The 64,238-nt window shown below is 41.0% G+C and overlaps 3 protein-coding genes across 7 annotated transcripts in view; 1 reads left to right on the forward strand and 2 right to left on the reverse strand.

The window, feature by feature from the left end:
• The window catches only part of gas2b (growth arrest-specific 2b), a 20,092-nt gene extending 18,452 nt beyond the window's left edge, over positions 1 to 1,640 (forward strand). Inside the window, exon 9 of the mRNA XM_084054542.1 lies at positions 1,402 to 1,640. Within this exon, the coding sequence (XP_083910668.1) occupies positions 1,402 to 1,611 (210 nt within the window). The 3' untranslated portion in view covers positions 1,612 to 1,640. The remainder of the gene's footprint in view (positions 1 to 1,401) is intronic.
• Positions 1,641 to 33,160: 31,520 nt separating this feature from the next.
• On the reverse strand, positions 33,161 to 40,892 carry tmem276b (transmembrane protein 276b; the record flags this gene model as incomplete). The annotated part of the gene is made up of 4 exons (XM_084060348.1): positions 33,161 to 33,408; positions 34,104 to 34,241; positions 34,637 to 34,750; positions 40,490 to 40,892. The coding sequence occupies 4 exons, from the start codon at positions 40,890 to 40,892 to the stop codon at positions 33,161 to 33,163; spliced, it is 903 nt and encodes a 300-aa protein (XP_083916474.1).
• Positions 40,893 to 45,440: 4,548 nt separating this feature from the next.
• Positions 45,441 to 60,635, reverse strand: slc39a13 (solute carrier family 39 member 13). Of its 5 annotated transcripts, none has more exons than XM_084062681.1 (10): positions 60,548 to 60,635; positions 58,652 to 59,011; positions 54,745 to 54,852; positions 53,612 to 53,754; positions 51,380 to 51,487; positions 50,332 to 50,421; positions 48,326 to 48,376; positions 47,994 to 48,126; positions 47,386 to 47,485; positions 45,441 to 46,874 (listed from the first exon to the last, which is right to left on the reverse strand). In XM_084062681.1, the coding sequence occupies exons 2-10, from the start codon at positions 58,965 to 58,967 to the stop codon at positions 46,799 to 46,801; spliced, it is 1,125 nt and encodes a 374-aa protein (XP_083918807.1). In that variant the 5' UTR covers positions 58,968 to 59,011; positions 60,548 to 60,635; the 3' UTR covers positions 45,441 to 46,798. The 5 variants fall into 5 exon arrangements, with proteins under 5 accessions (XP_083918807.1, XP_083918803.1, XP_083918806.1 ...); XM_084062677.1 differs by having other exon boundaries at positions 53,612 to 53,757; XM_084062680.1 differs by having other exon boundaries at positions 53,612 to 53,757; positions 60,500 to 60,615.
• Positions 60,636 to 64,238: the final 3,603 nt, after the last annotated feature.

The following is a 64,238-nucleotide window of genomic DNA, read 5'->3' on the forward strand; positions in this document are numbered from 1 at the left end:
ACACAATATTTGTGTTGTTAAAATGTTTCAAAAATATTCCAAATTTTTCTTTTTTTTTTCAAGATTTTTTGAAAATAGCTGATTGACACTGAGCTTATAGACAGGCTATTTTCAAATAGCCGATGTTTATGGGTTTAAGTCAGGGCTATTCAACTAGATTAGGCAGGGGGCCACAATCATAAAATTACTTGAAGTCAGGGGCCACAAGACCGTGACAACAAAACCGTTTAACCGCTTGTTGTGTGCTATAGGTGCGATAGGACACAATAATGGACACATTATGTCCATTATGGTAACTTATTAGGGCCTGATTCATACTGCATTCATGCATTTTGATGTTTGATAGGAACATTTCTGTGTCAGTCCTTTATAGTGCACTGGCTTAGATTTTGATATTAAGAAAAATAGGAAGTAGATATTTCAGTATGTTCTGTGCACTCTTTGTTAAAAGAGTATTGGGGACCAGGTGAAGTGTTTACATGTTCGTATGAATGAAAGGATTTTCATTTTGTTTGTTTTGAGCACTCGGGTGATAAGAGCACAAGGTCTTATGATGTAAGATGGAAGATGGACAAAATCCACAAAGAAATAGCCATAATAATTGCCGAACTACTTGAAAGCTACATTATTCTGAAAGTAGTTAGAAGTATGGAAGCAGACAACATTTCAGGCTGTTTTGTTTCTTTGTACTATGAAAAGGTCTTTATACTTTTAAAAGATATTTTTGTGGCAGACAGGAAATAGGGAGAGAGATGGGGGGGGGGGGGGGGGGGGGGTGACACACAGCAAACGCCGTCCGGATCGGGATCGAACCCGCGACTCACTGCAAGACTGGATTACCAGCTTATGTGGTATGTGCCTGGACCGGTAGGCCAGCAGGCACCCCGATACTTTTGATACTTAATACATTGTTTTTTAACACCAGATGCTTAAGTACATATGAAGTGAGCTACTTTAACAATTTGACCCAAGTGATTTTCTTATGGTTGACTTACACACCAAAGATTACATTTACCCGCATTTGGGTTCCTTGCGTCTTGACTGCAAATGCAGTACTGGTAGGTGTTAATTTGGGACCCTGAGTGAGTTACTAATATTCCTCCATTCTAAATAGTAGCCTGCATTTTCTTCTTATCTGTTAATGGTTGATTAACCATTAACAAGCTTCAGTTAACAGTTAAAAAAATCATTCAAAATGGTCATCCTGTACAACCAACCATATAATAAAAAATATGTACATTTAATTTAACATTGGAACATGTAAAAAGAACATGTTCCACAAGAAAGCTCCGCTGGGGCCGGATTTGGCCCGCGGGCCGCCCGTTGAATATCACTGGTTTAAGTGGTTAAAGTGATCCCAGAACCACTGGTTTACGGTGTCTGACTTCTGTGCTCTTTCAGATGCTGAATGAACGTCACGTGATGGTGCGCATCGGGGGCGGATGGGAGACCTTTATAGGTTACCTGCAGAAACACGACCCCTGTCGAGGAGCGGCGCTGGTAAGGCCTGAAGTCCGAGTGTGTCGGACCAAGGCCAAGACACCCAACATGAAGGACATGTCGCCTGATAGTTATATGGTGGTCGGTGCTCATTACCGTGGGAAGAAGTAATAGACTCTGAAAACTACTCTCTCGCTCGTTTCCGGCTGTGGCAGACAAAGGTGAACATTCCACCGTTCAGACCACAAGTGCTTCAGGACAGTGATTTAACATATTTCAAATATTCTATTAAAGGAGTAAAAGGACCACTTCACCCATTTTCAACCTATCTTCATATAAATGGTCCTTACTAGTGCTCATTTTAAGATGGCACCATATACTCAGTCTGTGTGTCAGAGTAGGGTGTGGACAGTTCAGAAACATGCCTACCGGTGACATTTTAAAAAAAAGGCTTCTATTTCACCGGCTTCGAATGCTATCAATGCATTGAATGGGAGATTATCACGTTTTATCAGACCATTGAATGGGCTAAGTAGGCGAGCTACCGTCTACCCCGCGATTTGTCAGACCATTCATTGGGCGTAATCAGGAGCTACTGACCTACCGACGGAGGCGGAGCAGTCCCCACAACAATATTTACGATTCTGTCCATATCGGTACATAACTCGAACGGCGCTGAGTAGGCACAGGCGAGGGTCGCACCGCTCCGGACGGCAACTCAGTCGCCTTAGCTCCTTCGGTGGCCCGTCGCGGGGCTCCACCTCGCCTGAGACTGCGCGCCTCCGTCATGGTCCGAAACCGAAACAACCAAAACCAAAACCGAAACTAAAGTATTTAAGTCATCTCCGTCGGTAGGTCAGTAGCTCCTGATTACGCCCACTGAATGGTCTGATAAATCGCGGGGTAGACGGTAGGTCGCCTACTTCGCCCATTCAATGGTCTGATAGAACGTGATAATCTCCCATTCTATGCATTGATAGCATCCGAATCAGGTGTCTATTTCAGCATGCTGACTTTCAAGGAAGAGAAAGGCTGTAGTTTCTATTAGCTTGGAATCCCCTTCGATTATGTCATTGGTGGGCATGGGTTTGTCCCATCTTATAATGAGCATAAGTGAGGACCAGTTATATGAAGATAAGGTTGAAAATGGTTAAAGTGCTCCTTTAAGCTGGACATTGTATTCTTCCTCTGAAGATGAAAAGGCACCAAATATTATTCTTTTACAAACTTTTGTCCCAGTGTTTTTTTATGACAGGACTTGTGGATGAGATAAATATATGGATACCTAGCTGCCTACACTACATACTGTACAATGATGGAGAATGTTTCTAGGGTGATTTCTAATGTCAAAGAACTTATTAAATGTATAGCTAGGTATGGGTTGCTATGTACAGATATGGGTTTAAACGTGTTACTTAAAAGTACTGTATGTGAAAATGTATTATGTAGGGGACTCTACAAGAAGAACTCTAGAAGACATTACATATACTTGATATACACTTAGACTGAAAGGATTTCTATTCTGAATGCTAAAGCTTCATAATGGTATATGGATTAGTACTCTAGACCTTACAAAGAAGAAAAAAGTAACATTTTACTCTGAGAGTATACTGTAATATATACAGTATACTATATACTATCATTTTTATTTTGTATGATCTTAATGAATAAAAGACAATCTGATTCTTATAATTCTGACATGAACTGACTTATCTTGAGGATTACTTCACAAAAAACTAATAGCACCCATAGAAATATTTTTCTTTTTATTTGGTTCTTACTTTTTTGTTTAACATTTTAGTTTAGTTTTTATACGTTTTTAGTTGGTTTGCTAGTTTTGTTTATTTGTTATTTCTTTGAAAAGGCTTGGTTTTAGTTTTGTTTTTATTAGTGTCCCCCAGCAGCAAGATGGTCTATTCCTAATATCTGCATAAGTGCCCTTGAGCAAGGCACTGAACCCCCCAAACTGCTGCAGGGGCTGCACCACGGGAGGACCTGCCCTCCGACCTCTCTGATGAAAAACATTATGTGTATGTGTAACTATGGAGGGATATGCCAAAAGACATATTTCAATTGCCTTGTGTACATTGACAATAAAGTCATCTTCTTCATTGTTTTATAGCAGTGGTTCCCAAACCAACTCAACTCAATTCGAGACCCAAAAACCTAATTTGGTGTCGCCCCAGGACCCAAACAAACAAATAATCCATTATAAATTAACCCCTTAAGCCCTATTTAATAGTGAAAATAGGATTTCTGATTTCTTTCTTTTTTCTTTTTTTGAAAACTGTCTTCAATTTGCAGCCTCACTTCTGCCCAATTCCACAGGCACTGTGGAAAATACAAACTGCTCAGTACACTGAAGCTACACATGAAATAAACGAAATAATGTGTGAGGCATTTCCAACAAACATACCGTGTTGCTCTGCTAGGGATACACACATGCCGTCTCTGTCTCCTGTCACTGACTGAGTGTGGATGCATGGGGGTGTGTGAAGCGAGCTGGTTTAAGTGCGTGCCAGTGCGGTGACAGGACGTTTCAAAATAAAGGTAAACCAAATGTACAGGAAGTGTCAAAATAAAGGTATCCCAAAATAAGCAAAATAACAAATTAAACTTTGTTATTATTCATTAAAAAAAACAAGATTTCACTTCATTGGTCCAGGGGTAACCGTTGAAAATATCCCAGTTAAAATATTTGTAGTTATCGGCTATTTTCAAATAGGCGATGAATATACCGTAGGTTTAAAGTGGTTGAATATTCGCCCCAGAATAGGGACGTTATAGGGTTCATTGTTAAACTTGGTGTTTACTGTTTATTTTTTTTATAAAAAAGTCAACTTCCTGATGATTTTACTATTTGAAGATCCGGATCCGGATCCGCCGATCCAGTCCAGGTTTTCTTTCTAATAAAAATAGCAAAATCAACAGTAAGTTAACATTTTTATTAAAAAAAAACAGTACTGGGTTTGGTGATGTTCTATATTGTCTGAATCGACTTTGTTTACATTCGTTTACATGCTAAAAGAGTGACTTTGAGAGCTGTTTTACTGTACAATGTAAGTCAATGGGGAGCATATTTTGAATGATCAATTTCTAATCAATGCAGCAATTGTTTTTCATTTCTTGTCCACCTTTGGAGTAACATCATGGCGAGGTAACTACACAACCCAAACCTCTACCAAAGTGGTCTTGCCCTTTAAGTAGACAACCCCAACCAATCACTGGAAGGGCTGATGATTGTCATCCAACACTCAGCAGATAAGCAGCACCTGGAAGTAACCACACATTCACAGACCCACTCTACTGACACTCTTCCACAGACACACTACTGACACACGTAACAGCCCCACCCTTAAAATCAAACTACGGGTAAGTTTGTAAACAGAACTATATCAGAAAATTAACATTACACAGGGTTGGACACATTTAACTACTTAGACTACACATAACTAGTGTCCAGGACTACACATGACTTGTGTCCAACATAATCACCACAATAAACGAGTAGGCTAAGGAAATCACTACATTATAACACCGAGTAATGATACATCACCTAACATACGAGTTGTGAATTGCTACATAACACAGAACACAGAGTAGTTAATATCATCACATAATACAACCGAGTAATGAATATACTACATATATACCACAGAGTAGCAACTACCACCACATCACACAGGGTTGGACACATACAAAGAAGTGTCCAACATAATCAGAAACTGAACAAGTAGGGAAAAATCACCACACGAGTAATGCTACCACTACATATAACACCGAGTAGTGATAACACCACATAACGAGTAGGGATAGTTCTACATAACACAGAGTAGTAATTTCTCCATATCATTGCATATCACAACACAACCGGGTAATGAATATGACTACATAACACAGAGTAGCACTATCACCACACATACACAGGTAGACAACACTACATTTTAAGACTCAACGAGTAGAACTCACTACATTACCAAGAACCTGCACCGGTGTTGGCTGATCCATACCTTGATGTGCCAATGATTTGTTTTTACTGAGCAACAAGGTTTGCATCTGCTATATGCACCTTGATCCGGGACACTTGGGAGTCAGCAGAGCTAGAGAAGAGCTAATCTAGGCAGTATCTTGATCCAGGAGGCATCACCTTGGGCCTTGCCCCTGTCTCACCCTCCCGATCAATCGGAGTGCTCACACCATTTGGTTTAAATGCCACATCGTCTCCCCCCATAGCACTAGCTGCTCCACTATTCAAGTTCACCGGATCGACCTGTGTTGGCAGAACCAACAACCCCCCAAGTTCACTTGTCTAGTGAACGTCCTTGGTTTCACACTTCACCGTCTGAATCTGTCGACTGTTAACAAATCATCCATAACTTGCTCAAATTTACCAATTGAGGGATCAGCCACAAGTGAAACCCAGTTTTTATTTTAGGTTTGCATGTTTACATAATATGTGACTTCAAGTATTAACTGGTTGACAAAACTGACATATGGAGCAAATCAATAAATAAACAAAATCAATCTAAACCTAATCTCAAGTTTTAAACTCTAACCTACCTAATCAACATGAAATAAAAGTTACAACAAAATGCTCATCCTTAAATACATTCTCTAAGCTAATCTACCCAAAATGTACTTTTACAAAAATCTGTCATCCATACACCAATACTAGTTTGACAAACCATTACCATTGACTACATACCCTCAGAAAGCCTTACACTAGTACGTTTAATGAAGGTGCACTGAAACATACATAAAATAGATAAGTGGTACAAACAAGACTGCTGGTGTGCAGGGGACAGTACTACTACAAGTACTGCCAAAGCCTTCAAGTGTTTGGTGCTGTTAAGTAGACAACCCTAACCAGGGCTGATGATCAGCAGATAAGCGGCACCTGGAAGTAACCACACATTCACAGACCCACTCTACGGTCACTCTGACAATCTTCCACAGACACACTACTGACACACGTAACAGTTTGTTATTGTGTTATTGCTACTACAATGTTGAACTAAGTTAATGATAAGTTTGTTCTGTATGAGATAGTGTATTATATGAATCATGTGTACCCTCAGATTACTATGGTGTGTGAATTATTTGCTACAATCTGTACACACAAAGGGCTTTTCCCCTGTATGAATCATCTTGTGTACCCTCAGATTACTCTGATCTCTGAAATGTTCGCCACAATCTGTACCCACAAAGGGCTTTACCTCTGTATGAATCCTCATGTGCATCTTCAGCATATCATGTCGACGAAAACCTTTGCTACAATTGGAACAAGTAAAGGGCATTTCCCCTGTATGAATTGCCATGTGTGCCTTCAGATTTCTATTTTGTCTGAATCCGTTGCAGCAAACTGTACACACAAAGGGCTTTTCCCCTGTATGAATCCTCATGTGCATCTTCAGCACATCATGTCGACTAAAACTTTTGCTACAATTGGAGCAAACAAAGGGTGTTTCCCTTGTATGACTTGTCATGTGTGACTTCAGATGACTAGTTTGTCTGAATTTGTTGCCACAATCTGTACACACAAAGGGCCTTTCCCCTGCATGAATCCTCATGTGTACATTCAGAGTACTAATCTGTCTGAATCCGTTGCCACAATCTGTACACACAAAGGGCTTTTCCCCTGTATGAATCCTCATGTGTTTCTTCAGATCACTACCATTTGTGAATATTTTGACACAATCGGCACAGGTAAAGCTTTTCTTCCCTCTTTGACTACTCAGGGATGTCGTTTGTTTTGATGATTTCAGGTCAGATTCAGAACAGTGTGAAGAGAGGAGCAGGTCATCACTACTTGGTTGTGATGCTCTACAGTCCTCTACATCAGTTTGTGTTTTCATGTGTTCAGTTTGGGTGCTGGCTAGAGGTTCTGTCGCTCTGTTTTCATCATTATCATCATCTTTTCAACACCAGTAATGTCAATGATGACCCATGAGCCTCCTTTGGTCTTTGAAGTAGTACCTCCTCCTGTTCTTCTTTAATCCGTGGAGGTTCTGGTTCGCCCTGCACCAATCTGGCTCTCCTCTCCTGCTGTTCAGGATAAACCTCTTCGTTACACACAGAGGGGTGCTGGTACCCTAGGCAAAGGATAAAATGGGAGTTAACTAATTAAAGGGGAATGAATGAATCCATAGGCTGTGTAATGTTTCTATTCTTACTGTCACTCTTAGTGTCTATAGTAGAAAGAAATGCAATGTCCACACAAGGATATGTAGTTGAGCGTTCTGTGTTCACTTCCGCACTTGGTTCAATGAATACTGGCGCGCATCTCACATGACGTCATTAACATGAGTCTGGGCTAAACCATTATATGGGTGAAACGATTATCCTCAGGATACTACATCCCCTTCATTTTAAAAGAAGTATTTCATGGGTTTCATGGCCCCTTAAAAGTTTTTAAAGCTTTAAAGGGCATGGGTTAAGTTCCTGCCCACCACTATCCTTTATGATGCCTCTGGCTTTCCCGGGCATTCCAGCAAAGAGTAGTCAAACAGTAGTCATAATTGACCAGCGACTCCTACAGGTTGGTCAGGATGCCTGTGTGGAGCAGGACTTAGATGTCACGGGTCATGTCACGGACAAATAGTAATTTGGGGGAAGTAAGTAAGTACATTTTATTCATATAGCACCTTTCACAGACAATGACATGGCTTTACAGGTTTAAAATCGTAAAAACATATAGAAAATAGAAAACAAATGAATAAAACAATATTAGTCATTAAAAGGACATTGAAAAGGAATAATTATTATAATTAATAATGAATTAATAAATATAATTAATAATTATTTTAGATTACTGCTAATAAAAGTGATAGTTTTTACCTGGAGGGAGCTTCGCTCCACACCTTACTAATTATAAGTGTCATCGTTGACCCATCATCCTCGTCTGGTCTTTGAAGATGCTCCTCCTGTTCTTCTTTAATCTGTGGAGGCCAGTGATGGACAGTGAAGAGGTACAACATTTTAGTACTGTACTTTTGTGTTGTTGTTGTTGCAAGCTTTGACTCTGCTACAGTACAGATAGAAGTCTAGGAACTAGGAAGGGACCACTTAAAGGTTAAATTTTGTAGTTTGTTTTCCATTTGAGGTTAAAACTACAGTGGGGTAAAAACATGGCAGGCTGCATATAACACTGACCTTAAGCAACACAGCTGCAGCTAATCAAATTACTAATGGGTGTGTTAGATTTTAGGTGTGTCAATACTGTCTATCGTGCTTCATGCCCATGGCTCTGCCTGGACACACCTAACACACTTATTAATCTATTTGGTCCAGCTCTGTTGCTTAATAGTCTGCCATGTTTTTAATCTGCTGTAGTTTTTAACCTGAACTGGAAAACAAACTTCAAAATCAGCTCTATTTAAAATATAGTGAAAATAGCTAATATAGAATATATCTAGTTGTGAGCTTGTATATCTGCTATTTTCAGATTGTTGTCAGTTTGTTTTTTTGTTTGGTTTCTTTGTTTGTTTCAAAATTTCAAAACAGCAATGCATTGATATTAAAGAGAAAATGTGTCTTTTTTTTACTTTGCTAGGCTCTGTTTCCTCCTGGACCAGACTGGAGTTCCTCTCTTGTCGTTCAGGGTGAAGCTCCTCTTCACACAGGAGTGGGAGATCTGTAGACGGAGGAGACAGGTGGTAACTCTCAGCAGAGAGCAACTCGATGTGCATGTTTTCTGATTGGAGAAGAAGACTGCAAGCCACAAGAGCAGACCTTGTAGCACAATGCTACAAGGTCACAATGCATCAATGTGTACATTTTCGGTCTTTGTTAGGAGTTGAGTGTGAAGGAGACTAATTATTAGTCTCTTTCAAGTCTCACACTGCATAAAGCTGGAACTCCAGTTCATCATCTTATCATATCATCTCTCTTTTTCTCACAAAATGCAATTACATTAAAGCTACGGTGTATGTTTTTGTTGACGTTCTTAAAAAAATACGTATAATGCATTATAATCTGCTTATAACATTGTAGAATTATAGTTATAATCACTCATAAGTACACATAATGCTTTAGATATATAATCTTTATTCCAGACTCATGCGTCCATATAAAAAGAAAAGACATCACATAATATAAAAAGAGACAGCAGTGTAAAAATATACAATGTATACAAATCAAAACAAAACAAAACATCACTCAAGCGCTCCCGCCCCCCACCCCTCCCCACTCACACCAATTCATAAGGCGGCTGTCAAGCGCCAAGTCAATAATTTAAAAAGTGTATAGGCTATTACGCCAATGCTCTCTAAGCCTGGATGAGTATCTATAACTGCTTCTCATAGGGTTGGTTAGAGCCTCTATGATGCTATTCACGGACACATCAAGCCGACACATAAATTTGTACATCAATTGTCTTAAAAGTGCATCACAAGTAGGCACACCAGTGGACACAAACAATTGACTGGCACTATGCCATCTAGGTATGTGAAGTAACAACCTCATGGCATCATTATACGCCACTCTGAGCCTCTGCAAACTCCTCACCCTGTAAGAGAACCAGAGATGAGCCGTATACAGAGGTGTGACATAGGCTCTGAACAGTGAACACTTAACATCATCAGAACACATAGAAAATTTCCGTAGCAGCATATTGGCCTGTCCATAGATTTTTCTACATTGTCTATAGATATCTCTGTCGTCCATCCAATCATCAGTGAGGACATGACCAAGGTATTTAGTTTCCTTACATACTAAAAGAGGACTCTCACACAATTGAAAAGCAGGGAAGGATTCTTTCCTGTCCTCTCTGCTTCTCACGATCATGATGTTACTTTTTTTAGCATTATATTTAATGTCAAAGTCTTTACCATACTGTGTGCAGATCCTCAATAATTGTTGAAGGCCAGCACTGTATGGACTACATAAAACCAAATCATCTGCATACATGAGATGATTGACAACAGTGTCACCCACAAGACAGCCAGTGTTGCACCCATTTAGCTGTATTGATAGGTCATCCATATAAACATTAAACAATACGGGGGATAAAATCCCTCCTTGGCGTACGCCATTACTGACATGAAATGGTTCAGAAATGCAATTGCCCCATTTTACCTGAAACATCTGACGTGCATACCAAAAGACCAGTATTCTAACTAAATATCTTGGAACACCTCTATCAATCAATTTCATAAATAACTTTGCATGGTTAATTCTATCGAAAGCTCTAGAGGCATCAATAAAGCATAAAAATACAGTAGAATTCTGGATTCTGTATTTGTCAACTATCTCCTTTAAGGCATATATACATAAATCAGTGCTATGTTTTCTTTTGAACCCAAACTGATTATCAGTAGTGAGAACAAACATCTCCAGCCTAGTTAGGAGAATTCTTCCTAATATTTTAGACAAGATACTGGCACGGGCAATCGGTCTGTAATTGTCCATGCTATTTAGCTTCCCAGCCTTGTCTTTCAAGACAGGCACCAGCAGAACAGACATAATAGATTCAGGAAGAACACCATGAACCATGAGGCCTGTGAAACACATAGCAAGCAGGGGACAGAGCCTAGAGCTGGCATACTTTAGGTGTTCTGCAGTAATACAGTCCAGTCCACAAGCCTTGTTGTTGTCAAGCAGCTTGATGGCATCAGAAACATCAACTGATTTGACTACCATGTTTGGGGATAGATCAACATTATTAATTACCACAGCATTGCTCTTAACACAGTTAAAAAGATTACAGTAATTTTCCCGCCACACTTTAGCAATCTTCTCTTGGCCACAGACACCCTCAATATCAGATGGTAAAGAGGTTTTAGAATTATTCATGACCCTGACCTCTTTCCAGAAGTCATCATAATTGCTTTTTTGCATTTTCCTAGCAAGAGAATTTGCCCTCATTGTGTTCTCCTTTGTCTTGATAAAACGAAGGGCATGCTTAAATTTTGCATTTGTTTCTTTTTTACGATCAAGTAAGTCCCCCTGTCTGGGAATGCCTGCCTCAGACCAGACTTTAAAGGCCTTTCTGGCTTCAGAGTGTTGCTCAGCCACAAACTCATTCCAACCGGGTTTGAGGTTAAAAACCTTGCTATTGACTTTACAGAATGGCTCACTAGAGTCAATTAAAGCTGATACAATATTGTCATACATGGCACACAAATCAGTAGCATGATGCGGTTCTGTACAGTTCACATTTAAACACATTAGTGAATCCCTGGGCAGTTCTGTATTTTTCAAAAAAATGTCTGACAGGATAGAATATCTCTCAATGTCCTCTTTGGTTAGTTTTGACCAGACCAGCTTCCCTTTGTTAACAGCACTACCAGTAACAGTCAGCTGGGGTACAGTCTCAACATTAATCTTTATGGCAATGGGTATATGATCAGAAGTGGCCAACCCATACAGAATCTCTATATTATCCAGTGAGGCATGAGCATCTGCAGTAGACAAACAATGATCTAGCCAAGATGTTGTATGCCATGCTTCACTTACATAAGTGAAGCTGTTGTCAGGCAGAAAACCTTTACTAGATAAAATTAAACAACTGTCATTACAGAACTCTATCAGATGTTTTGCAAATAGAGAGTTACAGTCAGACAAGTCTGCATTATAGTCCCCAATGACAGACACAAGTAGAACCACTGTCCTCAATAAAATAATTAATAAAAGCTAACCTATGCAGGAATTCATCTTCAGATTTATAAGATTCACAGGGTGTGTACAAATTTAAAATTATGAATTTCTTCTCATTAAAATTAATCTCTAATCCAATGGCCCAGTCAACATTAAGTCTTACCACCTTCACCATTGGGTCATATTTAATATTCCAAAGGATAGCCACTCCACCTGCTATCCTGCCTTGGACTATCTTTGTGCTGAGGTCAGTGGTAGACTCACCAGCACCATGAAAATTGTCATGTATCGTGTTAAGTTTATCAAGGTCTTGTTTGGCAAGCAAGGTCTCTTGTATACATAAAAAGTCACACTCAGCAAGCAATGTGTCCACCACCAGCCGTCGTGATTTATCCGCTTTTTAATGATCATCACATTAAAAAGCATTTTATAATTACTTATAAGGTCAAGTACCATAATTGCCTACTTCGTAATTGCTGGTCACTCACAGACTTTTGGCCAGGATGATACAATATATCATTCTAAAAATATGAGAATTATAATACTTCATATTATGAAGTATTATAATTATCATAGTTTCAATAAATTCTAATAATTTCATATAATGCATTACAATTACAATAATTGCGTGATTGTAAGTCACTAAGTGGCCATTTGATGCTTTAAGTGAAAAAATAGATATAATTAAAAGTATTAAAAACATCACAAAAATAATTTCAATTATTTAATCATAACAGACAATACATTGAGTACTGGTAAGGTACTCCAGTTTGACACAACTGAATGATGGACATTACTCACTCAAAAAGACCTGCAACCTTAAACAATATTGATGTAACTCCCTCCAAGCACAGACAGACACAAGTGGTTTCCTTGCTACTGATTTATTTGAAGGTAACTTCAAATCCCTCCAATCCACGTGAAAACTACAAACAATAAACATAAAATAAGCATGTTACAATAACATAAGATAGCGTCATGCACAGCATGTAAAATAGACATTTACCAGAGTAAAATACAGACAGTACAAACAAACAAACAAACAAATACCTCGTTGGCTGCATGCTACACATAAAGGGAGTACTTCTTCAGTCTTCAGGTCCTTACTTATAACCCTTTCTTATGACTTTAGACAGTAACCTTTCTTATAACTTTTAAGTTTAGACAGTCTCTTGTGCCCAGCATGACACAGAGCTTCTATTCTGCACCTTCACATTCACATGAGAGCGGACCAACGAGACACAGAACGTGACTTTAACACTTCAAAATAAAAGCATTACAACAACTTCACAAATAATCATGAAATAATGTACACATACACATTAACTTAAATACAGCCTTATTATGAACTTGGTCTTAGAGAAATAAAAAAAATTGTTAACTTATAAACGATGACAGCAGTTACAATTGACTTTACCTGTAGCTGCATATTTTACTTTCATATAAATGCTTGATCAACAAAAGTGACTCCTTAACAAAAAACATGGCATGTCTCAACCTTTTAAGAGATGAGACAAAGAGTGAGAGAGTGAGAGGACATTCACAGTGAATTAAGTGTCAAAGGGTAGCAGCTCATGATTAGATGTCATCTTTGTGATCTTGTCTTTGATCTCCATAGTCATCGCTGAATGACATCTGTCCACAAAAGTGGACAGCTTCTCCACCTTCTCATTCCAGGGACACAAGGCCTTGAACACTTCTGCAGCTGCAATTCTTAGAGAACTACCTTTATAAAACAACGCTTGCAACAACCTTTGACTCTGTGTGGACTGCATTGAATAATACATGTCTGTACGAAAATATAATAAATAAATGGCACACTAAAGGTTAAACCCCAATCACAAGACAAATCTATTTTTGTCGAATGTTCGCCACAAGAATAGAGACACTAGGGTTCATATGATTAACAGGTTCTTTGTACGGCAGTGGAGCTATGCTATAGTACCTCAACTACAGTACCCCAAAGAACCGCTGAAGAACCAATATTTGTTTGTGTGATATGGGTTTATCTAAAATTGGGTTTAGTTTACACTAAAAAGGTAGTGTAAATGAAGCATACATTTTACCTCACCGGCAGTAGCAGGAACAACTTTGGAATGTGATGATGGTTCTGGTTGTGTTGTCACTGTAGCTGAGTCAGGCTCAGCTTGAGTAGAAGGACCTAAGCAGGTCCCCACCAAAACGAGTTAATAAAGCATCACAGTCAGTTAAACCACTTGAACTCTAGTTTATACTTTGATCTACAAGCTCTTGAAAATGTAAACATTGTTGCATTTTTTAAAATGGTTTGAATAATTAAAAATGCCTTGACACAAATGACACAAATCTTCTCTTATGGGCCCCCTGGCACAAAGTATTTTAAGATGACGGTGCACGGCCAAATACATAATAATTTTGGGGGTCCTTGACATTATAATACTGGCATGCTATGAAATCAGCATAGTCACACATGGAATGACAGTTAGTATAAAGTAAACTATGAACTAAAATTGATTTAATTCTCCCTCACCAGCAGCAGCATAAACTTGGGAATTTGATGATGGATCCGGTTGGGTTGTCACTGTAGCTAGGTCAGGCTCAGCTTGAGTAGAAGGACCTAAGCAGACATATAAGAGATAATTAATAATAACCAGAAAACTGTTACCTTATAATACTTGCATACTGTACATCACCGTCACACATGACGTAAAATATCACAGTTATATGAACTACTGATCTTCCCTCGCCCGCAGTGGTAGGAGAAACTCCTGCCGAACTGTCAATATTTAATGTCACACGTACAGCCAGACCTCTGTCTCGTCCAACTCTACACAAGATTAGTCTGTCAATGTGGGACAAGCTGACTCCCAGGTCCTCCTACATCGAATGACATTGGTCCACGTGCCAGATTGACAGCTAGGCGACAAATGAGGTCCAGGGGGTGTGTGTTACTCACAGCCTGCCTTGGTCACAGTGCAGTAGCTGTCATCCTGCAGAGTGAAGAGGGGCATTGGGGGCGGCCAGTGCAGAACAGAGCTCAGGGACTGATTCAGGGCTGCGTCTGGGTCATAGGAATGCGTGTGGTGCTGACGGGACACGTTGTGACCGGTTAGATGGCCATCACTGTTCGGCATCTGCTTTATACGTGTATACACACACACACACACACACACACACACACACACACACACACACACACACACACACACACACACACACACACACACACACACACACACACACACACACACACACACACACACACACACACACACACACACTCTGTAGACAAAGTATTTTAAATGTAACGGTGCTGGTTTCTAATATTAAATCAATCAATCAAACACGCACACGCGCACACGCACACACGCACACACGCACACACACACACACACACACACACACACACACACACACACACACACACACACACACACATACAAAATCCCTCTAATGTCTTTGAATATATGTCATGCAGATGTCAGCAGCAGAAAACATTTCTGTTGTTCAGTTTTGAAATGTCCATTTCTGCTAAGCAGCAATCTAAACGCTTCGACTAATTTGATTTACATTAGGACAAATCTACGCGACTGCAAAGACAAAACGGAAATGGGCGGGGGGGGGGGGGGGGGGGGTGGTGACATCCGCTTTACTCTATGATCATTTTCAGCTCTTCCTTTGCACAGACTGACGGAATCATTTCAATTTTGTGTGAGTCAACAGTCTGGCTCGACATTCTAGGTTACCTGGTATTTCTCCGAGTTATAGATGTTTAAGTAGTAGGCAGAGTATTGGGACGGCTGATATAAGTTGTAGTGGGATGTACCCATCAGCAGGTCTGCAGATGATGACTCAGTCTGTCTCTGGATGCTGGCGGGGGGGTTGGAAGTTGGTGTAGAGTCACTCCCTGGACACAAGGCAACAGCTGATTAGCAACACAAAGTCTACTAAAGTCCCATTCACTTTCCAAGAGATATGATGGTGTACATCTGGCTCTGCATGGCTCAATTTCTCTGTCTCTGTCTCTCTCTCTCTCTCTCTCTATCTCTCTGCCTCTGCCTCTGCCTCTGCCTCTGTCTCTCTGTCTCTCTGTCTCTCTGTCTTTCTGTCTCTCTGTCTCTCTCTCTACCCAATATCTTTTTTTTTTTCATTCCAGCTGTTTCTTTCTCTTTTTTTAATCTTTCAGGAAGATTCCACACAACTTCAACTGTGTAACTTCATGCTCCCCGCAGATTCTCAGGTCAGGATACCAATTTAATCCAGTCAGGATAGAGAACTCAGGATAAACAAGTGAAATTGGAAATGATGAAACAAATAAATGAGCATACAAAACTGGAAATGTAACACAAGCTGATAAATGATCTTTGTGGGGTTCTATATCCCCCAACTGGATAAAATTGGTATCAAGACCTGAAAATGAATTTTCTGTTTAATAAAATGCTGGAGAGAGCGAGAGACAGGGAGACTCTTGTTACGGAACAAACACTCTCTCTATAACAATGATAATAACGGATTCAGAATATAGAATGTGTGCGTGTGACTCACAGCCTGCCTTTAAGGCCTTATTAGTCTCAGTGCGGTTACCGTTGTCAACCAGGGAAAAGACAGGGACGGAAGGAGACCTCTGCACGCAGTCTTGAGGGGAGAAGCTGTGACTGGATAGACGGCTGTCACTATTGGGCATCTGCTATAGACACCCACACCCACCCACACCCACACACACACACACACACACACACACACACACACACACACACACACACACACACACACACACACACACACACACACACACACACACACACACACACACACAGACAGACAGACAGACAGACAGACAGACAGACAGACAGACAGACAGACAGACAGACAGACAGACAGACAGACAGACAGACAGACAGACAGACAGACAGACAGACAGACAGACAGACAGACAGACAGACAGACAGACGGACAGACAGACAGACAGACAGACGTGCACACCCCCATGCATGCACAGTGCACACACGCATGATTAAATGGTTCAAATATCAAATTAAACAAATACACATCGGGTTGAAAGCCCTGATACAGTACACCAACATCTCTTGTTCTATATGTCTCTCATGTGTGCCCTTGAACTTTGACACACAAAGATTTATCTCTCAAAACAGATTCTGCAAATAAATCTTTTTATTCCTTTTTTTGTTTTGTATCACCTCTTGGGGCAGCCGCTTTTCACACACACACACACACACACACACACACACACACACACACACACACACACACACACACACACACACACACACACACACACACACACACACACACACACACACACACACACACACACACACACACACACACACGCACGCGCACAGGCCTCATACACACACTCACGCGCGCGCGCACGCACGCACGCACACACACACACACACACACACACACACACACACACACACACACACACACACACACACACACACACACACACACACACACACACACACACACACACACACACACACACACACACACACACACACACACACACACACTGACACTTAGGCCTACAATCTTTTCTTGTTTGTTCTTCAGTTCCTCCAGAAGATGCTGCTGCAACAGCACAACTCTAGTCAACTATACAGTAACCCACGCCCAGGGAGAATTTTGGGGGCTTCCCTAAAAAGGGACTTTAAACAAAAGTTAAATAAGTACCACTTTCTTGAACAAGACCAATGTCATATAGCTTCCGAAGACATACAGAAATGAAACTGACCAGATTAAAATACAGATTGTGCCACAGTGTGTCAGAGGGCTGGCCAACTATAAATCAGCTGCTTGGACATGGGTGGCAGAGATATAACTGCTGCTCCAGTTTGATATATTACAACAACTTAAAACAATGTATTAAATTGTAACCCAGCTTAAAGCAGTTACATGCCATTCTCCACCCCCACCCTAGTCATCCAGTGGATTGGAACGGTTACAGTAAATCATCTCCTGAAACAAATCAAGTAAAACACAGACTCCTTGCAGTGAACAAGCGGGTCCAGCATCAACCAATCCAAAACTGAATTCATACCAACCTAGAACAATGCTATACCAGCAGGATGGAGAGAGTATGACTTAATATATGACACACTATTTAATAAACTAAAGTGAAACCATTTGACCTGATAATTCACCGTCTGTATATTTGGTTACCTGGTACTGCTGCCGGATGCGTGCGTTTCTGTAGGCAGAGTATTGGGGCGGCTGGTGGAAGCTGTAGGTACCCATCAGCAGGTCTGCGGATGGCTCAGTCAGCTGACTCCGGCCACTAGCGGAAGGTCTGCAAGTCCCTGGACACAAGACAACAGCTGATTAGCAACACAAAGTTTTCTAAAGTCCTAATGCGACTAATGCGTAGTCATTTGCCACCAAAAACCTCTTGGCTTCAAAAACCAATCGGCAACTTTCCCTGTGGTCACTGTACACATTATACCAATATTCCTAAAACAAATAGATTCACTGATGTGTTTACGAATCACATTTACAAAATTAACCACTTTGCAAACCTCTTTTGTTGTTTATCGTTTGGAATGTCCTTGTGGGTGCTTCTATGTGGGGAGAACAAAACGAAAATTCAAAGATAGATTGGGAGAACATAAAACAGCAATTCGCACAAACAATCCCAATTATGTGTCTGTCACTCTGGGTGTTGTTTTTTTTATTTTATTTTATTTTCATTTATTGGGGCAATTGTGCTCATTTGAACTGTCATTTGAATATACTAACGACGTAATAACGCATTAACATGATTGATTGAAACACCATCCACGGCTGTATTTAAGTGACTGATTAGCCAGAATGCCAGACCCTGATGAAGACCTTCTAGGTCGAAACGCGTTGGTCACATTCATTTGCCTTGCTCTTAATAAATCTATACATTTTTTCACATGAGACGGAGTGCCTTGGAATTCCTTTCTTTTTAAGTCTGCATTTCACACCTTTTTGGCAAGCAGTAGCCTACTTCTTTGGAAATCCTTTTTGTTTAATTGATCCTACCTGTGTCACCAAAGAGCACCTATCTCAGAGCCACTGAATGATCCCTGCAGCGCTTCTCTCACCTTCTTTTCTAAAGTCCCATTTGAGTAAAAAAATGTTGCTAAAATGTTGTTACTTTTTCTTCTTGTTTAGCTTTCCACATCAAAAAGACTCTCTTCCCATCATAACATTGATAAAAAGGGCCATGGGACAGAAACATGATGAAAACAGCTGTCCTCACCCTGCCACTTTGCTGAGTGCTGAGTGCTGAGTGCTCAACTCCCTTTCAGGTACTATATTTTTTTCGTTACAATAGAGCAGAGCGCACACACACACACACACACACACACACACACACACACACACACACACACACACACACACACTCACACTCACACTCACTCTCACTCTCACTCTCACTCTCACTCTCACTCTCACTCTCACTCTCACTCACACACACACACACACACACACACACACACACACACACACACACACACACACACACACACACACACACACTCACACTCACTCTCACTCTCACTCTCACTCTCACTCTCACTCTCACTCTCACTCTCACACACACACACACACACACACACACACACACACACACACACACACACACACACACACACACACACACACACACACACACACTCACTCACTCACTCACTCACTCACTCACTCACTCACTCACTCACTCACTCATTCAAGCACCTGCACGCGTTGCTATCAGAGCACCAGAGAACAATATGTCTCTCTCACATGTCCCTCCATGCCACCTGTGCCAAGAAGCTATCACAGGAGGGCCAGGAAACGTCTGGCCTACCACAACCAGCACTGTCAGACCTGAACCACTCCCCGCTCTCAACGTGTGGTCCAGGGACCACCAAATGGACTATCATGGGTCTATACTGCTGAGAGCGTACACATGGAACGGAGTGGAATGGGTTCCATTTCTACACTCTCTGAGTTAAATGAACACTGATGACTTTGCAATGTACAGTACATTGGCACACCAGAGAAGGAAAAAATACATTATATCAAACTGTGAGTCCTTGACATTTTAAAGGTTTAGAATCAGTGCACTGTGCCTCCCCTTTCATTACTCATCCATTCATACTGGACTGGGAACAGCTGCCAGTACTCATTACATTGTGAACAAAGCTCTAACCCTGAGCCTGATGAAACTAATTATTTAACCGCAAGAACCCTATCCCAATTCTGGGTATAGCATCCCAATTCTGGCTATTTCAAAATAGCTAAACATTCGATGAAAATAGCTGATCTACAAGCTCACAGTGCGCCACATTGCAACGTGTTGTGAGCTTGTAGATCTGCTATTTTCCAGAGAAGTGGTCAAGAGGGGGAAAAGGATGGGGAATATTACAGACCCCTGGGGGACCCTGGTCAATGAGGCATACAGGGTTTAAGTGGTGAAGTACTTATAATTACAGTGCAATGTTCATCTAGTTAAATGGTCAATATGAATGTTCTATTGCAAGGCCATGTGACAATCTGACATAATGCTTGAAAATAAATGATCCAACTCGCAGTTGTATGCATGCTGACGGTGGGGTGACAGAGGAGATACTCATGTGGCATGATGAGGTGATGATGCAAGTAGACTGACTATTGCTCTGAGTGAGTGTGTATTGTAGTGAGTGAGCGAGAGAGTATGACTGAATGCTCACCTGAGACTGCGGGAGGAGAGATGCTGGCATTAGAGATGCTGGGAGTTGTTGGGAAGTGTCCCACCCCAGAGAACAGGCAGTTTGCGACTTCATTCTTGGCAGCCACGTCAGGTCCAGTCAGAGCCTGTCATCAGAGAAACTGGCATGACTGATTGAATAGTATTGCAAACTAACAAAATATAGAGCTGACTCTACAATGTATCAAAAGAGAGGAAAATGTGTCCATGGAGCCAGGGTGTGAGACACTTTTTTCCTCTCTTTAAGTTCTTGGGTGTCAGTGCCTCACCACAGCCTTTGGTGTGTGTTACCTTTCCTGCTACTACAATAAATCTAGTCACATATCTAAACTGTATCCAATTCAACTGTATGGTTTGTGTATAAACTATAGCATAGAGCTTGCAACACTTTACAATTCATCAGTTGATCAACAATCCCAAGTGGTTTAAAACAGAAGTGAGTGAGTTCTTTATAAACTAACTTTGCTATTGTTAGCATGAACTAACATTATAAAACTACTCAGTTTCAAGTACAGTATGTCTGATGACATAATTGTTAAGCCCAAAGGGGGATGTGAAAATCACAAATGAATATTACTCAATATAAGTGGACTCCACCAATGCAATTTGAAAGCTCCTCATGTGTCTGGATTACAATTTAGGATGGAAAATCTCTGAAACACAAACTGGCTGCCATTGTAATTTTGTAATTCCCCAAAATACATGGAAAAGCAAACATATGACAGAACACTACAGTATCAATTCAAATTAAAACAAGGGTAGAAAAATAAAGTGTTACCTGGGCTGAAATAACTTGTCTCTGTGAGATCAGTTTGCATTTTGAACACTGACACTCTCTCCAGTTGCAAGAACGCTTGTGTCCCTTCATCAGGGACACAAGGCCGTGGTTGCCGCAGCGTCTACACTTTGGCACTCTTGTGGTCTTCTTGCCTCCAGGTGGAGTAGGTCCGGAACAGTCCATCTGCTGGGGCTTCTCTTCCTTGCTCATCATCATTACTGACACTTGACTGACAAAACACTAGATCCTTGGCCCCGCCTACAAACCATCCAACAAAGGTCTCATAATGCCGCCCACCGTACAAATAGATGTGAAGTGTTTCTCAGCTCGCCTGTTTCTGGACAATTTCCTCCTGTGGGCAGAGACACACTGGATGCGTAGGAGCCGTCCTGTACGTGGGTGTCGCCTCTAGCAGGGAACTGGCACACGTCTTAAAGGTACTATGACATTCATTTTCACTGGTTTTATCTTTTATGTTTTGGTTTTTTTTTTATGACCTCAATTAGACCCAAAAAAAATTAACTTTGAACGTTCAGTGGATTTTTTGTGGTCTGGGGTTTTCAGAATAATTAGGTTGGCGGGGGGGGGGGGGGGGGGGAGCAGAGCCGATGATTGGCAGTCAAAATCCCTCAACAGCTTCCGAACAAACACAGATATTCTACACAAGACCCATTGTTACAAAAATTGGACACTATATTTTAATTTGATTTCTCATAAGATTTTCAACCAGGTAGGCTTCCTGGTGGCACTATAATAGGCCAATGTGAAAATGGTGCCATTTCTTCTTAGGCCTTTCACGGCAATCGGACACTGCATTCATGATTTGAGGCATTTTGTTCCAGAAATGTGTTTTGCTAAATTAGACTGCTGGTGGCACTATAACAGGCCAATGTGAGAAGGGTGGCATTTCTTCCTCGGCCTAGTGGGAATATGTGTGCAAAAGTTCACGAAAATTGCATTCTGCATTCATGATTTGAGGCATTTTGTTCAAAACCAATCCTGCAAACTTTGGAAGCCAATAGGCAATCAGGATGGAAAATGGAAAATCGGACAGATCCGTGTTGATCATATGACTATAGAGATACTGTGTACCGATTTGCGTGATGTTTGGACAAAATCTGTAGGAGTAACACCCAAAAACGTGTTTTGCAAAAATCGGCCTCCTGGTGGCGCCATAATAGGCCAATCTGAAAAATTCGGGGCAGAGGTTCGGCTTTGGCATTCAGGGAGTGTGTGTGCACAGTTTCGCAGCAACCCGGCCAACGGTGCCGGAGATTAGCTGCTCACAGACAGATGACACACGGACACACAGACGGACGGACGGACGTGCAAAACATACCCTCTCGCCATGCTTTTCGAACTGGTGGAGACAATTATTCTGTACCTGTCTGTGGTTGAAAAGTATGGAGTAAGGAGTATGGGGCGTGTGTGTGTGTGTGTGTGTGTGTGTGGGGGGGGGGGGGGGGGGGGTGGGGAGCTTGAAATGGAGCTTGAAATGTACAAACGTATATTAGCATCAAAATATACTTTGAGTATCAAAGTGAAAGTACTGTACTAAAAGTTTCAGAAACTATAAGATCTACAAGCTCATAACGCGTCACATTGTAAATCGGCTGTATGTGGTTACTGTAGGTGTATTAATAATAAAATCAGCAAAGTAACTAAAGCTAATTGTAGTGGAATTGTAAATTGTACTGTGCATTGTAAGCACTTGTATAGTACTTGAGTAAATGTACATAGTCACTTTGCAGCACCACTGAGCAGCCAATGACTGACAGGCTAGGTATCACCAGGTGCACTGATTGCTAGAGTGCAGTGGGTCAAAGTATGACAGAGGGGGGTATGTCATGTGGGGTGGTGGTGGAGTATGGGGTGTGTGTGTGGGGCTGGGAGCTTTGGAGCTTGAAACGTTTTAACATCAAAATACACTTCGCAACGTTCGGTACGGCGACTGGCTCACCTAACGACTCGCTCGGCAGTGCCTCTCGTTGCTCAAATCCAAAATGGTGCGCCTCCGACGTTGAAACATTTTTTTTGGCCAAACTACTTCCTAACTTAATATTAGGGGCTGTAGTCTGTTCTTACGAAGTGAGCCAAGTGGTCCGCCTCGATGGGTGGCAACAAAAACTATGTCTAAATTTAACCTTAATCCTAATTTTAAAAATTGTGACGCATTTTAGATAATATAAATAAACAACAGGCATTGGGAGTGCAATGCTTAACGGTGCACACCACAGACATATCTGGTACTACAGGGGTTTCGTTATTTAACGCGGTCCGCTCATGTGAGAGGCAGTTCCGCGTGCATCACAGATGGGGGCGTTGCCAAGTTGTTGACAAGGCAATGAGCTCTGGCCAATCAGAGGCAGGCGGGGGTGTGGGGGTAACCAGTTTGCAAAATGGATACACGCTCCCTGGAGAACTCTTATATGCTGAGATGGGTGGCACTTTTTTCCCATTATGGTAACTTATTAGGGCCTGCTTCATACTGCATTTATGTATTTTGATGTTTCACAGGATCATTTCTGTGCCAGTCCTTGACTCCTTTATAGTGCAGGCTTTAATTTGGATATAGAGAAATAAGGGAGTAGATATGTCAGTGTGTTCTGTCCCTCCGTCCCTGTCATGGAAGCGTCTTTGTGAGCAGGCTGACAAGGTGAAGGTTTTTAATGATCTAATCAGTTCAGAGTAGGACCATCATTCAGCCCAGGACGATAATGGATGCAGAAGAAGAATTATTTCTTTCGTCTAATCGACACTCTTTTGTCATGCTACATGGTGGAAAAAAGGTGCTGCAAGCCACTCTGTTTTTTAGAATTTGCTGGCTGCAAAAAACAGTCGGCCGTGCACAGCCTGAGTTTATCAGCCGGCAGCCATAATTTGGTGTGAAGAAGTTTTTGTTTGGCTGTTTTGTTTATTTGCACTATGAAAAGATTTTTCTTAAGTACATAAAGTACTTTACTTACTTATACACCACTGTTTATTTCTCCATGTTTACGTGCAGAATAGGGCAGAAATCATGAAGCAGTTGCTGCTATTTTAACATGGCTGCTTGACAGCTACCCTCGCACCAAAAAGTAAATTAAATAATAAATAACATAATAAATGAATTATTTAACCAACCAACAATATGGGAACCCATACCAGGGGCCCCATGTGGCCCCGCCAGGGCCCCCTGGGTGCCACTGGCGCACCGTTACTCCGATCCACAGTAAACTTGGCACAAACACTGTTCAGGGGCCTACTATCAGAATAGTCACACCAGGGGCCACGGGTTCACCGTTGCTCCGATCTGCACCATTGCACCGTTGCTCTGATCTGCACCATACTTACCACAAACACCGTTCAGGGGTCTGCCATAACAAAAGCCACTGGGTGCCACCGGTGCTCTTATCCACACCAAACTTGGCACAAACACTGTTCAGAGGTTTGCTATCAGAATAGTCATACCAGGCGCCAAGGAATCGCTACTGGAATTGAAGCTCACTGATTGCTAGAGTGCAGAGGGACATGGGTTTATATTAATGGTCTTAACTCAAAATGTATACATAACACTGCTTAGATCTTTGGATTCGATCGGAGCGCAGACCTGTGCGAACTTGGTGATGTAAAAAAGAAATCTGTAGTGTAAAAATTGCACGTTCAAGCAATGCCAATCTATGTTTTTTGTGTTTGGGTAGCTCAGTTGGAAGAGCTCTTGACTTTTGACCACAAGGTCATAGGATCAAATCCTGGCAATAACAATTCAGCATGTGAGCAGCCTGACTGACTGGGGTATAGAGCCTTTTAACAGGTAAAGACTTAAGTGTTCTTAAATGTTGCTACCCTTTAAATGGCCATTAACAATGCATTGGGTGCTTAAAGGATCTACACCATGAATTTAAAAAAAAATGTAATATTTATTATCATATTGTTTATGTCACTCAAACGTTTTTCAAAAGGTTTGAGCCTAAATCAAGCCTCAGATATACTCATTCCAACTAACTTCTCTCTGGCTTATAAAGCACTTTCACCTGCAATACCACATTGTCCTGATTTGCACGTGGCGCTATTGAGCCAGTTTGTATGCATGTTATCTCCTGGTTCTGAGTGGAAAAAGTAAAAAAAAAAAAAAAAACAATAAACATTTTTTAATTTTTTTTCTAAGTTGGAACTGAAAAACGGGAGGGATTGTACCGCTAGTGACGTCACTTTCGGGGCCAAATCAGTTTGGCCTGTTTTGAGACCAATTCACATAAAACCCCCAATGTGCTGTGAAAGCCTGAGTGCTCAAACTGGGGTATTTTTTGGGATAGAAGAGAGGTAGGGGAGACCAAAAACACACAAAAAAAGAAGGAAAAGTTAAAATTCATGGTGTAGTCCCTTTAAAGTTAAATATTTAAAAAACTACACATTATTTCATTATTTGCAGAAATTTGATGTCTCCTCAGAACCGAAACTAGTGAAAATAGCCGATCTACAAGCTCACAACACGTTGCTATCCAAAAAGTTGTGAGCTTGTAGATCGGCTATTTTCCACAAGGAAATATGTCATACATTGAAAATAACTACTCTCAAAAAAGCATTTCATGTTATCTTTAAAAAATGCACATGCATTAATTAACAGGGTCATGTTTTGTGCAATGCCCCCCACCCTCACTAACCCTAACCTCAGTAAAACAACGCCTAACCTCAAGAAACACTATGTGTAAACCTAAGAATGCCAAATCATGATCACCTCAACACATTGTCAGGATAGGGTTCCAGCCGGCGACCTTTGGACTCATATAGACTGCCTCTCTTCTCATTGAGCTAGAAATATGGCTTCCCTGTGTGTTTATATCTATAAAGTATTTCTGTCCGTTATGAACAAAGCCTCTGTTTCGCTAACTACTCTAGATCACTGGTTCACAAACCATTTACAAACTAGAAAAAGTGCTCCTCGGAGCACAGGTCTCCGCCAGGTCAGGTAGGCTATTGTGGCCTCCTGGTGGTGCTATAATAGGCCAATGTGAAAAGGGTGCCATTTCTTCTTAGGCCTTGCACGACAATCGGACACTGACTGCATTCATGATTTGAGGCATTTTGTTAAAAACATTTGTTTTGCTAAATTAGACGTGCTGGTGGCGCTATAACAGGCCAATGTTGAAAGGGTGGCATTTGTTCCTCAACATAGTGTGAATGTGCGTGCAAAGTTTGATCGCAATCGGACGGTGCGTTCATGATTTGCGGAATTTTGTTCAAAACAAGCCAATAATGCAAACTTTAGATGTCAATCTTAGCCAATCAGGATGGAATATGAAAAATCAAACATATCCGTCTTGATCACATGACTATAGAGATCATGTGTACCGATTTGCGTGAAATTTGGATACAATTGGAAGGAGTAGTATAAAATAATGTGTTTTACTTAAGTCGGCCTCCTGGTGGCGCTATACAAGGCAGATGTGAAAAATGCAGGGCAAAGGTTTTTCCTTGACCTCTATGGAGTGTGCATACAAAGTTTTACACAGATCGGTGCAGTTATAGGTAAAAACACGAATTGGCCTGTGATTTGAACATTTTCAAATGGTATTTCTTCCTCGGCCTAATGGGAATGTGCGTGCAAAATTTCACGGAAATTGCATGCTGTGTTCATGATTTGAGGCATTTTGTTCAAAACAGAGCACTCCTGTAAACTTTGGAAGACATTTTTAGTCAATCAGGATGGAATATGAAAAATCTGAAAGACCCGTTTCGTTTAATGACTATAGAGATACTGTGTACCGATTTGCGTGATTTTTGGACAAAATCTGTAGGAGTACTGTCAAAAAATATGTTTTGCCCAAATCGGCCTCCTGGTGGTGCTATAAAAGGCCCATGAGAAAAAATTTGGGGCAGAGGTTCTGAATTGGCATCCAGGGAGCGTGTGTGCACAGTTTCGCTGCGATCAAGCCAACGGTGCCGGAAATTAGCTGGTCACAGACGGACAGACGGACGGACGGACACACGGACGGACTGACGGACAGACAGGGGGAAAAACATACTTTCTCGCCATGCCTTTCGGCCTGGCGGAGACAATAAAGACATTTTATGTCTTCTTGGAAAGGAAACTAGTGAAAATAGACGATCTACAAGCTCACTCCGCGTTGCTATTTGAAAAGTTGTGAGATTATAGGTTGGATATTTTCACAAGAAAGTATGTCATACATTGAAAAAAACTACTCTCAAATAAGCATTTCATGTTATCTTTAAAAATTGCGCTTGTATGATACAGTCATGTTTTGTGCATTGCAATTTAAATTAGATCTGCATGAGGTGAGACTTGCACCGGGGACTTTGTATGTGAGAGGCAGATTCTGTACTAACTATTCGCTAGCTATTCGATCCACAGTCATGAACTGGTGAAAAAGGAGCTCACACAGATGACACAGTGAAGCCATGCCCTTTACAATATTCTTTAAGGCTCATGAAGGCTTCATTTTTTTACGTACAAACTTTTCTCTCAACTGGGATTTTAGATAATGGTCCATAGAGTGTGTGTAGAATGTTTCACAAATTGCAAAAAAATCCTGGATTTAAGTGTTTTTCAAACTGCTCAAAATGGCGGAAAATCTAAGGGCAGAGCTTACTGGTCAAAGACACAGATTTGTTCCTCATGAGTCAAGGCACACGTGTAAGCAAATTTCATGGCTATCGGCCAAACGAGGCATGACTTATTCCTGTTTAAAGTTTGCATTTTCAAACAATTGCTATAGCGCCCCCCTTTGGCTAATTGGAAATAAGATTGGTTTCAGTGATATTCGGAATGACCCTCTACCATTCTGCAAAGTTTCATAAAAATATGAGTCTGCATTTATGTGTTAGGGACAGAAGAAGAATTTTCATAAAACTGCAATTTTCATTGGCTCATAAAAGATTCATTTTGTCACACACAAACTCTTCTTCTGCTGGGATTTTAAATATTGGTCCAACATTCATGTGTAAAGGGTTTTGTGCAGATTGCTCAAAAATCCCAGGAGTTGGAAGGTTTTAACAGTTTTTCATATCATTCAAAATGGTGGGAGATCTATAGGTCTATAGGTCAAAAGTCAGACCGCGAAAGTTGTTTGGCGTGAGGAGACGCATATGTGTATTGAAGTTTCATTGCTGTAGGTCAAACAGGGCATGAGTTATACATGTTCAAAGTTTGCATTTTCAATTGAGTGCTATTGCGCCACCCTTTGACAAATGAATGTGAGTTTCATTTCTTGACCGTTTTTCATGACCCTCTACCATATCTCAGAGTTTCGTAAAAAGTGACTGCACGGTTAAGCAAATTCTGACATTTATGCGTTAAACGGCAGAAGAATAATAAAAGGTAGAGATGCAATAAGGGTCCAAAGGCCCTACGGCCTTGGCCCCTTAAAAAAGAAAAAAAAGGGACGCATAAAGAAATGGGTCCCGAGCCATTGTTTGGGAAACACCGATAGTAGATCATAGATGCTATACCAAAGCCACACAAAGCCAGGTCTTTCCTCTAGATGGCACCGTGTACTAGCTGATACAAAGCAGTTCATGTCAACATGCTTTTCAGAGTGGCATTTTGTTGTCTCTGCTAATCTAAGGGACAAATCAACTAGAACGACACATTTATTGATACAGTCCCATTAGAATAGTAATTGCATTTTTTTTATTTCCATAAAATAAATTAATTTAAAAATGGACGCCATCGTTTTGATAGATTGAAAGAAACTAACTGCAATGATCTCATGCAAGACAATAATGTCTTTCTTTTTTCTTTTTTCTCTTATACCCCACCCCCACCCTGCACACAACATCCTCAGTGAATTGAACCAGTATAAATGACATATAAAACAATAACTGTGCTACTTAAAGAAGTACCACTTTTAAAAGGTGGCATTGTACAGGGCAGGCCATCAAGGACATTTCCAAGGTCCCCATGGAACACTGATTGTTGCCATTTTAGATGTTTTCTTCTTTTTCTTTTTTTTTGCATACATGGATACATTGTGCTGACTTCATTCTTTATCTTTCTTTCTCTGATGTACAATATAGCACAACACCGTCATATGACAGAGTATAATGCCCTGTCGTATGCAAGGCGCCGTAAATAGCAGATCTACATAGCTTGAAGATTGGCTGTTTCCGACCCACGACACCATCATACGATGGAGTATTAATGGGGCTTGAGTTAAGCAAATTCTTGACTTGTCCAGCAATCTTGTTACTGTATGCTACTGTACCAAGATTATGGTGTTCCAACCAGTCATACAAAAATGTTGTTGCTACAGTATATTAACCCATTTTGCTGGGGACCCTCTCAGGGACCCCTGGCGGTCCCTGGACCCCACTTTGGGAACCACTGGATTAACAACACTGAGATACTTCGATACAAATTTGTGCTTGACCAAGGTCTGCAGTGGTGGAACACAATGGTTTTGATACAGCAGGAAGACACAACCAATATGCACACATTTAGATGTGTGCTGTTGACCTCATCCAAACGGTGGCCATTTTGCTCTTGCTGTGTTTCACATGGGGCGGACACCCCATGGCGAGGCGCCCACCCCGAAGAAAATGGCCGACGTGGGAATATGATCAATTGTGCTTCAGTCATACATGACTAATGCATGTTTCATTTATCAAGAATTACCCTGTAGATAAACATTACTCTCTACTACCTATAGAGTAATATTTAAGTACCTATTACTTTGGGGGTCATTTATCCATTGTATAGAAACCCACAGAATTATATTTTGTGAGCGGCACGTTAGCAGAAATACATTATCAATTACATATCAATTTATGACCTAGTTGCTGGCACATTTTAACATCATGTATAAGCCTAGACTGACTTACCCTCAATCCATAGCAATCTTTGTACAACAAATACAACATAATTCTTATACTGTAAAATGTATCATCACTTTTCCTCCAATCTGTCGCTTTACTCTCTTTCACATATTCATCCGGGAGCAGACTTTGTAATATGAAAATGCCTCTTTTGCTGCACAAAAAAGGGAAGAAGAAAGGTCATATGATGGAATGATAGAACACACAGCATTGTTTACATACATGGTAATACTTGTCTTCCTACGTTCTTTAACACAGCTATGACATATTTCATGACTGGTTCTCAAATGAAAAATTAACATTTAGAATAACTTCATTACACATTTATATGCTGTATGTTGTATGATTTGTAGTGATTTTCTGGTTAAAAGTGCTCAGAATCTATACAATTTTAGTAAAACAACACAGCACTCTTTAGGTCACCTCATAGCAAGGACCTTTTCTCCTGTGCCATATTTCATGAGCAGAAATACTTTCCCCAGCATGTTATAGCATGTTACCCATGCCACAACCTTATCTTTGTACAAATTCTAGTCTACAGTAGTCATTAAATACTTTGCCATAGGTTGTAAGATTATCTTCCCTCAATTTTTAACTACTATTTCTAGTGTTTTATATCCAGGTCATTACTGTACTATGTATGGTGACATTATTTTTTAAATATGCTTTGTAATCATTATTCATGCAACATAAATGTGTAAATTGTTATAAATGTTGATTGCTCATAAATGGACCATGAAATACGTCCTGAACTCCTTATGAATCATTTTCGATAAAAATACAAAGATATACCACGTGGCCAGCAGGCCTGTGCTGATTCTGTTTTCATCGTTCCCATCTTTACATAGCTGAATTATAGATGAGTCATTGTGTTGGCACAAGGACAGCATTGTGACTGACATTTCGGAATGTACCCTCAACTCTTGTTCTAGTGGGATGTTTGAAGTTGTATAACGGATCAAAAATAAATTAATAAATATATAAATATCAATTGAACAACTGAAATCCGGACAAAATTCAAGGTCAAATTATGGTGCTATGAATCATTTTGTTCACATTGTATGTATCATAATCGTGAAATTACATCGTTCCCTTACACGTTTATAATATGCCCGGGCCACAAACAACACTAGGCTTTTGACAGCAAGACCACATGATATATGGTGTCACAGCTTGACCAGCAGTTCTTGTATTTCATTGCTTTCTGTTCCTTGCTAATGTATTCCCTTCATTCAGCACGGTATACATTACCCACAAAGTACCTTTCATTTACTGAATGCATATCATACCATGGCAGTGATGCATTATTTTTTACTGTTATTGTTTCATCTGTGATGCAGTGGAGCTTAACCACTTAAGCCCTATACACTTTGTCATGTACTACAAATAGTGAAAATAGACGACCTACAAGCTCAGAATGCGTCATATCGCGATGTGTTGTGAGCTTGTAGATCTAATATTTTAGCTATTTCTGAAAGATTTTGCCAATTGTCTGTCAAACGTTTCACAATTTTGGCCTATAATGACATGCCGAAAATAGGGACACGCCAGGTTGAAAGTGGTTAATTCTGCAAACATTTTCATAGACCCATACTGTCTGCCATTGTTACCCCTAAACAAACAAAAACAAAACATTCTTTTTCAAGATCTACTTTTTACAAACAATGACCTGAATCTACGTAGAGATGCATTTTGTACACACTGAATCTTTTAAGAAGCATCAGAAAGTTTGCTCTTCAAAGCAAATGTTGTTCTGTATATTTTATCTGACTGTTTCACCCTTATTTCAATATTGTGCTCTTGGCCGTCTACTGACAGTGGTTCTCAAAGTGGGGTACAGGGACCCTCAGGGTTCCTTGACGAGGTTCCAAATGGTGCCCGTACAGGGCTGTAATTCGAGAGTATACAAACGGAACCAAAAAGTCCATTTGATTCCATTTGTACACTCTCAGAGTTATGGGTGTTCCTTGAAATTAAAATGTTTGAGAACCACTGCTCTACTGCAAGGAGCAGGTATCAGGTTTAAAGTCTCTCCAGGAGTTAATGCTTGATATCAGTATGTGTGGTACTTTGAAGATTAACAATGGGCACTTAATGCCAGCTTATTTCATTTTTTTCCATTGCAAACAATAACAAACACAGCACTGATCACTTGACTAAAAGAGGAATGCAGACAGGATGCTCTGGCCTGTTATCTTAGCTTGTTTGTTTTTCGTTTTGAGGATATGGTTTTGCTCTTGATTCACCTAGAGAAACTGGGAGGGTGTCCCAATGTGTGTGTGTGTGTGTGTGTGTGTGTGTGTGTGTGTGTGTGTGTGTGTGTGTGTGTGTGTGTGTGTGTGTGTGTGTGTGTGTGTGTGTGTGAGTGTGCAATCGTGTGTTTTGATTCTTTGTATGAATAGAATATGTGCATGTGACATTATGCATTTAAGAGAGCACCATTTTAAGACAAACCCCCTTGAGAGAAAACAGTCACCTTTAGGCTGCCATAAGTCGGCATCAAACGTTTGAACAAGGAAAATGTCTAGTTTGTGCTATGAGAGCCATGCCTCAGCAACCTCTAAAGTGTAATTCTTTGTGTCCCTGCTCATCCTCAGTGGATTTCAGGAGAGGGTGTGTGAAGTTTATCATTGCTTTACTCCTTCTCGGCACAACTCAGGCACACTGAACACTGGAAGGGTTGGCAACGCAGAGGGCGGTGTGAGAGACGGTGTTTTCCGACAAAGACTGTTTTACAGTCAAAGAGACGAGGGTGGAAGAGTGTGGTTTTTGTGTGCGTTCCGTGAGGTCCGTCACTCGAAACGAACGATGCCTCTCTGCGGTCCAAATCACACGGTTCCGTTCTCCTGCCTGGGCTTGTGGGGCGTTGTGCGAGTGGGTGTGCTCAGGGAGGGAGCCAAGGTGCAGAGGAAGCCGGCGAGCAAGGTGAGGCCGAGGCCGCCCCAGGCACAGAACATGGACCAACCATAGCCATGGCTAATGTCCTCGGGGAGGCCGTACATGTAGCGGGGGTAGCGGGACAGCTCAAAGTTGATGCCCGCCACGCATGTGCAGAGGGAGATGATGCAGCACGTCCCTGTGCCAGGAGGACAGACAATAGGTACTTTAGAAAGCTTCACAGTTTCATTATTTACAAATACATGCCACTGTAAACACGTCCTACTGTACTGTATGTAGGTCCTACTGTACTAAATGTACGTCCTACTGTACTGTATGTAGGTCCTACTGTACTGTATGTAGGTCCTACTGTACTGTATGAGTTCTACTGTACTGTATGTATGTCCTACTGTACGGTATATGAGTCCTACTGTACTGAATGTCGGTCCTACTCTACTGCATTTATGTACTGCTGTACTATATTTCATCCCATTGTCTATCTCATTGTACAGTACTGTATGTAGGTCCTAGTGTACAGTGTGTGTGTGTGTGTGTGTGTGTGTGTGTGTGTGTGTGTGTGTGTGTGTGTGTGTGTGTGTGTGTGTGTGTGTGTGTGTGTGTGTGTGTGTGTGTGTGTGTGTGTGTGTGTGTGTGTGTTTGTGTGTGTGTGTGTGTTCACAGTCATGATTACAATGAACCTCACCACCTACTCTCACATACAGTATAAACAGCATACACACACACACACACACACACACACACACACACACACACACACACACACACACACTCACACACACACACACACACACACAAACACACACACACACACACACACACACACACACACACACACATACACACACACACTGCGAGAATGTGCTCTCACAGTACCTCCCATGAGGAAGAGTAGTCCCGCTACATACTGCATGAGGTCATGCTGCTGGCAGCATCCCAGCACTCCAATGATCCAGCCAAAGAGAATAATGGACACGGCCATGCCCACAAAGCCAGCCGTCATTCTGCGTAGATCTACAAGCAGAGATCAAGATTATTCAAGAGTAACTTCACAGGTTTGGAGCAATATAGTCCCCTGAAGACTGATGTCGATCTGGCTTTCAGTTTGGATGGAATACATTCAAACAACAAGATAACAAAGAACTGTTACAAGAACGTGAGACAGACGGAAACGGACATACGCAGTAAAATCCAGAATGTTAAATTAACTCTTGTGGGTACATTTGTACACTCTCAGAGTTAAATTAACATTCTGCATTTTACTGTGTAGGGAATGAGACAGATAGGAATCTGAGGATAAACAAAGTCAATACAAGAAGTGGCAGATTGATTGGACCAGACTACAGTATATGAGTCTATCCTATTCAGACAAGCCCGCCACAAAGACAGATGGGAAGGCTCAGACTTACGGAGTGCATGCCACTCATCCTGTCGTATAGTCTTTGTAATGTTGACAGGTAGATTCCGTGGGAGGATGGAGGAAGTGTAGTGATACTTGACTGGCGTGCATCTTTGAATTAATCCTACAGTAGCAAGGGAAAGATGGAAAAAGTAGTCGTTATAATAAAAACAAGACTAAAACAGTCTAAAAGCCCCACTAGCAGGCAGTGCCCCTGCTGGTTAATGGCTATGTAGGGGCTTTTGTTAAATAACAACTGGACATGTTGGGCCAAGGGTGGCACTAGATTCTAGAGAGAGTTACTGTAAGACGAAAGAGTTAAGTCAATGAATATGCAGAGCTTAATCACAGCCTCAGGTAGAGATTACACAGTCTGATAATACTAGAAAACAAAGTCAGCAGGTGAAGGTTATTCGACATAAACCCTTACATAAAAAAATTGAATATTCCAAACATAATACATTTTAAAAAATGCATTTGAGACGGGGCGACCTTATAACCGAATGGTTAGTGCGCATACCACATGGGCACAATGCTCTGATCAGCGAGTCCTGGATCTTTCCTGTCTCTCTCCACTGTAACTGTTAATAAAAGCCAAAGCCAAAAAAAAAACAATTATTAAAAAATGCATTCAGTCCGTCTTGTAATGCAAAATGAGGCAATAGCAACAGATGCACGTTTCAACTCGTTTGAGATTATAGTCGCAGAAGTATTGAGGGCCTCAATGAATCCAGCAGTACTGATAGTTTGTTATGTTTAATTTATAGGAATTCATAATAATAATAATAAGGCAGAGGTAGACTGTCTCTCTTCAGTCTCCAAGGAAGTAGAGGTGTTGCTGTGTCTTTTTGGCTGCAGAGTTGGTGTTGAGAGCCCAGGTGAGGTCTTCACAGATTTGCAGTCCAAGACCCTCAGTGCTTCATCGCTGGCATTGCAGTGGAAAGGGTCAGTGAGTTCAAGTTCCTTGGAGTACACAGCAAGGAAAAGCTCAAGTGGAACACACAACCTCACATTTGAGGAAAAAAGCTCAAGAGATATACTACTGTATACTGGTTTTGTCGCCTGAAGATATTCGGAGTAGGCCCTCGTATCCTCAGGCTGTAGTGCGGCTCCATTGAAAGCGTTCAGGCTGTGTCACTGCCTGGTATGGAAACTGCACCGCCTGCGAACGGTGAGCTTTGTAGTCAAAGCTCACCGTATCATCAAGGCCATGCACCACCCCAGCCACAAACTGTTCACTGATGGCCAGGCAAAGAGGCCTACTGTAGTATCAAGGGCAAGATCACCTACTATCAGACTGTTTAACAAGGCAACACCTGTCCTTGGTTCTGGTGACTCATACTGCTCTCCTAATACGTGAGGGGGCCGTGTTTTCTCAATTACTTTATTCAATTATTGTCTCCGCCAGGCCGAAGGCACCCTGTCTGTCCGTCCGTCCGTGAGTGTGCGTGTCCGTGTATCCATCTGTGACCAGCTAATATCCGGCACCGTTGGGCCGATGGCAGCAAAACTGTGCACACACAGTCCCTGGATGCCAGAGCAGAACCTCTTTCCCAAATACTTCAGATCGGCCTGTTACAGCGCTCAGATTTTTCATATTCCATCCTGATTGGCTAAGATTGGCTTCCAAAGTTTGCAGCAAAGTTTTGCTCCGTTTTTAACAAAATGCCTCCAATCATGAACACAGCGTGCGATTTCCGTGAAATTCTGCACGCACATTCTCACTAGGCCGAGGAAGAAATGCCACTTGAATGTTTTCAAATCAGTGCCATGGTGGCGCTATAACAGGCTGATTCGCAAAACAATTATTTTGATATTACTCCAATAGATTTTGTCCAAACATCACGCAAATCGCTACACATTCTCTCTATCGTCATGTGATTAAGATGGATCTGTCCATTGCTGGCCCACAATAAACTATCTGACCTGGTTAGTTTTTTAAGATTTTTTGGAGAAAGAAAAAGGAAAAACAATACAATATTTTTTTTTAAATAAAATGTATGAAAAAAGAAATATAAAACACATGGCCCCCTCACGTATTGGGAGGGCAGTATGAGTCACCAGAACCAAGGAGGGGTGTTTTCGATGAATCTATCATGGTAAAAATGGAGTTTGAAGTTACAATGGGTTTGTATAGGAACCCATCTCCTGCGCTCTACCTCTCTCTGCCCCCCTCCTTTCTGAAAACAACAAAAAAACAACAACAACAACAACAGTGGACCGAGCATGCAGCCTTGGAGGGCGCCAGTGCTCAGTGTGATGGTGGCTATTGTTCTCCTTTGTTATGTGCATTGTCTGAGGACTCTCTGTCTCTCTATAATTTGTCATATATAACCAAAATTGTATATACAGTATGTGATATAAAACCAACAACAAAACATTTTGCACTTTTAACTTTTACCACAATGGCTGGCAGTTACTGTAACATTCAGCATAATTGGAAAACAAGCACTAACTAGAGAAAGTGCTCCTCGGAGCACAAGTCTCCGCCAGGTCAGGTAGGTTATTATGGCCTCCTGGTGGCGCTATAATAGGCCGATGTGAAAAGGGTGCCAATTCTTCTTAGGCCTTTCACAGCAATCGGACACTGCAGTCATGATTTGAGGCATTTTGTTCGAAGAATTAGACCTGTTAAATTAAACCTGCTGGTGGCGCTCTAACAGGCCAATGTGAAAAGGGGGGCATTTCTTTCTTCAAAACGGACCTATCCTGCAAAACTTTGGAAGCCAATGTTAGCCAAGTAGGATGGAATATGAAATATCGATCTTGATCACATGACTATAGAGATACTGTGCACCGATTTGCGTGATTTTTGGACAGAATCTGAAGGAGTAAGAGCAAAGAAAATGTTTTACAAAAGTCAGCCTCCTGGTGGCGCTCTAACAGGCATATGTGAAAAATGCAGGGCAAAGGTTTTTCCTTGGCCTCTAGGGAGTATGCGTGCAAAGTTTCACGCAGATCTGTGCACTTATAGGTAAAAACGTGAATCGGGCTGTTATAGCGCCACCATGAGGCTGATTTGAAAGTTTTCAAGTGGCATTTCTTCCTGGGCCAAGTGGGAATCTATGTGGAAAATTTCACGGAAATCGCATGCTGCGTTCATGATTTGAGGCATTTTGTTCAAAAAGAACCAACCATGAAAACTTTGGAAGCCAATCTTAGCCAATCAGGATGGAATATAGTAAATCGGACAGATCCGTGTTGATCACATGACTATAGAGATACTGTGTACTGATTTGCGTGTTGTTTGGACAAAATCTGTAGGAGTAATATCCAAAAATGTGTTTGGCAAAAGTCGGCCTCATGGTGGCGCTATGACAGGCTGATGTGAAAAATGTGGGGCAGAAGTTCTGCTGTGGCATCCAGGGAGTGTGTGTGCACAGTTTCACAGCGACCGGGCCAACGGTGGCGGAGATTAGCCGCTCGCAGACAGAAGGACGGACGGATACACGGATGGACGGACGGACGGACGGACGGACGGACGGACGGACGGACGGACAGGGGGCAAAACATACTCTCTCACCATGCCTTTCGGCCTGGCGGAGACAATAAGAAATAATGACTTTGTGACTTAAGGATTTCCTTTTTTCTCTTAAATATTCACCAGTCCAAAGTAAATACACTAGCTTGAGATGAACTGATACATTAGAAAGTAAGGCACTGGAGCAACTCGGATAAGTTACTGCCTTTTGTTTTTATTAAGATGCAAAGTACACTGGAATGGGACAATGTTTCGAAGTACAGTATGCTACATCTTCATCAGGCCCATTGTCCTGCTCCTGTGATGCACCGGACCGGCCAAACTTGACCTGGTTGATTTGTGTCATGAACTGATAAATGTCCGTTTTATTATTAACTCCTAATTTTAGCCTGTGGTACACAAAAATGTCTTATTTCCATGCAGTTGGTAGTGGCTAGCAAGCCTCACTTGATGTACACAGCAAGTATATCACAAGCAACTCCATCAACTATTCACAAAAATGTTATTCATTTTCCCTACATAATGTGAGCAACTAAATGACAGCATATTATGTGAGCAACCAGTTTGTTTGTATGGGAGAGTCAACTGCTCTTGAATCCATTAAGCGCACAGCCTTTACATCAATCAGATTTTTGAGTTTGCCTATTTTCCTACAGCAGTGAAACTGTTCCATGAATAAATTAGGATAATCATTGCTGTATTCTTTAGTCACATGAGTCTCCTCGTCTCTCCAGCTCTTTATTAAACAGAAAATAAATTAACAGTTGTGTTACAAATTTCATCCAATCAGGAGAGAGAAACCCTCAAAGATCATTCAGCTTGCTTCCAGTTCTAATTTTGTTTGCTCATATATTTGTTTAATCACTTACAATTTCACTTGTTTATCCTGTATCCTTTATGAGTTCTCTCTCCTGATTAGATGAAATTGGTATCCCGACCTGAAAATGTGTTTTCTGTTTACTAAAGCTAGAGAGATGGGGTAGACCCCTGTTATTGAACAATGAAGCCCTTCATGAGCGAAACATTGTTTGTTTGTTTGATATTTTCAGAGAAAGCTTTCCCCACAATAACAGAAAACAGAAAAGACACTAGCATAGACCCCTGAGGGACTCCAGTTACCCATATGGGGTTTAAGTGGTTAACTCTGCAAATGATTTTGCATACTGTATGCTATTATTAGTATAGCCTATATCTGGTGGTGGTATCATGGTGAATGAATAAATAGGCTAATTGTTATCATGACGAAATGAAGAGGCCTCTACATTGCAAGTATCCCCAGTAGCTCAAAATTCGCACCAACCGGATGTGTATCGATAATCGTATGTGAATATGTCCCATTTCCCCCGTGACATTTAGTCATTAGCCATATAAACAAACGCAATTCAGCCTGTGACTGTGGCAAACACCTCTTCATATGACATAAAATTGATTTTCTTTGAGAAGAATGCCACTCTCCTCTATAGCACGACTCGAGTGAGTGAGCAACGGAATAGGCTCGCTCAGCACCATGGACAGCGAAAACAAACAAAAAAACATAATGAGCCATAATGCTTTTGACATTACTACACATTCTCACTCTCAGATTATAAGAAATAGATTAAAGACATGCCGAAATTAATCTATGAACAGACTGTCGGCCTGTATCGTCAGGTATAGCTACGTTTGCAGACCCTTTAACCACAATATGATATTAGGTCTGAACTCATTCGAGACCACCGCGGCCTGACGCATACTGTAGGCTAGCTCTGGTCAGTAGCATTAGAAGGAATTCTCCTTAACGCTATGTTACTTTTCAGCAGCCGTTGCCCGCACACCCTCGGTAGCGCAGCCTCTCGTCTGTAGTAAAAAATAAAGAATACACTTTCGCTACTCACCAAAACAAAGACGGGTTTAAGATGCTGAAAGCCTACTTTCCTTAGTGGGAACACTCGGAGCCCCCCACCTCACGTCTAAAATACAGCTTTTGGACAGAAAAGAAAATATTCCACCGGATGGGGAAAAAACAGTTATTCCATTGCGCCCCCTACAGATTTGGTTAATGGAACTTTTCTATTGACAAGATCTGTAGGGGGCGCAGTGGAGTAACTAAAATGTTTCCACCCGGTGGAATATTTTATTTTCTGGACAAAAAGTGTATTTTAGACGTGAGGTGGGGAGGCTCCGAGTGTTCCCACTAAGGAAAGTAGGCTTTCAACATCTTAAAACCGTCTTTGTTTTGGTGAGTAGCGAAAGTGTATTCTTTATTTTGACTACAGACGAGAGGCTGCGCTACCGAAGGTGTGCGGGCTACGGTTGAAAAGTAACATAGCGTTAAGGAGAACTCCTTCTAACGCTATGGACCAGAGCTAACTGGAGGCTACACGACAGGCTTCACATGTTTACCTTTATATATTAGGTCCTCCGTTTCCAGGTCGAATCCCTCCCGGTGACACTTTCTCCAAAGCCCGGAGATGGTGGAATTAAACTGGCGGCTGCAGTGGGACTCCATGGCCGAAGCTGCGGCCAGAAAGTGTCGCTTCCCCCTGAAGAGACGTGCACCAGAATCTGGGCCATTATTTCCTCTCCTCTCTATGGTCTTTGGAGGCATCTGGAGGGGAAGGTTATGATTTGAGATGTAGATGTAGCCAGGATCGTTCCGCTTGTTGGCATAGTTCTTACACCTCTCTCGATGTCTCCTCGCATCGGTCTCGTACCAATAGTCGGTGCATATCGCCATTGCGAGCAGCCCCAAAGCACAGAGCGCCAAGAAGAGCCCCGTGCTGGTTAAAATTTTCATAGCGGCCATCTTCCCCACTCGATGGATGGAGATCGAGTCCAAACAGTCGAGAGAATGTTCCTCCTCGGCGGCCGTGGTGCTGGTGGTTGGTACCCCGTGAAATAAATCACGACGGCACACGATCACAGCCTCTCGCAGGTCTGTGAAACTGAACGCATCATGTTCGAAGGCCAGTGTTGTTGCCTCGACTGGACGCCGCGGTCTATTGTTGTGGTGGCCAGCAGATGTAATGTTTTCCTACCATCTGTTATGGTACGGGAGGAGAGTCAGCGCTGCTGAGGAGAGGGATGGATGGTAACCGATGCTGTCAGCCACGGACTGGGGTGCAGTTGCGCGCTCTCTCCGCCAGGTTGTTTTTCTTCTTTTCATGGGATGGACCGGAGGAGAGATTACTATGCATTAAATTAATATTAATATACAATTATAGATTAGATGAATATTAAATGTAAATATAGCTGCAAGCAGTGATACAGGGGCCAAGGAATAAAATAGAATAGGCAATATTCAAAAGGCAATACAATACGCACAATAAGCCATAGAAATAGAATAGATTGAACTTGAGACAAAGCAGCCCATGTAATTAACAAATGAGCATTCTGAACAGCTGAGCAGAGGGCTGAAGGATTGTGGATATTGTAAATGTAGCTCTGTATTGTGTTGCTTATAATGCAGATTTCAGTGTCACAAATTCTGTTATCATGACAAAAGTTTGCAATTTATTTTACTTCATCTTTCTAGACAACACAGATGGATTGCAGTATTCTAAATAGGCTTATACATTTGTCATCATAGCGACAATATGTGGTTAGTTGGCTTCATATTCCGACAGTGAATGTCGTGGGTGCCCTTCTGCCACTGGCGGAAGTTAACTTTAAATATAAAATATAAAATAAGCTACGTAGCGCCGGTATTTTGTTTTCAACCACAGACTTGGGGTGGAGAGAAAGGAGCCCAGGAAGAGGATTCTTTTCCTTTTTTTCATGAAGCCATGCCCTCTACAATATTCATTGGCTCATGGAGGCTTCAAATTGCTGCAAATTGCTCAAAAATCCCAGGAGAAAAATATGTGTTTTTCAAACTGCTTAAAATGGCGGAAAATCTGAGGGCGGAGCTTACTGATCAACGAGACAGGTGTGTTCCTCATGAGTCAAGGCATGCACAAGTGTAAGCAAGTTGCATGGCTTTAGGCCAAACAAGGCATGACTTATGCCTGTTAAAGTTTGCATTTTCAAACAATTGCTATAGTGCCCCCATTTTAGCCTGGTAAACCCTCCCTCCAGAAATCTCATTTCCATTTGATTTCTGGAGTGAGTCTGGCCTGATCGCCCATTCTGCAATATTGGCTGTGGGCTGGAGTTGGGCGGGAGTAATACCGTTGACTGACAACCCCTTCAGCCAATGATACTTTTTCCCCTTCAGCCAATCAGCAGTTCACTTTTACCACCTCCAGACTAAGGGACTTTTGAGACGGCCATGCCCAAAATAGGTTGCCTTATTGGGATACATGCGTGTCACTCCCCGCCCCTGCCGGTTCTCTAAATTTATATTTTTAAATAGGCTCTGTCATGATTAATTGACCACATATATGAAGTTAAACAACTAAATTCTATCCAATCGATATCTTAATAGTAAATTCCGTGCCTCAAAAAAGAAGTTTGAGACCGCTTTAAAAACGAAAGTAAGAAGTGAAGGCACTCGCACAACAACAATGGCTGCCGTTTGTCTTTTGTCGGCTGCACTCGGCTTCATTCGGGCTCACTCGAACTCGCCACCTGATTGTCGCTGTCGCTGTCAATCACAGAACGATGAGCGACGACGCTGATAGGCTTGTCCATTTGGTGAACGGGCTAGAAACCCCCACAATAGACCATATTCACAGTTTCACACGGCGGCCATATTGGAATTTAACATTGAAAGTGCCGCCACCCGGGGTGGCTACTTTCATTGACTTCATAGAAACATGGCCGCCGTGTGAATATGGTCTATGGGCGTTCAGGCCAGACTCACTCCAGAAATCAAATGGAAATGAGATTTCTGGAGGGAAAGGTTTGCCAGGCTACCCCCATTTGGCCAGTTTAATAAAAAATGACTCTGCATTTATGTGTTTGAGGCAGAAGAATAATATTCATAAAACTGCAATTTAATTTATTTTCATAAAAACAAAAAAACAACATTTTCTTTAGATATTGGTCCAAAGTTCATGTGTATAAAGTTGTGTGCACAATGCTCAAAATTCCCACGAGAATTCAAAATGGTGGGAAATCTAAAGGTCATAGGTCATAGGTCAAAGTGACACATTCGTTCCTCATGAGGAGACGCATAAGTGTATTGAAGTTTTATTGCTGTCGGTCAAACGGTCAAAGTTTGCATTTTTCAATTAATTGCTACATAAATAGTTTTAGCTGTCCTTAAAGCAGTGGTTCTTAAAGTGGGGTCCAGGGACCCCCAGGAGTCCATGAGGGGGTTCCAGGGGCCAGTGGGTTCCAAGTAACTTGAGTTAATATTGTATCAAAATCAGTTGAACCACTATAACCCTAAATATACACCGGCTTCTTGAAAATAGCGGATCTACAAGCTCATTTTCAAAAAATCTGGTGAATATTGTACATTTTCTGAAACATTTTAACAACATAAATCTTGTATGGAGTTCCCTGGCACAAAATCTATAAAGTCTAAAGTCTGTGGCCAAATACACATTCATTTGGTCATCCTTGATATGAAAAAGCACCACTGCCTTCCTTATAAAGCATCCAGCGATTCAGTCAGTCTATTCTAGCTATGATGAAGTCACATGCCAACAGCAGACTTTATGTTCAATGCTATAAAGAACAATAGCCACAGTGCGCCCGCTAGCCTAGCGGTCCAGGCGCATACCACATACGCTGGCAGTTCAGCTTGACAGCGGGTTCGACTCCCATTCCTGATGACCTTTGCTGTGTGTCATCGCTCATCAGCTTACTTTCCTATCAATAAAGGCAGAAAAAGCCCCCAAAAATATCTTTAAAAGAACAAAAGCCACATAAGATATTGCGATTAATGATAGGCATCTTAATTGCTTTCCTATGTACTGTATATGACTTCCACAAACTTGAGTTATGTAGCTATGGGAACCTTTGATGAGCCAAATGGGATTGGAATTGTATGATATCTGATTGGTATAGAATTTTATGAATAATTGTTATTTATGGAGACAATTCTAAAAAAAAAAGTCTGACACTCATCCATTAATCTGTGTTAATTCATACTCATAATTAAAAACATCCTATGCATACAATATTCAAGTCTTGGGAACAGAAAAGAGTTGCTGATTATTAACAGCCTTCTCTGGGAACAGTGTGATTATCAACCTTTTCGCTTATGAATTTACAGCTGCTGAAAAACCCTGCACAATGTCCAACTCTATATTTAAAGATGTGATAAATGTTCATGTTTGTACATTGACCAAAGTGTAAATTGAGTGGTTTGCTCGTCTTCATTTGTAATAGTTTTCTGTCATTCTGTATTGTGACATTCAGGAACATTCCCACATACAAAAGACACTAGGGAATGGCTAAGGCCCAACTAATACTTCTGTGACACGATGGTGTCGCGCGTCAAAAATAGCCAAACTACAAGCTCACAAAGCGTCGTAGATGCGACACTTTGTGAGCTTGTAGGTCTGCTATTTTCGGCGTGCGACACTGTCGTGTGTACGGAGCATAAATTAGGCTTTAGGAAGGCAACCCGCAGGAGAGTCGTTATGGCAACAGGAAGCTTGCCAAACAGACTGTGTTGGAATTGGACAAGTGTGAGCGCACAATCAATACCCCCCTCCCTTGTCGCCCATCTGACATTTTAGGCACACAACCCTTGCTGCAGAAAATATGCTTATGGTGCAGAGTTTGTGTTCAGCAGGTGCAATTCTCCACAGTTGGGCTTGCAATCCTGACCACCTTACATGATCCTTGCAGCAAGTATCAGGGGAGAGGTTTACCAAGTTGTTATGCTGTTCATTGTGGCTGCCCTAGCTGAATAGGTAGAGGTGGCATGGGAAACAGAAGGTCTCAGGTTTGATTCCCGACCCCGGCTATGTGTCGAGGTGTCAATGAGCAAGATACTTAACCTCTAACTCCAGTTACAGCACACAGTATGGAATATACATATATATGAAAAAGCTGTTTATAACACGCATTGTCACATGACTCCCAAGATTAGTGAAATAAAATCATGTTTGTTAAACAAATAGTGACTTTTGTCATATTTGCCCCCTACGGGTCTGGGTTAAATTGCTTATGTCTCTGTGCTATGTATACACGCCTCAATCTGTGATTCAAATTTGGGGCACATTTTTTGTAAAATGGGCCCCTCCCACAACTTTGGAAGACAATTATACTTATATTACATAAATGTGTAGCATGTGTGAGTTTTGGAGCGATTGATAACATACATCTGTTGATGCTCTAGTGATGTAACCTGGTGTCAGACACCCTCACCCAGGCAACCCTACCATTTCTGATCACACATGGACAAATCTGTTGTAGTTCTAACAGACAGACAGAAAGATAAGACTTGTTGCTCTTCTGTCTGTCAACTGCTTTAATGGGGGACAATGGAATTAGGGTCAAAGGTTCTGTGGTAATGCATTCACACAAATATTAAATGACTGTCACTTACGGATTGGGAAGAATATTTGGGGAGTGTTGGCCTGCGACATTCCCTGCGAACACAGACAAGGGTGAAAACATATCTCCGTCGCGGCCTTCAGCCTGGCAGAGGTAACTACCAAATATCTATCAATCGAGATATAGATCTAATACCGTAGACACGAGATGTGACAGGAGTGTTAATGTACATACAGTACTTCGTAAGAAGAAATTTCTTTGCAGACATTTTCTTCTCAAAATTCTGGATCGTCTTACAAATGATCATGCATTTTTTATTTCAATTATTAAGCAAAACACATTATGGAAAGTTGCATTTGAAAAACAAGTAGTGTACCGGAATGAAACAACACATTTATAATTTCCTTTTTTCAAAAATAAATACTATTAGCTATATCATACCGTAGGATTTCTTAATTCATATTCAATTAAGCAGAGCTTAGTATATATTAGGCACTGAGTCATGGTGATCAAATCACTCGCTGGATATGTCAATTGTATTGCATATGGGCAGTAAAAATAAAGAAAAAGAAAGAGGCACGCTTTGCTTTACAGCATACATAAATGTAACAGACTGCACCAAGCAGCATATTGTTTCTTGGCACTTGTTTCATGTCAAGGTAGTATAATGGAGTGGTGATAATCATAACACTTATATTTGATGTTGCTTATCGTTTTAAATAAATAGACAACACACACACAAAAAGATGCACAACATTGTGCTATATACTGTCGACAAACAGTTAAAAAAGCAAAATGTTGCCTAATTTCTCAGAAAGGCCTATGTAGAACTAATAACACCCTTTTGTCTTGAGCAGGTACATTATACTTATGTGCAAAACAATGATTGTCTGGTCAATGTCAGTTCAGTAACAAACATCCAAAGTAGCATTTTTAATTCCCTTGATATTCTAAATCTGGCACATTTTTCCATACGTGTCCATACACATTTCCAGTCAGTAGATGAACTGAACATACTGAGTATGGTTGAGAGAAAGTTGGCATTGTGATTAAAGTCGGCCATCCTTTAAAGTGCCATTGTTATTGCCTCTTCTGTTTCCTTTTTATGTTGTTTGTGAAGGTGGTTGTGATGATTGTATCAAAGAAGCATGATTGTTTTGGTCTCCTATATTTTCCAATGTGCTGCAGTTGGGACATCAAACTTATTCCAGGAAAGGGAAGGACAAGCAGATGTGAGGGGCTTGGTGGAGCTGTGGGATTGTTGAGTTTTAGTGTGAATCATCTGGTGAGGTGAAAGAGTGTCTACCCACATGGTCAGTCTACAATGGCGGACAAGAAGGCCATAACAGCCACACCACAACAGATGAGCAGGATCTGTATTAGGGAATGTCTGGAAAACATAATGTAAAAACAGGCTCAGGGAAATATCAAAACATGAATAAACGCACCCACATTATAAATATATATATACAGTATATCTCTGCTGTTGGGCCAAAACCAGCTAACTACAAAATGTAAATTTTTCAGGAAATGAAAAACAAAAACAAAAAGTGGAGTTAGAAGGTTTTGTTCATCATTGATAAGAAAAGCTTTTTAATACTTTTCATTGGTTCAATATTTTAACCAACACACAGACCAATGTTCAATAGCAGTGATTTATGAAAAATAAATAAAAAGATGAAAAATTTGAGTTGGTTTGGTTGAGCTGGTTTCTGCCACACAGCGACGATAAATATAAAGTATTTTTTTCTTTTGAAATAATACATAAAAATGTACGAAACGGGAAAAAAGGGGATATTTACTCACAACCCATAAAAATGGATCCACGGCCCAAAACTGGGTAATAGACTGGAATATTAATGTGATCAAAAAATAAAATAAAATAACTATATATAATATACCTCCAACTGGACTCCTCTAGCAGGTCTGGCACCACATTCACCAAGGCTATATGCAGGAAACCTCCAGCGGTGAATGGCAATATCCACGCTGTCGCATTTTCTATTTGAATAAAGATTGTAAGTGAGATCATATGTAGCAACTGTGGAACAGAAATTCAGTTTCTATGTGAATGTACTGACATTAAATCTTCAGTGCAAAATGTCTTTACACAACTGAGACATGATGAATAAATGATACAAAAATCGCTGGCAAGTATTTAGCTTCACAACTATTCATCAAGTTGATGCCCATACAGGTTCATGCCTTTATTCACTGTGAAAAATACACCTCATACTGAATTAAAACGGTGTTGTTTTCTCCCCGGCGCCGTATAATATTTGCAATCTATGTGGATGTACTCATGAGTCATGACACAAACAATATTGAAATAAATATATATCTTAATAAATGCCTCTGTAAGAACCTTTAATGCATCCATGAACTCTGAGTCTCTCTTAAATTAACACTGATGATTTTCAAATGTAATCATCAGTGACATGATTATCTATAAACCTTAAAAGTATAAAAATCTCTCTTGAGGTGGTATTGTGTGAAGGTCCTATCTCACCTGTGCCTTTTGGTGACTGAGCACACAGAGCAAAACAGGCTCCCAGCACCCCTACCAGTGCTGTGTACAGCTGCATCCGTGCAGCACTCCACCGGTCAAACCCAGCCCGGAGCAGGATGGCAAAGTCACCCACCTATAGTACAATTCACAAATTAGGTTATGGAAAAACTGTGACTGACCACAATTATAATATGATCTTAATTCTGACACAGGCAGCCTAGAGATACAGTGGCAGTTAAATTATACAGGTTTTTAAATCCTAACATATAATATGACATCCAATGAAATGTAAGTTACATTCCAGGTAAATTCCACTACGCAGGTAATCTCACCTCATGGGGAATTTCATGGAGCAGTATGGCAAAGGTGGTGAGATACCCAACCTGCAACAACAGTCACATTAAGTGATGATATCTTGTCAAGTCAAGTCATCTGTATTTATATAGCACATTTAACAACAGCAGCAGGTGACCCAAAGTACTTTCCAATCAAGGATGACCAGCAAACTGATAGCCATATAAAAACAAACATCAAAAACAAGTAAATCACAGCAATCCAAAAAAATAAATAAACACAATAAAAATCGAGAAGAATATAAGATATATACTTACAGTCTATAAAAGATTAAATACTAAAAAATGTGAATGCATGAAATTGACCAGACAGAAAGATCATGGAGCATCCTCAAACAGAACTAAAAGCAAGAGGAGCGGTGGATCTTTAGATTTGATTTAAAAGTATCTATAATGGGGCAGGACTTAATGTGGGACAGGTTTGTTCAAACTATGTATTCTATAACATGAACTGCAATATAATACACTACACACGGTCCACTTACTGCTCCACACCAGTTTAAACACAGCTTCACACTGTGCATGTAGTTGAAGCATGATCACATGTGATGTATGAGTGTAAGCAGAAAATAGCAAGTGGGAGTCATGTGTATTTAAGACATCTAGTCAACTTCCTCTCTGGCACACTGCTCTGCAGTTCATGCTGTTAGCCTTATGCTTCTCCAGCTGGACTAGCTTCATACCACTATCATGGATATAACTTAACTTAATGTAACAAATCCATGTTAACGTGAATCAGACAGTCCATCTCTTTACTGATTGTATTTCAACACTGTGCATTAAATACACCTTTTAAAAAAGGCTTACGTTATCGTATTATACTTTGGCATGAGTAATGATCTGCGCCAGTTCAGAACTCACAGAGCCCTCATATGGTGTATCTTGTACTATTCCAGAGACCTGTGCCAAACATGATACTCACAAGGCAGGCATAATCAGTGCCAATTCCCAAGTCAACACATTTCTATATGCCTTGCTTTCACTTAGTAATACAGCGTCCCTTTGTGGCCACTTAACATTTATTTTGGAATGCAAAATGAAGCATGTGAAATTAATCCACATTGCCCTCAACATGAAGTAATGCACACTTGTTGCTAGAGCTGACTGTAGACTGAAGTGTCCTGTTGAAACACTGCAACTATTGATTATTGTCTTAGGGATTATTCTATCGATTACTTTTTTGATTGATAGAATAATCGAGAAGCACGTTTTAAATATTTTAAAAAACATTGTACTGTAGATACAGTATCAACAAATTGATTAAGCATGTAAGCCTTATTTTGTACTTCGTCGCAGAAGGGTATCGTGAAGAAATTAGTGTAAATAGCTAATCTACAAGCTCAACACATTGCATTGTGATGCATTGTCAGCTTGCAAGGGCGGTAGTGGCTCAGGAGGGAGTGGCCGGTTGGGGAACTACTACAATAACGTAACCTACATTTGTCAAATGTGATGTTTTTGTGGGGTCTTTTTAGGTGGCAGCTAAATGACTCATACATTGTAATAACTGTTTCATTGTTTTAAATCAATGGCAAAATAAAGGTGTGGGGGCTGCAATTTCACTTATTTGATTTTAGCAAAGTAACATTGTTAATTTCTGTTTTGTACAACAAACAGAAATTATTTTGTTTTCATGAAAACCTTTTTATTCTTGCAATAACTGCTAGTTCATTTTTTAAATAAAGGTAACCATTTTGTATTTCAGTATGGTCGAAGGAAAGAAAATACCAGAAGTATACTTCTTTAAACAGAGAAAACTGTGGCTAACATTAGTGCATGAGCTGCGAACAGTTCATGTTCATGACAAGCTTCCTACCTGTCTCAGTCACATTTATTTTCAGAGACCTTCACACAAAAAGGTTGCCTTTGAATTACGGTAGCTAATCATGCGGTGGGGGCAGTAGGCAGCTGCCCTCCATTTGAGACAAAGTCATTATGTGATGGACAAGAAATACAAGAAATAGTTTTAGATCCTGTGTCCTTACCTTTCTGCTGACCAGAAAACTCCCAGCCACAGCCAGCCCATGGGTGAAGTTGTCAATGCAGTTTGCCAGGAGGTTTAAGTAACCACTTGTCTGTAATATATGAAGTATGTTTAGTACCTTTTATTTATACATGACTAGTGATTTGAGGAACTCCTGTAGGCAAATGTGCTATCATTTTATAATAGAATACAGCTCCTACTTGTCTTGATGGCTCCAAAAGATAAATCATTTCCCTTATACTTTAGGATGGCAGCCATAACTGAAAGGGTAGAGAGCTGGCCTGGGAGACAGAAGATCACAGGTTCGATTCCCAGGCCTGGCAATGTTGTGTTGAAGTGGCCCTGAGCAAGACACTTAACCGCTAACGGCTTCCAGAGTGCCGTACTAATTACGTTCACTGCTCCTAGTATTGCCCCAAGGAGTGGGGACCACCGTATTATTAGGTTGATATGGATGATATGGTTGGTTATACAGTAAATTACTATCTTTTCTTATCTATTCAAAATGTCTGTTTACGAAAAGTTTAATTATTCATGCTAAATCATATTTATGCATCAATGGGAATATGAATTCAGAATTTCAACAAGCAGGTGTAACCCCCTGGCTTTGAACCAAGGTCGCCCCTTGCGGGGGAATCCCCCCTTCCTAATGGAGATATTAGGCTTCTATTGTTATATACATATTTTATGACATTTTCCAACCTACTGTAGGCCAACATTTCTCTTAAATTGATAGATTTAAGAACTAAACATAACCCTGGCAGAATTTCTAATTCAAAACCAATGCCGACCTGTATAACAAAAGTCGTTTAACATGTCTGACCCAATTCTACTTGCTAATTAAGTCATGACATGCTGTTAGTTGCTTAACAGTGCTTTTAAAAGCCCTGGAATCAAAATGCACCAGAATTATTCCCATTTATTTTTTGGAACAGATGGTCTTAGCTTCCTAAGCTCTCTTGCAACAGACTTTGTGTGTCCAGTTTATTTTCTTTCCCATGATATAGTTTCATTTTTTGCTATCTTGACAGCTGGTGTCCCCACAATACCTTGATTTTCTCTGATCCTTCCTTCGGGGAGTGCTGTGGCTTTGAGCCGTTCCGTGTCTCTGAGTGGTTTCCATTCTTGTGCGATATCGCTGCAGAGTTTGATGGTGTCTGTAAAAAGAATAATCAAATGAAAGGTTTTGTCATTCAGGAGGGTAATCACCATAATCTGTTATTAGGCAATGAATGCGTCACAGTTTAATAATGCACAATATTAAAGGCTACCCCTCTGCAGGTGAGTTAGATCTGCGTTAGGGAGCTTGTGCCTTTATTTTCTATAATTCGAAAAAGCATGAATTTGTTCCTTCTGTGTCATCTGCAATGTCACACTAAAAATAAAACTATAGATAATTAAGTGGAACACTGGGGAAAAGGGGAAAAACTGGAACAAGGGGAAAACGTTATGTGACAGTGGATCATTTTTCTTAGACTAAAGGCCCTGACACTGAAAGCGTCAGACACTCGCATAAATCATTGTTTACAATGGCTGTAGCCACACTGAAAGCTTCAAGTGGAGGCATCAAAACCTGTTAACGCATCTTTCAGAGCACGCTTACATTTCATAGCTAGCATCAACCCTCCGATGTAAAAGCTGATGAGCTTGTTGATCTGCTATTTTCTATAATTTAAATTAATGTTTTTTTATAATTGATTAAATCAATTAGTTTGCTTAACTCTTGCACCCTAACTGTCATATGCAGTGTTATTCCATCATTCCAAATCCATTCATGAACCTTCATGAACTTCATTCATCCCAACCACAAGCCATGATCCTTATATTCCCACACTGGTGTTCAACAAGGTTTGCATGTTTTGAATAGAAAACAAAATACCTGGTCACCTCAGGCTATTCTCCTTTTCCGAGAAGGGTCAACTTCCCTGTTCTCTCATTCAAAAACCACTTGTGTTGCCATTTAGGGTAGACTAACAGTCAAATTAAGTGGAGGGGGAAATAGCCTGCCGTCCTCTGGATGTAGTCAAGAGATGTGATCAAGTGTGATCAACTGTAAGAACAATTCACCCCCTAAGCTAAACTGTTATGTGGGAGCTTGATGACAGTTCAGTTCTGATCATCAATTCTAAATGACTTTAAAAGTCAAATCAAAGCATACATATATTAGCTAAATAATAATACAAATAATAAATAATTAGCAACAGACTACGATCAGCCTCCTCTGAGCTAGAAAGGTCATCGTACTGTATATCCCTTGCAATACAGTTAGATAAATCATTTAAGTATAAGATTTTTTTTTTAAGAAGAAATCACAAAAATCCAACTTCCAAATATTTGAAGAGCGGTCTCACAAACCAACACGCCTCTGCCGCAATTCATCTGTCTGTTTGCTGAGCATACACTTGCAAGCAGTCTGAAGAGGGTACACCAGCTGCCTAACCCCAGCTCTATAAATAGATACTACGCTGAATGAGCCCAGACTTGGATGTCAGTCTTGGCAATACAAGGATGAGAGGCAGGATACAGGCTGGGTACCGCGCCTCCTATCGTGTGCAATCAGCATTGTAGAAAGTTTGTATGGAACAAGTACTGTGCTCATTTTGCAGTAGTTAAATGGACAACATTTGCACTTGCATAATACATTTTGCTCCAAAATCCACAGTACAGCAACCATACCACAGGGAACAAAATTTCCCTAACGTTACTGATATCAGTGAGCCAAGTACAAAGGAGGACTACACTGGACGTTGTCTACCTAACAAAAGAAGGGATGTGAAAACAGGTATCAATTGTCTAGACATCTCAGACATCAGCCTTGTCTTAAGGCACAACACAGGTCCGTTACATAATACAGTATTTGCACTAACAGGAATAGCCTCAACACTCATTGAGTTGTACCAGCTCTCTACTTTTTCAGACAATCCCCACATAGAGCATTTTAGACGATCTCCACATAAAGCATTTTAAAAAGATCTGAAACAAACAATTAAAAAAATATATTTTTTAGATAATTATTAGTAGGCCTATGTAAAAATGTCCCAATGGCCAAGTTGTCTTAGGGTCTACGGCACCATTTGTTGTGCCACTGGGACACATATTTTACTCGAGCACGTTGAATTGGCTCTGGTCTTTTGGGATGGTCCAGGTGTCTTCTTGGTAATAGGAGACACTCACATGAAATAAATCCTGGATTAGGATGTTGTATTGCATAGAATTGAATTGTGCAGTCCTACTTATATTTACATTTAATGAATGTAAATTAGGTCTATCACAAGACTTACGGTGGAATTCAAATAGGGCACTGGAGATAGTGCAGTGTCCTCAAGACTGCCCTGGTCAGGGAACATCTTCTCCAGCAGTAAGAAGGACAGTAGGCCAAGGATTACCCACAGGCCCTGGTTCATGTATTGGTGATGGTCACTACCTGCTGGAACAGAAGGATAGGTACAGTGTATGAGAGTACAGAAACAGATTGGGAGACAACATACATAATGTTGCTGTTGGGCAGAAACCTCGCACCTCCATATTTATAAAGTGCAAAGGTAGCAAAAAGAGCTGATCTACAAGCTCACAACACGTCACGATGGTGTTGTGAGCTTGTAGATCCGATATTTTTGAAACATCGATTGGAACTGGTTATCCCCCCCCCCAAAGATTTATCTAAATGTTTCGATAGTAGCCGATTTACAAACACAAAACAGGCAGTAATTTGATGTGTTGTGATCTTGTACATCAGCTATACCAAACAAAGTATAAAATAGGGTTGAAGTGGTTAAACTGTTCCTTGTTTGGCTGTGGACCCCCTGGAACTCCCTCAAGGACTCCTGGGGGTCCCAGACCAAACTTTGAGAACCACTGCTCCTATGATATGATATAAATGTCATTGTGATTTAAATCCTATATTATGCAATTGTAGAATTGAAGAAAACAGAAGAAAACGTTTTGCGCAAACATATCAGCACTCAAATGTGCCTAAGAGTGCTCTTGAGTTTGCGTAGATTTTGTTCTGACCCAAGAACAAATCACAGCTAAGAAAACATTGGTGTATGCCAAAATCTTCTTTTTTGCTAAAGATTTATTCATGGGCTTTATGCCTTTATGAATAGTAAGATGACAGGAAATGGGGAGAGAGTTGGTGAGTGACATGCAACAAAGGCCGTCGGGATAGGGACTCGAACCCGCAACGCGCTGTCAGGCTCCAGGTCCTAACAACAAATTTCCTCTTAAGAACGGTTGGTGAATGAGGCCCATTGTGAGCATTAACTGATCTGACCCATAGTTTGTGGGATGTGGATCACTATGAGCTGAAGGAAATTGCAACAAAACCATTCTCTTTACGCCTGCTGTGATGAAATACAGGTCCAAATACAATTGATTTCTCAACAACAAAACTCAGCAGTGTTGGATGTCTCACCTGAGCTGCCAGATAGGGCCCAAGCCTCTGGGAGGAGGTGGAGGAACACGTCACCTAGCAGGCCTCCAATAGCAAAGCTCAGTAGCTGCTTCAACTTCTGGCATCCAGCTGAGCAACATAAAAATTGAAAGCAAAGCAGAGCATGCGTTTATTCTCGTGAAGACGTGAACCTGGTGTATTCACTTACTTCTGTTAACGTGGAAACAAAACCAATTTTCAACTTGAGATTGTGATAAAAATGGGATTTAAGATAGTCAAAGGGGCAGTGCCCTCAATACCTGACTAACTACTTCTCTAAAGTGAGTGACACCCACAGCCACAATACTAGAGGGAGCGACAACAATCTGGCACTAACCAAATATAGAACATACATGGGAAAATTCTCATTCTACTAGTCTACCACCAAAATGTGGAATGCCCCGACACCATCCATTAAAAAATGTGAATCACTGGTTTCTTTTGAAACTAGCCTGAGAAACTATCTATCAGTAGACCACAAGGGGAGGTAAATGCAATTTCCCATAGAAAGGAGGTGTCAATTACTGCTGACGTTTTTCCCATTTTCCTTTTTCTCCTTTGTACACATACTGTAGTGTTTTTGTTGATGACATCAACATGTTATTTTTTCATGCTATGTTGATGAATTGAATACATAGGACGACAATGGAAACAAGTCCCAAGGACTTTTTGTGTTATCCTTTTAGCCTTAACGTCAGACTCTACCTCCTCGTGCTGTTTACATTTCTGACCAATAAAGTATTCGATCAATCAATCAATGAGGTTTATGAAAACTAAATTTACTCTGCAATTTTAAAGGGGACTTCTTCCACTATAACATGATAATTTAATAACATAATAATGACAACAACATGCATATTTGCACACAATTATGCAGCCTTATTATACTGTATATAGCAAATGATCTTCCACAGAAACTCTGTTTATGATTTCCTTTGGTACAGTAACTGACTAACCTCAGGGTTAGGACTGCCCTAGAAAACCCATGGCCTGAAATAAAAACGTGGAAGGCTGTATTACAGTGGGTGTGGCAACCCAAGAGACCAGTGTTCAGGTTAACCTCAATACATAGCAAGTGTTTCCCACCAAATGAAAAATGGAAGTCCGGATGGCTCATAATTCATAAGCAGAATACATCCTGGCTTTTGCTTAAACAAACCAAATCCAGTTGCATTTGATGGAGAGTGCAGAACACTAGTAGAATATTGCAGATACAGCACTGATGATTGGTGAGCCCAATTCATCTCAATCCTGATGTTACTGCCATTACTGATATGTCATGAAGGTTAGGGATTATGGTGAGCAGCTTAAATTATAGTAGGTCATCCGATTTTTGGATTTTGGTGCCTGATTTGTTGTCCTCGTGATCAGCCAATAGTACCTGCATTATTTCTTCCACTGGGATTATCAAAAATATGAGAAATGTTTTGCCTGACCACTGCATCTCGTCATTGTGTCGCAAGACAAATTTCAGTGCAAACTGACAATAAAGTATTATCGTATCGTATCGTATTAATGCAACAAAAATGCAATTGAGAAAAGACAATGCAAGAAATATTTTCATAACATGAACTGTCAAATTAGATCATAAACAGTGCAACCTGGCAATTATGAATGACTCCCATTTGAATATAGGCTTCTTCTTCATAGATGTGTAAAGCACTTATTCTTATTGTTCCATTTCACTTGTGATTTTTTTATTTTATTTGTTTCAACAAGTTTTTCTAAATGTATCATATTTATATAGTAGTAAAAAAAAAAGTATATATATTATATAATTTTATATAATGTCATTGGTTTTACCAATCAAAGTTGTGTATTTGTATTTATTTGTCTGCTTATAAGTAGAATGTTCTCAAATTTCAAATAAAAAAATGTAAAGGAAGAATAAAAAAAGGACTCAAAAAATCAGGATTGGACCATATACCATAAAAACATATGGACAGCGTCACACCATTGGTTTCTACAGACTGTAAATGAAGCCCATTTTTCAGCGATTTCAAATCCGCCATCTTTCTATATCCGGTCCTAAATGCAAACGGAAATGAATGCTATTGGCTGCAACCGTAGCAAGGGTGGGTCTTCACTCCGTAGAACCAGTAGAAAGCCTAGAAATATACCCTACGTTATCATTAATATTCATTAAAATCATTAAGTAGTGGTGATAAAATCAAGTGTAAAGTTCACCAAAAAAACTCATTGACTTCTATTGAGATTATAATGTATTGCCACCACCGAAGGTGAAATAGTGACATCTGCTGGGCCATTAATAGGAACAGCAGGCTGAACGAGAACCGCAAACAGGGTTTGCCCCTTGGATTGGACCCAAATGTGCCATCCATAGGGCGCTATACAATATGTCTCACATGTGGCTCTCCAGCTACAACAGAGACAACAGCAGACACTGGTTGTTATGCAGGCCCAAGAGGAAGACAACCTGCATATGGTGAGGATTTGCCACGTAGCAGTTTATTAATGTCTTCTCCCCACTGCTTGAGTACCAATTGGGTGGCAGGCAGGTGCATCCTCAGGTAGATAAGTAGCCAGGCAAGCGCGTTAACCTGGAAAGGCAGTTCTTGTGGCTGGTGGGTTATTACAGGCCATCTTTTGCTGTGCTTACCAGTCCCTTAACTCAGGGGTTTTCAACTGATTTCGACCCAGGGACCACCATCCTGACTAAAAGCAACCTGGGGACCACCACTATTGTGCGTGGCGGGTCCATCATAGACCCACCCCACACAATAGTGGTGGGGGGTTCATGCACTGCAGGGAGCTGGAGAAAATAGCTATAATATCAATATAATATCTAATAAAATACAGCAATTTTGTTTGAATATGATGTAATATGAGGATTAATGAGGATTACTGTGATTATGGTAAGCTCACATTTCATATTACACACACACAATACAGTAAGAACTCCTGTAGGCTGTAAGTTATTAAAAGTTAAAAAAAAAAAAGTTTTTTTTTTTTTTTTGGCCAGGGACCACCTGCAATACCTCCGCGGACCACCAGTGGGTGGTCCGCGGACCACCGGTTGAAAACCCCTGCCTTAACTGACCTGACCTGAAAGAGTGCCTTACAAACGACACCTTGGACAGAGGGCTGGGGGCCCTTTTGTCCTAGGAAATGAAGAGGGTTGATCACCCTGCACCCGAAAAACTCTCACAGACGGATGTGAAGCAGAGCACTGTAGCGAGAGTGCCGGGCTGTCAAATGAGCAGTCAACTCCCTGCGCTACGACATTACCTCCTGGCGACACTCATTCACCCGCCGTTCGGACCACCCTGGTCCATGACATGACAGGTGTGAATCTGATCTTACAACCTGTTACAAGTTCAAGGTGATCTGTATGCTGGGGTAACAATGTTGATAGCGGAGGGGGTGCAGGTTAAAATATATTTAGCTCCAGATGGCTACATTTATAGATTATTTCCACTCCTGTTTAGGGCATAGGGGAATATTTTTCCAACTAAGACTCACAAGACTCATGACAATGACTGACTCATTGGCTACTTTTCATCTGAGTTTTCTATGGCAGCATAACTCACGCTACTGAAGCCTACTTGCTAGCTAGAGCTCCACAGAGCATGTCTCATGTTTTTTAATCTCATCACCTGGCGTCCCTATTTTGGGCTGTCATAATAAGTATAAAAAAATGTCAAAAATGTTTTAAAAAAAATATGTGACTTCAAGATTGACAATTTTTTTAAATAACTAAATAAACATTTAAAAATAAACTACGTATACATATACATATATATATATATATATATATATATATATATATATATATATATATATATATATATACACATACATATATATACTGTATATACATTAACTAAAATAAGGCTTAATGTTTAGGCTACACATTTTTACCCCCTACCTTCCGTTTTCAGGGCTGCTCCAGCTTCAATGGGGACGATGAGCAGGGGGAAAATCCCACTGAGTCCTATTATGACCGATCCGACCAGGGAGCACAGCCAGACGTCAGCACGTTCACTGGCAAGTAAGTCTGCTGCTGCCTGGAACCCGAAAATGTCATGGCCTGGTCCTGCAGCAGTGGCTGAGGCATGAGCCATGGCTGTCTGGGAAATCTTATGACCGCTTGATGCCCCCCTGGAAGTCACCACCAGCAGGGCAACACCAACACACACAGCAGCTAGAGCCCAGCTGGGCCGACCAAAGCCTCCTGCTTTCATCCGTTCCACGATCCAAAGAGCACTTTCAACCAACAAGGATGATGCTGCAAGACAGGTCAAATGATAATGAAACAGGGGTCGAAAATATATCCTAACCGACACTTGGAGCCAATAACCGCCGACCTAATCTTGCTCATGTAGGTTAATCGAATAATCGAGAAGTAGGTTTTTATATACATATATTTGTTTTATTTCTTATATCAACAAATCTACATGGAATAATCCTAATAGATTTTAGGTGATTAAATCATTAGTCTGATTAATCACTTAACCCTGTAGTATACTTCATTGTACAATGATAGCATACACAAATAGCTGTTGTGAACCTTTAGATCTGCTATTTTCACTTTTTTTTCTCCTTCATTAATTGTAATCGAGGCCAAGTTTGCAATGATCATGATATTGATTTTAATTCAGATCGCCCCAGCTCCAGCCAGAGGTGATACAGTAAATGGTATCAAAGACGTCTAGCAGCATGGTTATTGTTAATATGCAATTTGTTTTCATAACTCATGGAACATCTGTGACCAGAATTGGATAACTGTACTTCTGGTTTACAGTACCCATTTACACAATTAAATCAATGATTAGTTTTAAAACATTTGACAACGTTTCATGAAAAAAGGAAATATATAATTGATAAACAACTGACAGTCACGTCAAGCTACATGTTGTCCAAGCGTTCCTTTTCTACATTACTAGCAGGTTTATGAGACTGAGGAGCACCTTTTAGGAACAATTTGACATATTTTTGTCTCTGACCTGTCCTTAACCAAAGGAGAACAGAGAGAGACTTTTCATCATGTCGTTTAAGGGCAGGGCTATACATTACTACTGACAGCCACTGGTTGCATTAAAAAAAGCAATTTGTAATGGTCAACTATGGATAGAGTAACAATCTGAGATTTGACTGAAACTTAAATCCTCAAGTGATTACTTTTTATGGTAATTTTGTTAACAGCAAAGCGTGAGAGTGTGTTAGTGCTTCGAGAGTCAATAATCTCAGTTAGGTGAAATTCAGGAGTGAATGCAATCATGCAATGTAACACCTTTTCCTGGTCCTGTTGTCCCTTTAAACATTCCATGCATTCTAAGATAACGGTTAATTCCTGTCACCAGTAGCAACATTTACGAAGCACGATCTACACACAATCTAACTGTGCGTGCATGTATCTACTTAAATCTAGATAACATCCAAATGAAATTACATCATGTTCCGAATGCAACGCCACTTTTGGGGGATTGGTTTGTTTTAAAAAAAACATTTAAACTGTTTTTAAACAGCATTTTAAAGCGTGGCAACGAATAACTGAACGAAATCAAACTCACCCACATAAACAAAAGTTAGCTAATGTTCGCCAGCGAGCGTCGGAGAGCCATGTAGACACTTTGATCCAGACAGGCTAAGATTAGCTACTGTAGAGTATCAGGCAAACAATCACTGCAAAACTAAACGCTACCGCAGCTAGCGTTAATAACAAACTACAAGCCAAAGAGTGGAAATGTGGCTATTAAGTAAATAATTCATATACATGGATATCACGATGTTGCGCATACATGTGTGGCGATGTTTTTCTAACCTTCTGATTTGGGCAGTCTTTGCGCCACCGCTGTGTCCCTGCCATCCAGTCTACACTTCCCAACAGGCTGGTCCAAACAGCGCTTCTGTTTCTGCACTCACCAAAGCAAACAGCCACGTATCACGGTCCAGCAGAGGAAAAAAGGGTTAAAGATCCGGCCTAGAGCGGATACGGAAACGGTACGTAAGTGTACATGAATGTGTGAGTGTAAATTACCGGATAAAGTAGGCGGCCTTTAGACCGGATCAGCGTACTGAGCAGTAAATAGAAACTAGGCTTTCCACGGGTGCTGCGGAAAGCCTGGTGATGCGAGGTTTTAGGAGGAGACAGTCGAGATGGAAATCCCGCCCCAGTGCTGCTTCCAGGAAGGTTTTATTCGGTTTTTATATGTATTGTTTATTATTTTGTGTGCATCTTCTTGGTGCTTCTCATAAGCGTGCTTGGTGCTTCTCCTACTGTATAAAATTCACAAACAACTTTACAGCCATTTAGACCCCCGGCCCGCTCACTTTGCTAGGATTGGATGGCTTAGGGTTGAGGACAGAGTACAACTTACAATGGGCCTGGTCTACAAGATATGCCACAACATTGGGATCCCCTGTATTTGTCAAAATACTTCCAAAACGTAAAAGTCCACGATCATAACACCAGAGGCAGCTCCACGGATCATGTTCAACCCAGATTTGGCTCAACAAAGGGAATGAACTCAGAACTCTCATGCTATTCAACAAAAATGTGGAATGCTGCCCTACCAAAAAGAGTAAAGAAGTGTAAACCCTACTCACTTTCAAAACCCAAGAAACACCTTCAGGAGGCCATGCAATTCGAAAATGGCCCCTGTCAAAGTTTTTGACCCCATTTTTTGGTAAGAAATCGGCCTTGCCTGGCCAGCCAAACAATATGGAGTATCAAAACTCTGTTTGATGGTCATTGTCACATGACTCACAAGACTCAAAACTGAAGTTTTGTCAACAAATAGTGACATTTGTAGCATATAGACCAATTATTTGTTTACCAACATTGAGACTGGATGCACAGGTGATTGTTTCATACAATCAATTCCCAACCTGTTGTTTCGGGGTGCGCTGGTTTCAGCACACCCCAACCCCCTCTTGTGTGTTGGCTAGTGCTGCGTGCCCTAGTGAGACCTGACAGAATGGGTTTGACGCTTGCGCAGTATGACGCTTGCAACCAGTGTGACGTCGTCTGTTAAGGGGTCTATATGGCGCCCCCTATGGGTGTAAGTGAAATCACTTTGGTCTGCATTGATTAAAGGTCCCTTCAATGTGTCATCATGAGGCGCTGATCCTATATATATACCATAATTGACGATTGACGAGCCCACTCATGGAGTGTACATGATTGCATGTTGAGGGTCTCCACGCAGACACATGGCCCAAATAACTCCAAACTTTCCATTAAAATTCCTCAATATTCTGCCTGTTTCCATACCTGCTTCCCATACTGTCACTGTACTTGCAGGATGTACAATTAATATGAAAACGCATTATGCCCCAATACTTATGCAAATCACTTCCGCAGGTAGTGCAACGTAAAAATGTCTCCCTGTACACCATAGGCGGATTACGAAGAAACGGGCCCCTGGGCCGAGACACGCAAAAGGCCCCCCCGCCCCCTTCCGTGGGTGCACGCGTGCGCACCCACCCCCGCGATTTTTTTGCGGTTAAATCTCGGTTAATAATGGAAATGAATAGGTTTTTTTTCGGTTAAAAACGTCTGTGCACGGCGGCAGATAGGCTAATATAATGTATGTTTTACCTATAACTTAAATACAAAGAAATTGTTCGGTTATATTGCGGTTAATAAGGGAAATTATTAGGTTTTTTTTATGTTAAAATTGTTTAAAAAATATGCTAACATTTTTTTTTATTAAAAAAAAAAAAAGGCTCAAGCTCAGGGGCCCCCCTAGCTCAGGGGCCCCTGGGCCTGGGCCCAGTCGGCCCGTTGGGTAATCCTCCTCTGCTGTACACGTATGACTGCATAGCCACACATGTCTCCAACATCATCATAAAGTACGCGGACGACACGACAGTGATAGGCCGAATCGTCAACAACGACGAGTCTGACTACAAAGATGAGATCAACTCACTGGCGCTCTGGTGCCGGGAGAACAACCTTGCTCTCAACGTCGACAAGACCAAAGAACTGATCGTGGACTTCAGGAGGCCGCAGAGAGACCATGCGCCCATCCTCATCGACGGTGCTGCAGTGGAAAGGGTCAGCGAGTTCAAGTTCCTCGGAGTACACATCGAGGACGACCTTAAATGGGAGACGCACACCACACACGTGAAGCTCAAGCTGTACTACAACAGTTCGGTTGAAGGCATCCTAACAGGCTGTACCCCCCCCCCCCCCCCCTGGTATGGGAACTGCACTGCCCGAGAGAAGATCAACCTACAGCGAGTAGTGCGATCGGCAGAGCGAATAATGGGGAACGAGCTCCCAGCGCTCCAGGATCTGTACAAAAAGCGGTGTGTGGTCAAAGCCAAGCGCATCATCAAGGACAAGTACCACCCAAGTAACAAACTGTTCAGAACCCTACAACGACCGCGACCGGGCAAGGGGACCTACCGCAGTATCAAGAGTTCCACTACCAGGTGTTGGAATAGTTTTAACCCGGCTGCTGTCAGAATGCTGAATGAAGCATGAGCCCCTTTCAGCAGCCTGACAACAGGCGGTACTGCCCAGCTGGTCGCAGACTTTTCTGACTCTTCCTGAACACACCTGTGGATTATACCAGGGAAAAATGACTTGGATTTAGCTCCCCCCTCGGACATACCTGTAGACTACACCAGGTACAGATTACTTTTTTTGTTGCTCTCCCTCATGGAGCTACCTGCGGATTATACCAGGGTCAGTCCACCCTTAGGTGAACAAGCACTGACCTTCTGCACCTTAATCCCATGTATAACGCAAAACGTTTTTTTTATTTTATTATTGCGCTCTTTTCTCTCTAAGCACCTTAGCGTCTATAAGTATATCATGCACAGTATACATACATTGCTGCTATGCTCAGTTTTGCACCTAGTTTGTTTCTTATCTCAGGTACTTTGTAAATATGTAGATAACTTGTTTTTGGCCTTCTATTGTTCTCTTGTTCGATCTCCTTCCCACTTGCCCCCTACCCCTCTACTTCTTCTCTCTCCCCACTCTTCTTTCTACGGAATTTAACGTTGCGATGGGAATGATGTACAAAAACGAATTTCACCCACTTTTTTACCTTGTAAACCTGTGATGTGACAATAAACCTGATTCTGATTCTCACGTGTCGACACGCTGTTGCCTTGTAGATCATATCTAGATCAGCAGGCTCCTCCCCCTCAGATCTACAAGCTAACAACGCCTCGCTCGTTCGCTGTTGCCTTGTAGATCAGATCGACTGCAAGCAGCCCCTCCCCCTGCAGATCACACAGGGCATCTACACAGAGCGGTCACAACCGTGCGCGAGTGAGGGAGAGAAAGCCACACCATCTTTTGGACAACAGATGTACAAGCGTCAGAAAGACACACAGGGACATTGAGAGAGGGAGGGAGAGAGTGTGTATATATATATATATATATATATATATATATATATGTGTGTGTGTGTGTGTGTGTGTGTGTGTGTGTGTGTGTGTGTGTGTGTGTGTGTGTGTGTGTGTGTGTGTGTGTGTGTGTGTGTGTGTGTGTG

Source organism: Gymnoscopelus microlampas (assembly GCF_963454915.1).
Source record: "Gymnoscopelus microlampas genome assembly, chromosome: 1".
NCBI classification, from domain to species: domain Eukaryota; kingdom Metazoa; phylum Chordata; class Actinopteri; order Myctophiformes; family Myctophidae; genus Gymnoscopelus; species Gymnoscopelus microlampas.

Excerpts from the sequence above, each read along its gene's own strand:
- slc39a13 (XM_084062677.1), bottom strand. The coding sequence starts at position 58,967 with ATGAAAGCAGGAGGCTTTGGTCGGCCCAGCTGGGCTCTAGCTGCTGTG. Across the intron at positions 54,853-58,651 it reads AGCAGCCCTGAAAACGGAAG|CTGGATGCCAGAAGTTGAAG; the intron begins GTAGGGGGTAAA and ends TATGTTGCTCAG. Across the intron at positions 48,377-50,331 it reads GTTTTCTGGTCAGCAGAAAG|GTTGGGTATCTCACCACCTT; the intron begins GTAAGGACACAG and ends CTGTTGTTGCAG.